General features: G+C 37.6%; 4 protein-coding genes across 6 annotated transcripts in view; 3 read left to right on the top strand and 1 right to left on the bottom strand.

Moving 5' to 3' along the window:
* The window catches only part of LOC149848412 (Cytochrome c oxidase biogenesis protein Cmc1-like protein), a 25691-nt gene extending 18202 nt beyond the window's left edge, over positions 1–7489 (top strand). For both annotated transcript variants that reach the window (XM_089994949.1, XM_089994990.1), the window contains exons 2-4: positions 6635–6702; positions 7002–7106; positions 7189–7489. In XM_089994949.1, the coding sequence (XP_089851075.1) occupies positions 6658–6702; positions 7002–7106; positions 7189–7329 (291 nt within the window). In that variant the 5' untranslated portion in view covers positions 6635–6657 and the 3' untranslated portion in view covers positions 7330–7489. The remainder of the gene's footprint in view (positions 1–6634; positions 6703–7001; positions 7107–7188) is intronic.
* Positions 7490–12354: 4865 nt separating this feature from the next.
* On the bottom strand, positions 12355–16420 carry LOC149848411 (large ribosomal subunit protein eL8y-like). Its single transcript, XM_089994917.1, has 7 exons — positions 16338–16420; positions 14345–14392; positions 13968–14169; positions 13191–13360; positions 12964–13092; positions 12768–12860; positions 12355–12671 (listed from the first exon to the last, which is right to left on the bottom strand). The coding sequence occupies exons 1-7, from the start codon at positions 16338–16340 to the stop codon at positions 12540–12542; spliced, it is 777 nt and encodes a 258-aa protein (XP_089851043.1). The 5' UTR covers positions 16341–16420; the 3' UTR covers positions 12355–12539.
* A 12764-nt stretch (positions 16421–29184) lies between these two features.
* On the top strand, positions 29185–32187 carry LOC149848410 (putative protein phosphatase 2C 74). Its single transcript, XM_090011447.1, has 5 exons — positions 29185–29639; positions 30049–30225; positions 30336–30506; positions 30613–30792; positions 31721–32187. The coding sequence occupies exons 1-5, from the start codon at positions 29205–29207 to the stop codon at positions 31862–31864; spliced, it is 1107 nt and encodes a 368-aa protein (XP_089867573.1). The 5' UTR covers positions 29185–29204; the 3' UTR covers positions 31865–32187.
* Positions 32188–55071: 22884 nt separating this feature from the next.
* On the top strand, positions 55072–56457 carry LOC149848409 (uncharacterized). Of its 2 annotated transcripts, none has more exons than XM_089994864.1 (3): positions 55072–55246; positions 55845–55947; positions 56199–56457. In XM_089994864.1, exons 1-3 carry the CDS (start codon positions 55210–55212, stop codon positions 56341–56343), a joined length of 285 nt encoding a protein of 94 aa, XP_089850990.1. In that variant the 5' UTR covers positions 55072–55209; the 3' UTR covers positions 56344–56457. The 2 variants fall into 2 exon arrangements, with proteins under 2 accessions (XP_089850990.1, XP_089850967.1); XM_089994841.1 differs by having other exon boundaries at positions 55806–55947.
* The last annotated feature ends 15632 nt before the right edge of the window (positions 56458–72089 follow it).

Genomic DNA, 72089 nt, shown 5'->3' with positions numbered 1-72089 from the left:
TGAGAATTTCTCCATGGATTTTCAACTGTTTTTAACCTCTTTGAACAAAGAGGATGAACCCATTACCTTTCACCAAGCAACACATTTTAGAAGGTGGGTTGAGGCCATGAACGATGAGATGGAGGCACTGCATGAATGTGGAACCTGGGAGATTGTTCCAAGACCATCAAATAGAAATGTTGTTGGATCAAAGTGGGTATATAAAATAAAATACAAGCCAGATGGCACTATTGAACGCTACAAGGCGAGGCTTGTGGCCAAAGGCTTCACCCAAGAACAGGGGCTAGATTATGATGAAACTTTTAGTCCTGTTATAAAGATGGGGACAATTCGACTTATTCTCTCCTTAGCCGTTGAACATGGATGGGTACTAAGTCAACTTGATGTTAAAAATGCCTTTCTTCACGGTGATCTTAAGGAGGAAGTTTACATGGAGCAACCCACAGGATATGCTGAAGGAGACTCTCAAAGGTATGCATGTAAGTTAAGAAGGGCAATTTATGGATTGAAACAAGCATCACGTTCGTGGTTTGACAGTTTCTCTGTGGAAATACAGAGGCACGGTTTTTCACGGTCACTTTTAGATCATTCTCTGTTTATTTTTAGACAGGGAGATCTGGTCACTTTGTTGCTCATATATGTGGATGATATTGTTATTACTGGGAACTCTAGAAATCATATTGAAAAGGTCAAACAACTTCTAAGTCAAAGATTTAAGATGAAAGACTTAGGGAAGTTGCGGTATTTTCTTGGAATTGAGGTTGACAGAAAATCAGATGTCCTAATGCTCACTCAACAGAAATACACCATGGATATCTTAACTAAGGCAAGTATGAAGGAATGTAAACCTCTGAGCACTCCATGTGTGCTTCACCAGAAGTTGAGTTCAAAGGATGGTGATTTATATGAAGATCCTACACGATATCGAAGCCTGGTTGGCATGCTCCAATATCTAACTTTTACTCGACCTGACATAGTTTACTCTGTCAATCAGGTCTCACAGTTCATGCACGAACCAAGGGTAGGGCATATGAAAGCTATTAAAAGGATTCTTCGATATTTAAAAGGGACGATTGGAGATGGTCTCCTGTATAAATCGAGCTTGTCACGGACAACAAAACATGAGATTATTGTCTACAGTGATGCTGATTGGGGAGGAGATCCAGATGAACGAAGGTCAGTTTCAGGTTACTGTGTTTTTATTGGGTTAAACTTAATATCCTGGAGCAGTAGAAAACAAAAGGCTGTTGCAAGATCAAGTACAGAAGCAGAATATAGATCAATGGCGGCGGCCACAGCTGAGGCCACTTAGATAAGGCATATGTTGACTGAAGTGGGACAACATATCTCTCGAACACTCTTATTGTGTGACAATCAGAGTGCGATTAATATGTCTTTCAACCCCATTCATCACAGTCGAGCTAAACATATTGAGATAGACCAACATTTCGTGAGGCAAAAGGTTGAAGACAAGGAGATTGAACCTCAATTTGTGAGAACTGAAGATCAAGTAGCAGACTTATTCACCAAAGGGTTAACGAAGGACAAATTTTGGATACAAAAAGGCAAGTTGTCCATGGTACAAGGCCATGTACATCTTGAGGGAGGGTGAAAAGATAACATTAGTTCTGTATTAGTGTCTTGAATCTGGATCGGATCCTTAAGATCCGGATCCAGTCACTTGTATGTCTAATTTCCATACGTCACCTATAAGGTGGATATGTTGTAATTTTTATTGTTGTTCAAGGGTAACTTTGTACCCTAATAAGTCTTGTAAGCTCTTTTTATATTCAATGAGAATGGACGCCCAATGTGAAAGGGTTCCCCCTCTATTTCGTGCAACCTCTTATCATCACTTTCTTTATTCCCTCTTCTACAGATAAAAGATTGGAGATCTGCAAATCTAACAATAAGTACCTAATCCAAAGATTAAATAAGATTGAAATAAATAGATTAGGGATCTAGGAAAAATACCTTTTTCGGACTCAGGGCGTTTGTTTGACCTGGGTTCCTTATAATAAAAAAAAAGAATCGTCACTTTTATTTTAGTTTTTATCCCCTTCTCATTCGATTAGTATTTCACTTCCGATTCAATCACATATCACTTCCTTTTTTAATCCTATTTTTGCTTTTAAATTGATTCCTCGCTTCTCGCTTCTCATACATTTTAAAAGATCTTGCTCCCACTTTTCATCTCGGGTATCACTTTTGCTTTCTAGTTTGGTAACCTTGGTCTGACATACTTTATTTAACATCAACACAACTGATACAACACAATTCTTTTCAAAAAAAGAGCTGCTCGTTGTGTGTGTGTGTCTCTCTCTCTCTCTCTCTCTCTCTATATATATATATATATATATATATATATATATATATATATATATATAAGGACAGGGTTAAAGTTTGCTATAATCATTTGTATGTAAAAATGACTTAGCAAACTTTACTCTTTCTACTTTTTGTTTTTTGGTCAACTAATCCCATAAATGTGACCTACATACTTTTTCTAGTGGAACCGGCTTTCAAATTGCCAAAATCCAATCTCTGAAATGGTTTTTCTGCATATACAAAAAATCAATGGATATACATGCACCAATTTTTCCTAACTCAAAAAACCATGCTTTTTCGTTGAAAAAACATGATTAAAGTTAATTCCCACTAAATCGACCATGTTGAACACATTACCAATGTTAGATTGGGTCAAAACAACTTGTGTCATGAGAATCCAACTAGATTCTAGGTACAATTGACTGTATGTGTGTGTGTGTGTGTGAGAGAGAGAGAGTCATCCTATACGTCATAGCATATAGAAGGAAGATCAATAAACTCGGTAACTGCAGTTGCTCAAGAAGATCAATAAACAATTTAACATGAATTTGTTACTTGAAGATCCCTTTTAGTAAACTGAAATAAATGAATTAGTATGTGTTTTGCTGAAGATGGGCTAACACGTGTGTATGCATTAAGTTCGGTCAATGGCAAAGTGTTTGTGTTTCAGTGCAAAAATGGAAGTTCAACTCCTGAGAGCCGCTTGATGCAAAAGTCAAAAGGTCAGGAGTTAGGACAATCTCCAGATATCCCCTTCCTAGTAAACCAGAATACATAAATGCACTATATATGCCTTATGTTTGATCCTTGATGGTACAAATAGGTCTAGCCATGCTTTTAGTAATTATCATAAGTATAGGCGATATTTTAAGATTATTACAATATTATAATCATAAAAGAATTAAAAAGAAAGATGTGATATTTTTCAGGTTTTGTAAATTAAATCACATATACAAGATTGCACAAATTATCGTGGTATAAAACTCATGAGTCATACTATGAAACTTTGGGAGAGGGTGATTGAGTCTAGGTTGAGGAAGGTTGTCATGATATCGGAGAATCAATTTGGTTTTATGCCTGGAAGATCAACTATGAAAGCTATACATCTTCTTAGACAACTTATTGAAAGATATAGAGAGGAACAAAGATTTGCATATGGTTTTTATTGATTTAGAGAAGGCATACAATAGAGTACCTAGGGACGTTCGTTTGTTTTATTATTCAAGCTCGTTCTTCTGTCCGTTATCACATTCGAGTAGGTGTGTGTTCTTCAAAGGCTTCTAAACAACGCACCAACATGATATAAGTAGGTGTGTTCTTGTAGGGAACCCCTATTTATAGCGTTCTACACACTCATCCAGAAGAGTTTTTTTTGTACGAAAACTCATCCAAAGAAGAGTCCTTCCACCCTGGGAGACGTACCAGGCGGCAAAAGATAAGGATAAGCTAGGCCCTATCCACGTATGTTCGATAGAGCGGATGACTGACTGATTGTGTCGTCCCCTAGCAGACGACACTCCTTGTTGTGCCGTCTTGCAACGGACAACATTTCTGGTTTTGCCGTCCAGTAATGGACGACAGTGCCTGTTCTGCCATCCTATGAGATGGGGCTTGATTCTTGTACATGCACACTTATCTTGAAAAGCATCAGTGTTTGGGTATCATAAAAAATTTTAGTGTCTACGGTAGGATTTAAGGTTTTGATTTTGTTTTTTTAGAATGACATGAATGTTTAGTTATGGTTTTAGGGTGTTTTGTTTTTTTTTAATTACCATTAGGCATGAATCCATAAATATCGTGTAATTTGATTTTGGTTAGAATATTAGTTTTTTTTTCTATCAATTAGCATCAATGCATAATTTTTGGTGTTTCTAGTAATTAGGGTTTTGATGATTTGGTCTTTTTTAGAATGACATGAATGGTCAGTTATGGTTTTAGTTTTTGTTTTTGTTTTTTCAATTACTATTAGGCATGAATTCATGAATATTTTATGATTTGATTTTGGTTAGAATATTTGTGGTTTTTCTATCAATTAGCATAAATGCATAACTTGTAATGTTTTTAGGAAGTGGGGTTTCAATTTAGTTTTTTTAAGAATGATATAAATGTTTAGTTATGGTTTTAGGGTTTTTCTATGTTTTTTTCAATTACCATTAGACATGAATTCATGAATATTGTATGATTTGATTTTAGTTATAATATTAGTTTTTTAATTAGTATAAATGTATAATTTGTGATGTTTGTAGGAATTAGGATTTTGATTTGGTTTTTTTGCTCTAGGTGTGTTTGTCCACCCCTGAGTATATGTATATTATATATAATAATTTTGTAATTATTGTAATTATCTTTTTCTTGTTTTTATTTTTATTTTTTTGTATTTTTTTGGCTGGTTTGACCAAGCTTTGACTAGCCATTAGGACTAGTCTAACGGCTAGTTAGTGCTCCTCTTATATATATATATAGGGGATCTCCCCCTCTTGTAAAGTATGTGTTCTTTGTGCATTTCAGCCCTAATAAAATATTTATTTTTTAAATGTTTTGTGTGCTTTCTTTGACCCTTAGTGGCTTGCGGTTGTGTGCCCTTTGTGGGTTGTGTGGACTCTCTGTCAACTTCATTACAGATCCTTGATTCATGCATGACCAAGATCTAGTTTGTCTAGTTTTGAAATGTCGGTGGACTCTTTAGCGGCCTGCCGTTTAGCAATATCCTTGAGCCATAACCAAGATCCAGTTTGTCTACTTTTGAAATGTAGGTGGACTCTTGCCTGACCTGCTTGTTAGCATTTACTGAACATCAGCTGCTAGTGTCATGGCATAAACTGCCATTTGTCTCATGGTAAGTTACCTCATTGGAGTTCTTATCTGGTTGGAAATTCGCTGCAGTTACCAAACTCCCTTATTATGTTGTTCAATAATAGGATGGGAAATTCCTGTAATGTCCCTTGCTCTTGCTGAAACTTATCTTGATGGTCGCCAAATTTGGGCCTAGCTGTATTATTTATATACATGACTAACTACCATTGACTGATCTTGAATGCATGAATGAAGGACCAGAGTGATTGTGGACTGATTATCAATTGGCCCATCTAAGTCCTTTTGATCCATAATCATCTCATGTAGAGAAGCAGTTCGAGGTGGATCCTCCATAGCTTACTGCTGTTGCCTGGAGGCTGGAATTGATTGAGTTATGACCAAGGATCTTTCCTTCTCCAAAAAGCTTCTTAGTTGGAGGTTTGATCCATATAGATTTGGAACATTGGTGCAATGTTGGAGGCTTGTGCTATATTGCGATGAGCACCTTCTTGATGATATATCTACCCAAATGCTGAACATAGTGTGTTCATCATCTCGTAAACATGACTGGTTGAGCAATCCTCTGACCACGATCAACTTGTATCTCAATAGATTGCAATCTAGGAGCTTTGATTGGCATATCATTTCATAATCTTGTAAAGAAAGTATGATCTGTGCATCTGTTATATTGATCAACTTCCAAGAGATTAGCATTAAGAAAGTTAGCCACCATTGGAAAAATATCCATTGTCTATAACTTGAGGGAGAAATCCAGAAGTTTGATTCAAACAGGAATAGATTACAGGATCTCTAAACGCCATGGCATACTAAGGTGCCTTTTGTCAACAACCAATGTGCATCCAACCATCATCTAAGCCACAGGTCACATGATCATCTTTATATCCTCATGTTCCACTGTGATAGGGAATAAACCATTTTTTTCTGAAAGAAAACTCGAGAATATTCATGTTTGGTTATAACATCCAAAGTTTTTCAACAATGAATCTAAACTCCATTCATTTATAATGATCTCCACCAACAAATTTGGCCAATAGCATCCACGATAATGGTCATCTCTTAATACCTTACTCGAGGCACCAAGATCATACATTGATCTTCATTGATCACCGGATCCAAAGGCTTAAAGGAATAGTCAGAGAACCATCGACAATCAATGCCTATGATTTACGAGCTACCTGCTGTAAAGTCATCCTCCATATGATGATTTGCAGCTAACTCCAGTTCAGCAGCCCCCCCCAAAACCTGGTGGTGCCTTCTCTGGAGAAGGAACATCATCATTGCCCTCTTCCATTTCTAGTCAAAGAAAACTAACTGAATGCTTATTTTCAAGAAGTTATAATATGTTTTACTTTTTCTTTTCCTCCCTTTCAGTCTAGCTTTCTGGGCTGCTTTTGGCAGATTAAAATTAAATATATAATCTGTTTATTTTCTTTCCTTGTTTTATTCTCTCTCCTATCTAACGTAACATCTTTTTGGCTGCCTTTTTTTGCAGAATAAGATCTCTGTAGTGTAAAAATGCACCCTCCTCTTAACTTGCACAGGCATCCAATGTGCACAGATGTATGTGCATCTTTCTACTTTTGTATAAACTGTTTTAACGACTCCCATCTGTTTACCAATTCATATTTCAAGGCTGTTAAGAGGTCGTTTAGTTATAAAAACTGTTGTTATTGTTTAATTCTACTGTTAAATGTAAAACATAAAGCATAGATCATTCTACTGTTGATCTATATATCAATGATAACAATTACTTGAAAAATACATTTTCTTTTTCTTTTTTTTTACCTTCTTTTTTCCTACTCAAAAACTTGAGTTTTGGCCAATTTTTTTGGTATCTTTCTAACATGTATACATTTCAGATCATCGAACAATTTCAGAAATGCCACATGGATCATCCAGTATCAAAATTCTTTGGTGAATGCAATGATCTCAAAGTAAAACTTGACCGCTGTTTCCGTCAGGAGGTAACCCCACATTTTTTATGAGGTGTGCTATTGCAGCAACACATTTTCATGTTCTCTGATTATATGCTCTTTATAATCACAGAGACTATCGAGGCGAAAACAGAACTTTGAGAAGAGTAAGAATTTCAAAGAAAGATTGTGGGCTGACAGGCTACGAGAAAAAGAAGAACGTTTGCAGTCCGAACAATTTCAGTCATATCAAGCTGCCAAATCTGGAGCATGAGCAATATATTTACAGGAGTTTAAAACTCTACTTGTTTTACAGCGTTAATGTGGGGCAAAATTTTTTCCTTCTGGATACGCAGAAAACACTATGGGATTGTACAAAAACTAACGAGCAAAAATGGTATCTGAATAATGAGGTTTACAATATACCATGGAAATTCATCCAATTGATTGGCTGGTAAAGTCTAGTCAAATGGCAGCTGGATGGATGTCAAGGTATCTACGTACTGCCATAATAAAAGGGACCTTAATTGACTGTGTTGAATCCACTTGATGGTTGATTTTCATATTTCATTGTTTAGATGTTTTGTCTAATGTAATTCCTCTGCAGTGTCTTTGCTTCTGACTTTAGATCTGCATCTTAATCCAGTCAAAGGTAATCAAAGGATTTGGCTGAAATCGACTACAATATTAGATTCAGTCCAATGCGAATAAAAATCCATGTGTATTGATAATGTTCAACTTACATGCATTTAATACAGGGACACGCCCTTTTACTAGTACCTTTTTAGAACACTTGTTACAAGTTTTATCAAGGGAAAAAAGTTTCCAACCTACTCAAAAAGTGCGCCTCGATGAATTTCTTTGTGGCTAGGAGGTGGTTGCAATAGTTTTCAAAATAGATTTTAAGCATTTGGTCACATGTTACAGGACCATAGCTTTTAAACCTATAAGAATCCTATCATCTTATCCGTTTTTAAAACTGGTTCTGAATCCAATCGGATTCTAATATAGTATTGAATTCGATCGAATTACATAATCAGATGGATTCGGGTTGGTTGGATATCTGATGCAAACTTGTATCTTCGACATCCCTAGTCCCAACCATATTGTAGTTTCATGAAGCAAGTAAATGCCAAGGCCTGGAATTGTTCAGTGTGGTTCTAGACATTGTTTAGCGAATGTTGAAGATTCACTATTGTGAGATAAGAATAGACCAAAGGTAGTTTAAAAACTTAAAAGTATGGGAAATGAGTGAAATGATTGAAAGAGGGGGAGAAATTAATAAATGGATAAAATAGCCTTTTTGGACAATATACTAATTGCAACAATAGGGAAACACTATCGAGGATGGCTATAACAATCCAATGAAAATACTATATGTGATTTAACTACCCTAACCATGTTCCTTTTTAAATCAAGCTTCTTTTGGTTCCTCTCAAAAAAAAAAATCAAGCTTCTTTTGGTGATGCTTTGCCCATTATAATTAAGCAAACTGGTTTTAAACTACTTAGTAAAAAGTACACACATTTTGTTGAGAGGGAGAATAAAACATATCTATTTACATGCAAAATCCTGATCTAGTGATCTTATTCCAATGTCCTCACATTCTAGATATGTGTAGCCATATCCAGACACTTTCCCTTATAGTCCTGTAGTTGTTTTGGTTCAAAATTATGTGCTTTTGAACCAAGCATATTTGCTAGATACCCTTCTCGTTGCCTAAGTTTTTGGGAAATGATTTTTGAAGGGAAATGCATACTTTATAAAATTTCAGTTCGGTCTTGGTCTTGGTTTTACTTTTGAACTATTCTTTATATTGCTTAGTTTTATACTTTTTGAACCTCATAAATATTTATTTTACCAAAACGTTTTGCTATTTGACCTGGGAAGGTAAGGGTCATATCTGACCTATGGAGGGCGTGCCCCTTAGCCTAACGGCTAGCCCCAATGTTCTTAGCACGTTGGGATACTTAGTGGGTGAATGGAATCCGTTCTGGGTAAGTCGTTTGAGCTTTAATTGGGTGCATGCTACCCGTTTGGTCTTGATGGGCGCATGCCAAACGGTTCTCTTGTCCTTTCAACTGTGGTTTATATAAACCTCAACTGCCTCTGGTCTCTCATCAGCATTTGCAGTCCTTCCTCTCACATAGGGGTGGCAAAACCTGACACGACCCGCCAACCCGACTCGCCTCTTAGGCGGGTTCGGGTTGGGCTTAAGCCAACCCGTTTAATAAACGGGTCGACCCACCTAACCCGTTTATTAGACGGTTCGGGTTCGGGTTGGGGGTATGCCAACCCGCCAACCCGGCTGACCCATTTAATAAACGGGTTAGGCGGGCGGGTCAACCCGCCAACCCCACCCGCCAACCCGACCCGCGAACCTGAGAACCCGTTTACCCGACCCAACCCATTTATTAAATGGGTTGGCGGGTCGTGTCGGGTTACCCGTTTATTAAACAGGCCAGGTTCGTGTTTGCCACAGCCGACCCGTTTAATAAATGGGTCGGGTTCGAGTTGAGGTATGCTGACCCGCCAACCCGTCGGGTCGACCCGCCAACCCGACAGGATTGCCACCCCTACTCTCACATGGGTCTCTCTTTCTCTCCCTTTATTGCATTTCAAAAGCTGCATCATGGTTGCCAGCTTTCTCAGTGCTAAGAGTGGGTGGCATTGCATGCGAGGTGCAGACTTGGTTGTATCCAAGAAGCACAGTTGTGTCCGCCAGTTCTGCACCTAGGTTTACACCCGATGGGGTCACTCTTTTGAGAAAGTGTTATTTTTGTGCGCCTCCAAGCTCCTTTGGTCCAAACTATCGTGAAGAATTTTTCCAACACCCCTTAAAGAGAAAGAAACATAAAAGATGCATCATACCCTACGCTTATAAACCCATAAGTCAGCCTGCAAACATGCAAAGCTAGTACTGAGCAGGTCGAATCCAAAGTAGAAGTGTCATTGTTGTGTGCCTCCAAGCTCCTTTGGTCTCACCTATCGTGAATAATTTTTCTAACACACTCATAAAGAGAAAGAAATCATACCCTATGGCTTACAAACCCAGAAGTCCGGCTTCGCAAGCATGAAAAGCTAGTCCTAAACGGTCCAACTCCAACTAGATCAACCATATTATTGCAAGATAAAATCATCTGAAACGTGAAATTTTAACACTATGAGGGTGTGTTTGAATCAGTGAGCAAACACCGCCTGGACACTCTGGGCAGCGCTTGCTCAGGACCCCTGTTGAAAACAAACAGGCAGGACACTGTTTGTCCTGTCTGAGACACACCCTGCATCGGGTATCAAATGTGAGACAGCGCCAGGCAGGGACTGGGGGTCCTGCCTGTGGGCGTCCCACGAGTCAAACACCCTTTAATAGTATATTTGGTTTATACTCCACACACCATTGCAGCACGACTTGAATCGAGCATGCAAAAACAAAGCCTTCTTGCTAAACGAATAACACCAACATCAATGTGCCAAGGGTCCAGAGAAAATGTGCCGTCTAGATCAACACCACATAGTCCAATGTTCTCCTTCTATTAGATCAGAAAAGAAAAACGCTAGACACACACGGGCACCAACAAAAATTATAACGATAAGATCACAAAGCAATTCAGAGTTCAGATAACACGAAATCAAATCAAAATTCATTAAAAAAGACAAATAGACAGGAAATTTTCTTGGGCCATATTCTCCTACAAGCAAAACACCTCAACTACCAATTTTCCTAGATTCATCCACTTATTTTTGTTCTCAACTCATCCTCTGTGCGGCTTCTTTATTACCCAGAAGGTTTTCTTTGGCCTTTCGTGTTTTGGGTTTCACCTCTCTCTCTCTCTCTCTCTCTCTCTCTCTCTCTCTCTCTCTCTGCTATGCCATTGCTAACCCACAAGATAGTTGGGAAACATGAAAAAGTTAGTACTGAGCAGGTCTAATCCATAGCTGGATCAACATTTTATATGTAGGAATCTCAAACCCATGTAAACGGTCCAGCTCTAACTAGTCCAATCAGACCAAATAAAACATCAGTTATCCACATGATCCGTTCCTCCATAAATGAATTCAAATGTAAATTGCATGAATACACCCTCTTCCAACCCTAACCAGAACAATTGGTGAGATTCGGTTTCATGAATATGCCCCCCTTTCATCATTTCAGTACTCCATATTGCACACCATTCACAAAACATAATAGAGTTTCGTGAAATTTGGTCTTGGTTGTTCACACCGCCCATTTTCCCAGATAAACCATATTATTGCAAGAGAAAATCATCTGAAACATGAAATCTTAACACTACAAATAACATATTTGGTTTATACTCCATTCACCATTGCAGCATTGAGCCTTCAAAAAACAATGACTTCTTGCTCAAAGAATAATACCAACACAAGCATATGATGGCCAGATCTCTTAGCATAACCAAGCGTTCAACAGCCAAACAGATATCATCCAAAACAACACATCCAATACGTCAAGAACAATGGCTTAAAGTTGGACAGAAACGCCTTGGACACACCAGGTCGTGCATTCCACCAGGAGAAATTGAGGGACCAAGTTGCAAGACACCCAAAGAACCATATTGCTACGAATTAAGCTTCAAATGTAACATGAACAGGATTCCATGCCACCGACACCAAATTGTCAAATCGATTGTTAGCATTGCCTTAGTTGTGCAATTCTGATTGCATACAACATAAAGCTAATGAAACGCAGGTTTGTTGAATGTTGAAACCAGCCAAGTGAAAAGGTAAACCGTTTGTGATTTCCCGAATCCATGATAACATACCAAGGGAACTGGCAATCCCAGTCGTAGAGGCAATCAACCGATGGGTAAGTATAATGTAATCCATAACCATGTAATCTGACATCGACTCACACACCTATAGCTCCAAGCTAAAACCTACTGCAACAAGAACAAAGGCAGCTAAAAACGAAAAATACGACTGATTAGCTAAACTTGCAGTTGGGCTCCAAACCTCCTTATCAGATTTCCTGTTCGTAAGACTAAGCCAGCAAAAAAACGCAGAAGAAAATTATCACATTGCCCCAAAGGGGTTTGGCACAGTGGGATGAGGACTAGACCGCTAGGCATGAAGTCAAGGTTCAAATCTCATGGGTGTCGCCCCTTGCACAAGCACTCCCTGGCGACAAGGGGTAAGCCCACAGAGTTTTACGCTGCCAGGACAGTGACCATAAGTCCAACAGGCAGAGCCAGTGTGACTAGGTCTCTGTTCCTGGGGGCCGTTTCTCCATGTAAAATATCAAAAATAAAAAATATCATATCAGCATCAATGTGGTCAAGGGTCCAGAGAAAAAGTGCATTGTGGATAAAGAGGGAGACAAACGAGCAATTCACAAAGCAATTCAGAAAACACAAAATCAAAACAAAAATCATTAAAAAAGACAAATAGACAAAGGAAATTCTCTTGAGCTACAAGCAAAACAGCTCAACTACCAATTTTCCTAGATTTATCCGCTCATATTTGTTCTCAACTCATCCTCTGTGCAGCTTCCTTAGCCAGAAGCTTTTCTTTGGCCTTAGTCTTTGCCTGAGATTTAGAGCCCATGATGCCACCACCCCATTTCTTCCTGTGCTCATCATATTTGTCATTGAAGTTGGCCTGCAGCACAACATTGAGTTGATAAAGCAGATTAATAAGTTGGCTGCAGTTAGATCTTTAGAGACATCATCACCATATGTCCTACTACTAAGTTACCTTGACCGCCTCAATGATCTTGCTAAACTCCAGCTTGTCTTCGTTCTTCACTGAAGTAAGACAGAGAGCTGTGGCAGTTTTATTGTGAACAATCTGAAAAAGGTAATACACATATAAGCAGGTATTAAGATGCAAAACAGATACGAAAGCATCGGATATACCATGGAAAACTAGGTAAAGAGCATTTGTGGATTACCGCTCCAAGACGTGCTTTGCCTTTCACAATGCAGTAAGGGATTTCCATTTTCCGGCACAAGGCAGGTAGCCATACAACAAGCTCGATTGGGTCCACATCATGAGCAATAACCACCAACTGGGCCTTGTTCTATGGAGCACATGAAATATCAAGAAACAAAGGAATTCAGATACTATCTCAGGGAGCAAAAGCAACTCAACAATAAAAGGAAAATAGCATAGGCTTACCTGCTCAATAAGGTAAGTCACATGATTAATACCATACTTGACAACAATTGGTTTCTTGACCTCCACAGGCTTCCCTTCAGCCTCCGCTTGAGCCCTTTTCAAAAGCCTATCTTTCTTGGCAGATTTGTCCTCTGGACGATATTTAAGCAGCATCTTAAAAAGATTTGTTGCTGCAAAAAAATGAAAGAGTTTGTAAGATATCAACACAAGACTAACAACTAAAAGGAAAGCAGAGGATTTTCAGTAAGAAATAAATACAGATATTAAACAAATTTGAAAAAAATAACACATTTCTGAACACAAAAATCCATTGATTCAATATTAAAGACAAACATGTGATCAGAAGATTCTGAAGAAGAAATTATGAAAGCAATACACAAGATGCACCATTTTGAGAAAAAAGCAAAATGATAGAAATTGGTAGACCAGGACATACAGAATTTACTCTTCCGAACTACAGTTAAAAAGAAAGCACCAAACTACAATTCAGTAGCAAGGAGAAACATGAGCTAACAGCACAAGCATTAAATGAAAGGCTTAAATGGAGCTTGCAAAAAGAAAAGAGATACGAAGAAAAATCACTATTTCCACTGAAACAATTCCCTAGTTTTTTGCAAGTCTCAGGACAAATTAAGCATACACAAAACTAACAAATAATACAATGTCACAAAACAAGAGCCAGACACCTAACTTCACCAGGAACTCAAGATTCAAAAGAGAACTTGCTACTACATATGCATGTGGTTCAGTACTGCCACGCATGCAAGTTGAGCTTACCAACATTCTTGTCAAGCGTCTTTGTGAATTGGTTCAAAGCAGGAGGAACCTTTAATCGCTGCTTTAGAATCCTGCGTTGCCTTTGAATACGAACAACTTTTGGCCATTTCACAAACCTGTGCAGATCTCTTTTTGGTGGTAATGCACCACCAATTCCAAATTGTTTGGGGCGCTTTTCAAACAATGGATTCACAACTTTTTCCTGAAGGAGAAAAAAACATGGAGGATCACCAAATGATCTCTCACAAATGAAACACCGTAGTGGAATTAATGCCACAGTTGTGTGACAAAGAAACTGTCTTTACCAACCAAAAATCCAACAATACCATGGGAAAATAAATTAAATTACTTAATCAAAACTAATGAGCAGTCCTTACCGCCTTCTTCTTGGCAGGGACTGGTGCTTTTCCACCTCTTTTTGGGGCCTGAGAGGAAATTTCAGAAAGCTAGCATCAGACATGAAAAGTTACAATTTGCAGGATTACACTCCAATTGCGTCTCCCAACTGCCAGATGTTTCACAAGACATCCAACAATCCATTAATATTTCAGGAGCACTTTTTTCATGGAGCAGCTACTTCTCTCTTACATGTTATACACATCATGGGTTCCCAGAACTCTGGGATAATTTCAATAAATGCAGCGCATCCATAATGCTAAAAAGAAAAAACTTGACATAAATTGAATTTCAGAAAAAACTGTGAAATTATTGGCACATTTAAAAAATAAAGATATTGCAATTTTGTCAAGAATTTATTATATTGTGTTTATTGCCACAAAATCATGATAAAGTCAAGATATAGTGATAATATCATTCTATTGGGTACTAAATTGAAAAAACAAGAGTACAACTTCTGGTGAACATCAATCACACTAGTTACACCAAGAGTGCAACTTGTGGAATTAGACTACATAACATTACTGCAAGGAAACATCATGGTTATTGGCACAATAGACTATTGTGTATTTGTAGTTGCTGTAAGGAAATATTACTGCTAAAAGGCGGTGAAATTTTAAACCATGTTAGATTTCAAAGAAATCAACAAGTTCTGGTTGCCATCTATTTGGTATTCACAGTTGAATCATCGTTTACAAACTGCCATGGATTAGCCTCCACACATTAATCCTAGGAAACAAACAAGGCCATATCCTTACTACCTGCAAATAGTAATCATGGTTTCTAGGTTGACTGTTACACAAAAATAATGTATGGAATGCCAGACACCCACATGACAGAAATCTTAAGATACACTAAGATATTTCATCGTGGATGCTACAGAAGAAAAAAGAAAAAAAAATCCAACTTTCTCTGGATGTGGACATATGAGGACCATTGCATTGTAAAGCACACCATAATGTATTTCAGCTAAACATAAAGGTGTATCCAGACATCCAAGCACACCCTACTGGTGTGTTTGAACGAGCAAATAACCCAAAAAAACAACCAATATCTCGCATTGTGGAGCATAATATGGTGCCCCACGTCGCCAATCATCTCATCTATCTGGGTAAGTGGGTGAATACAAACAACTCCAGATTGGTTGGCAAGAGGAACTGGTTTATTTAGATTAATGGGACATATGGTAAATAGCAAGCTCAGAACCAGCATAATAGCAGAAGTTATCTTGTTTTTAGAAAGAAAAGCAGCCGCATTTGAAACACAGCAAACAGACTCTTCGTGCCCTCAATCACTATAATGCACAAAGGCAAAACCCTCCACGTTATTTTCCATCATATCCTAACAACAAATTTTCGACTCGTCGATCAAGAACTACCGTAATACTTAAAACGGATGAAGAAATATATGTCTGAACGGAAAACCCTATATAAAAGATAAACGACACGAGAACACAAAACCCATTCAATACCAATGCAGCAATGAAAATGGAAGGGGGGAGGGGTGGGGGAAGAAAGAAAATAGGTGTCCTTAAACCCCTAATCTGCAACAACTAAACGTCAAGAGGAATCAACACCAGAATCAATCAACAGAAAGCAACACGATCGACCAAAAGTATAACAAATAAATAAGGTGAAAAATACAGATCACACAATGCCAGAAAATGAATATCAAAATTATAGAACAAAAAAGGAAATGCCAAGAGAGAGAATGTGTTCTAAAACCCTAATTCTGCTACAACCAAAACCCCACAAGAATCACCACCAGAATCAACCAACAGACAGCAACAAAATTGACCAAAATCATCACAGAGACAACGAAAGAAGAGAAGAAAAATAACAACTGCAGATCAAAGCAAGCGGATAAATGGAGATATAACGAATGGATGTTATTGGGGAAGACGAAATCCGAGAGATCTGGGAAACCCAAGCAGGCTACGGTTTCTGATACTAAAGAATATGATGAGTTACGTACCATCTCTTTGTGATAAACTCTCTCTCTCTCTCTCTCTCTCTCCGGCGAGGCGAACGCAGAGTGGTGTTCGCAACACTCGGCCTTTTACATTGATGATTTTGTAGCTGGTACTAGATAAAAACCCTAAAGACACCTCTGTGTGATGGACGGTTCAGATCCAAGTATCATGAGAGAGAGAGAGAGGGGGGGATTAGGAAGAGAGCATATCAGTTGATACATCAAATCACTTTGAAAGTAATTTGACATCTTTACCGTCCATTATTTCATCCCACGGGACCCCACGGTCTTTAGAAAATTTGTGGACAGTGAGGATGCCAAATCACCTGATCTACTCTCGTTTGGGAACGGTTCGGATATAGATTGGTTCATTTTGAAGAGTGGTTTGGTCATGGGTCCGGTTCAAACTGGAACCGCACAGCCAAAACTAGGATCCACTTATTGTGGTGGTGCCTGTGGTATTGGAATCTTTGTAGCGATGCATACGGTTCAGATCGGGAACAACTAAATACATAGAGATTCCGATCAGAATAGGATTTAGAACAACCAAAAATTGCAAAACTTTCATCCTAATTTTTGGATAGAGGTGGGCTGGCTCAGCCCACCATGGTCCTGCCTCAACTAGGGATAAAGATTAAAATCAAAACTCGTGCCAAGATGGAAGTGGGGATGGACTTATGCTTTCTTCGGCCCCACCCATCCTGTCCTGATCCCAGACTTGCCCCGTCCCAAATCCTTGTAAGAGATGGCAATGGATCAAGGAAAAACGGGGTCTCACCCCGCCTCGCCCCCGTTTGGACTGGGGATGGACGACATGAAACAGGGATGGAGGTTAAAATCCAAACCCGTGAGGGGATGGAAGTCCGGACTTTGAGATGGGGTTGGAGTGGAGACCTTGTCCCCCGCCCTCACACCGGTCCATTGCCATCCCTAGGCTCAGTCCGGTCCAGCCCTATATATATATATATATATATATATATATATATATATATATATATATATATATATATATATATATATATATATATAATAAGCCTGCCCCGGCCCAATTAAGCCCATGGGCGTGGGTCAAAGTTTTCCCAAAGGGCCGTCCTTGGCCTGGCCCGGTCTACTAGCCGGCTGGGCTGGGCCGGGCCGGGCCCATGCCCACCCTTATTCTTGGATACGCTGAAAGTAGGCACAATTGAGAGCAAATCGTGATCTGCCAAACTGAAGATGTCAAATCGGATCACCTGATCTGCTATCGGCAAGATCTATTGATTTTTTGTGCCGAAAATGTAAAATGGTTCTTACCCAATTCTGAATTAGATGTGACCATATTTGTTTGTTCAATTCCTAGTTTCCAACCCGCACTTAGGACTGTGAACGGGTCGGGTACCCGACTTGTCAAGGTATACCTGAACACGCCCAAATAATATATTGTCGGGTTTGGGTTTGGGTTTGGGTTTGGGTTTGGCAGGTCAAAAAAATGAAATCCAAAACCTGGACCCACATAATCTCGTGATTTTATTTTTGCTGAAAATACATATAAACCATTCGGGTTGGGTTAGGTATCCAGCAAAAAAAATTGGGCCAGGCTGGGTAACCGGCAAAAATCATAATCCAAACTAAGTCAGCATATTGCTTGGATCATAGGTTGAGTCGAATATTATTCAGGTCATCACTTTTTATGCCCATAACCAGAAATTCAGGTTCGGATTGGTCGGGTACCTGATACAAACCCGACCCTTTGACAGCCCTATCCACACCCAATTAGAGTGATCCATATTTGTCCGTCAGAAGGTTTCCTGTACAAACTACCTGGATTCTGTGAGATTCATTGGATCCACTTCAAACTAGGTTTGGATCAATTAGTTGGGTCTTGACCAAAGCCTACCGAGACATATCAACCCTTGAAGGGCTTGACTAAGTCAGCCTCAAGACAGCATTTTCTTGATTTAGGCAACAAAGAGTTGACTTGGTTCGGGTCATAGTTAGCAAAACTCCGTTTTCAACCAGCAATTGACCCGAATGTGTTTTACCTCCCTAGCTGCGTCATTGCCCCAAGCGCAAAGATAGCAAAACTCCATTTAAAATGCATTCCTTTCTATATAACTTTGAAAATGAAAAAAACAATTGAAACCCCATCTTTAAAAAAAATGTCCAAAGAAGGTGTTCTTTTGAGAGAAGCGTTTAAAACATGAAATCTTATACTCAAGTAAAATGCTTTTCGAAATAACACAATTACGGATTCAATTGGATCTTGGGTTCAGATCATATGAATCTTGAATTTGAATCTGGTTGTTCCTATATCCTAACTTGTTTCTCATAAGAAAATTTTGTATTTATGGCCATTTTATAAAATTAAAACCAAATTAAAGTTGTACATATTGTTTGCCCATTTTTGAAACTTGTTCTTTTGTGCCATTTTTGTAATACCCGCAAAATGTGTGACAATTATTTTAATAAATAAAGATGATTTATTGTTTTAAATATGACTTCTATTTATTTAAATTTGCTTGTGAACTAGAGTGGTTTGCGCACATAAATTTGAAATTTAATTATAAGCAAATTAGAATTTTATCGAAAGTTAAAATGAAATTCAAATTTAACCCTAGAATTAAAATTGGGTAAAATAAAAATTATTGAGAATTTAATTTGAATTTGGGTTTAAAATTAATTTCTCCTAAATTTGGATTTAGAAAGGGGATTTGGATCCGAATTGGGTTTGAAAATTTATTGGATTTGGATTTGGCTTAAAATCCAAGGCTTAATATGGATCTAATATCTATTTAAAAAATATTGAGTTTTTTATAATTAAATAAATAAAATTAATTAAAAATAATTAAGTAAACTACCAAGGAAGGTGGGATGCCCCTAGGTGGGCACACATCCTCATTGTTGGGCCTTAGTTACTAAAAGAAATAAAGAAGAAGAGAAAAAATTGCAAAAAGGAAAGTTTTGAAATCCAACTTGTGTTGGATTTTGGAATTCAAAAATAGGAAAGAAAGGGGTGGTCGACCAACCCTCTCTCTCCATAATGGATCAACAATAGATCTTGTACTAGAGAGATTTTAAATGTCTAAACTTGACATACTTCATGTTGATATGTTTCAAACATATCAATTACTTTGAAAACAAGATCTGATTTGGGGTTTTCCCAAAAATGGTTTTTGGGGTAAATATGAGTATTGTAAATTAGATGCAAATTGATGTTGATTACATGTGTTTACTGATTTGTATGCATTATTAGATGAATAATGATGTTGAAATTGATGTGTATGATGATTTAATAGATTTATAATAAAATTGGTTTTAATAAATACCATGATGAATTACAAAAGGAGTGTTTTCCAAAGATGTGATTTAGATCTTGGTAAAAACATGATTTTGGTTATGTGTTAATGCATGAATTGAGCTCTATTATATGTTACAACATCATGATTGCTTGATTTTGTGTGTATCATGTTTAGAAATCCATGATTAGATGTTTTTATATATGTGTTTTCATGTAGAATGTTAAATTCAAAAAAATAGCTATATATTATTTGTATTTTTTAAATAAACAATGTCGATAGAAAAATCATAATGCTCAAACAAGTTAGATTTTGACAAAATTCTTTTATGTGGGTCGTGTAGACATGCACACGAAGTCTCAATAAATAGGGTTTTGCCAGAAAGTCAATCATTGAGGGTTATTGTTTCTGTAACATGAACCAGGAAATCTGGCCTATGTACAGAGTTGGATCTCAGAAAAATCCAGTAAATTTGTTTTATGGGCTTTTCAGTTGATTTTTGGACATGTGTTTTAAGAGAATCGATGAAATTCATAAAAAATAAAGGAAAACTATGACCCTTGCCAGTAAGTACCAGAACTTCATCCAAGTTGATGAAAATATGTTACTTATAGAAAATCAGGACCTATAAAAATTTTTAACAGGGGTCCGGTCCAGATTAATTTTAAAAATATTAGCAAGGAGTTTTGTAGCAAGAGTAGATTCTGTTGAAAGGACGGATAAGGCTAATATCAGACAAATTGAGAAAATTACAAGTCTTTGGATATGGTGTTGAATCACTGCTTCTTCAAGGAACAGAATTTTACACCTATGTCTATTGACGAAAAAAACAATTTCAGTTTGGGAACTACTACAGTAAAAATATAAGAGGTTTTCTAAATTTGTAAATTGGAGATGTTAGGAGACATTTGTAGGTATTTTGATTGACTATCAAAGCTTGGTATGAGACATGACAGAGCATGTAACAATAGCATAATTTCTACTAATTATTGTTTTTACGTAATGCTTATGAACATATATGATTTGATGCCTATCATGCTTACATGCATATATCAATGTATGAATATGTGTACAGTCTATGAAATATGTAAAATTGATATATGACAACATCATAAGTGTATGCATGATGATTATGTTAAATGTCATATTACTTAATGCGATGAATCATGATAAGATATTCCATGTATGATAATAAAATGCACGAATGATGCATAAATAATTTATGTATAGGCATAGATATTATGCATTGTGTTAAAAGATGTATGTAAAGCATGTGAGATGGGACATGGGTCATTAGAGACCCTGCGAGCACATAGCTTGAGAGTGAGCTTGTGTTTGGTGGAACCAGTGTGGTGTTTGTGTATACTCGATAATGAATAATTGTAATACATGCACATACAATCTTAAACCTCAAGGGAGGTTCTGCTTAAGAGTACTTCATAGGAAAGTATGTTACCGCAAGTGTGGCTCGAGGTTATCCTGTAACAAAGATATATTACCGAGGGCTTGGTTTGAATGGGTTGATATTTTTCTCATGTTGCTATGAGAACATCCTGAGAAAGGCTTAGACTAGAGGCCCTTTGTGCTGAGCCACTTGAGTTGACTAGTAAGTCTAATTAATTAATACTAAGTAACTCATTCAAACCAATTGTCTACTTTAGAGAGGGTAGATGATATACCCGATTAAGGAAAGAAATAGTTATTTTGGAGAGTGAGGCGTCTTGTCGGTTCCTCATCCTCGACGTAGAGAACAAGGACTACCTCATAAGGCATAGGTTGGTAGATCCATGACTCTGCAAAGTAAGAATCAATTCCCTGGACTACTGATATGTTTATTGGTTGTTGGCCGGTTCAATGGGCGTTTGCAAATCTTTCTAAGTTTATGGGGTTAATAAAATACATAGCACCCCCCCTCCCCATCGGATTGGTTAGATTGAAGTTGAGTCCCTTGGAGTGTACCCTTACATAATGAGAAAATAAAAACAATGCATTAGAGAAAAGGTTCACCTAAGTCATATGATTCACATGTTTTATATTGAAATGTATGCAATGGTGTATGATCTTGTTTACTAATGAGTTTGAATGAAGGTACTGAATCAAAGAGTAAATTATTGTTGTTTATTTAGTTGTATGCTCAAATATGAATGCATGTAATCTGAATCAGTGACATGTTCTTGTTTGGTATGTGCATTGCATGCTTTGTGTATTTGAAATTTATTTTTCTATTTATATGGAAGAGTGTTACTTATCGAGGCACAATTTGACCCCCTACTTTTACCATTTTCAGGTGATGCAATATGCTTGTGCTGGTGGCAGGACGAATGTTATCACTTTTTTCCTTAATACTTGACTCATGTTTTGACTCTTGGGTATTTTAGATATTTTAATAATATATTAAGACTTCAATTTTATTATGATTGAACGTTAAATTAATGGATGTTTTTTTTAGAACTCTATTTCAATCATGTGTATGTTGTGGTTTGATTATAACCTGCAAGTTTATTCGGGTTTGCAAATGGCTTGCATAGCTATTCCGTTGGTTTAAAAAAAAAACTCTAAAATTTCCTGATATAAATTTGATGCTTTACAGTTTTTCTCAGTTGTTTTTTTTAATGTGAGACCATTAAAATAATAGATTCAGTATTTAGTGATTTATGACATTTCACATATTGCTAACTATGTTTGGGTTATGTTAATTTGCTCGTCACTTGCATTATTTGGAACTATTTAAGGGCTAATCCTTAAAAAAAAAACTATTTGAGGGCTAATCATGGGGGGCTACACTTGTTTGGTAGGGGAAGTTAGTACACACCACCTTGTGTTGGGGCATTGCAAGTTCAAAACCCAATGGCATGAGTTATATAACTGGTGAGGGTTTGTGAATTGAGACCTATAAACTATATCTAGATGAAAATGGTGTGGTTTTAACTAATGTATTATATGAGAAGAAATATTCTTTTTGTTGTAGACTTTATTAAAAAAGACTTCAAAATTTGTTTTCATTTTGATAAGATGACTTTTGGAAAACGTGAAAAAGTGAAGCTCAAGGGCCATTATGATGTATATCATGGTCTATTTCATTTAAATATTGTGCATCCTTCAATGAATAAAGATGTTATTGTTTCTGATTATATGGATTGCACATTGATTTTAGATGCATATTTATAGTATTTATGATTGTGGCATATTAATGTTAGCAAAATGGAAAGAATTATAAGTATGAGTTTGTTTCTTTCATTGAAAAACATGGATTTTAAAAGATATGAACCATGCATCTCTAGTAAAATGACTAGGAAACTCTTTCCTAAGGATAGTAGGGCATATGAATTATTAGCTATTGTGCATATTGATATTTGTGGGCCCTTAACAATTGAAACACATGAAAGAAAGTTTTATTTTATCATATTCATAGATGATTATTTTAGATATGAGTATATTTACCTAATTTCTAAAAAGTCAGAAGCTTTAAAAAAATTAAAGGCATATAAATATGAGGTTTATGGGTTGTTATAAAAAAATATGCAAATATTTATATATATGATAGAGATGGTGAATATAACTCTGATAAATTCAAGTCCTACTGCTATGCTAACAACATAACCCCTCATACAACCATGCTTTATACACTACAACAAAATAATGTAGCGGAGAGAAAAAAATAGGACCCTAATGGATATGACTAGATTCATGTTGACACGTGCAAACCTTCCTAAAAAATTTTATGAAAAAGCTATATGCATTTTCCATATATATTCTGAATAGGGTCTCGTCTAAGTTTACAAAGCTTACACCCTATAAGTTATAGACTCGCAAAAATCCAAATTTTAGTCATCTACAAAAGTGGGGTCGTTAATGCCCCAACAAACACTATGAACTAAGTGGAGGTCCAGCCAAGCTAGCAATTCAACTAGCCTGCATCACATGACTGCTACCCTGAGTACCATGCATGAGGAGTAGGACGTCCATGTGCCTAATGAGAAATTACCACTGTGCATGGCAGAGGAGTCAAGCTCTCTACCGATCAAGTGCATCCTTGAACGCAGCAGGGATATGACCCTGTGCACAACAGGGAACCACAGAAGCCCTGCAGAGGGCCTTGTAAATCTTGAGGAGCAGGTTAAACTTCTCCTTGTTTGTGCTCATTAGCAACCCGAGAGAGACAAAAAGGGACAAGATACAACTCACACCTACAGTTGACAATACAATGCAGTTGGTGAACAACACAGTCGAATGGGTGAAAAAGTTCTCCCCTGAGGTAACATACCAGTAGGGTCACCATGAAGGATGTGACTATTGTCAATTGGTTGTAGTTGTTCTGATGCAGTTGCAACATCCCGATAGTTCCCTGAAAGTGCAACACTATTCATGTTACAAGCTGAGTTGCATGCTCCTCACCAACACATGCCCTCATAGGCCATGTCCTTAACTCTTTCACCAAGACTCTGTTTGGATTGGGAGTTTAGTAATAGGTAGAAAGTCATGATTGAGCAACTATGAAATTGTCTCAATGCATGGGGATGATCAAAACCTTATGTTTGATTATGGAGGTGCAACAATTTAGAGGGTTGTGGTCTCCACTTTAAGGGCAAAGTGGTGCAACACGTGGTGGTTTGTTGTAACCCAACTTTTAGAAGATGATGCAGATTTGAGCTCCAAGATCCATACACCTTTCCCTGTAGGTAGCGAGAATTGTTCAAGCCTAAGTGAGACCTATAAGGGTGATGTGGCAATTAAGGCGTTTGTAAAAAAGTCAAGACACATGTCCATACTAGAAAAAAAAAAGAACATGACAGTTGTCTGTGCCAAAAACAGGAAGGGCCAGCCAGTGAAGCCTACATGAGAGAGCGTTAATTCAGAAGTCAAAGGTGAGACGTCTCCAGCTTTCTAGAAGATTCTTTCACCTTTCATAAAGGTAACTAGGGAGACTTAAATTAGGTCGTCTTAAGTTGGTATTAATTAAGACTTTTAATTAGAGTAAGAGTCATGACAAAGATAAGACTCTAGAATGCTCTCTCTAGTCTAATTATTGTTTCACAATAGGACTCTTTATGACTTATGCGATTAAGTAGGGACTCTATTGCAGGTCTCTCATCTATAAATAGAGGTATGTAGTTTCCCTTTAATGCAATGAAATAATATTTAAGTTTTCTCATAACCTCTCTTTCTCTTTCTTTATCTCTAAACTTCTCTCTCTTTTCTTCTTCATCTCTCTCTTATCTCTTTCCTCCCTCATATTTTTCTCTCTCTTCATTGTAATCCACATGAAGTTAGGCCTCACTAGGCTGGTCCTTCATCCATTCCAAGATCCTAAACCCTTCTTGCACATGTATATTTGTTGTGGAGTGATCCATACTCTAGAATTTAACATAGAATCTCTGTCAAGCGTGGTTTTGTTCATCAGTTTTTTTTACAAACGTGTGTGAGGTATTTATAATACTATTTAGACATCTATCATACCTTAAGACCAGTCCCTAACCTTTTCTAAAGTTGCCTAAGTCGTCTAGACTAAGACTGCATCTGTAGAAACAATGCGGTCTTTTTTTGTAGGTTATTTTGCCTTATCTGACCTTTTGTACCTTACTTGATCCTACTTGAACATGTACACCCTTTTAAAACCTTCAGAGACCTGCTACACAACTCCTAAAACTGATCTCTACCTTAGCTAAGACCCTACCCAAGATCAGGATTAGGCAAAATACCCTGTTTACCATGTTTGGTCTCACTAGCCTACCATAAGGCTCAACCTGAGTTCACAACACCCTAATACTTGTGTTAGATACTATTATACGTCCCTAGACTATCCTAGACGCTCGAGATCCGATCTTGACCAATATCCTAATTAAATAGCTTACCGATCCTAGTTTTGACCTACCCAATTTAGTTGTTAACCTTATTTTTCCTCTACCTTCAAAATAACTGACATGTACTGCAACATAGATCCTAGGGTTACAGGTAGTGGCCGCAACATTATATAATCTTGAGAATTATTTATAAAAAGCAGAGAAGTTGAATTTAAAAAAAATAGAGAGTATGACTTTGATTCAAGAGAAGATGTCTCTCTTGATATTTTAAATGATTCAAGGGTATCAACTTAAGAACCCAAGCATCATGATTCAATTGTGAATGACAAGCAGTTTCCATAACTTGTATTTGACAAAAAAAGATTAAAAATTTCTTAATCTTATTTAGATAGTTATTCCATATATTTGAGTGAAGATATGTCATTCCATGAATATGGATAAAACTATGGATAATTTAAGTTTTCATAATGCTATTGCCTCAAGTGAATTTAAATATTGGATAAAGGCAATGAAAGATGAGTTAGACTCCATAAAAATAAATGAAGTTTGAGAATTAACTATATTGCTTGAGGGTTGTAAGGTAATTGGTAGTAAGTAGGCTCTAAGAAAAAACTTAAGGTTGATGAAACTATTGACAAGTTCACGACAAGATTGATTGCAAAAGGTTAATCTCAATGTGAGAGAATTGATTATGAAAAAATATACTCATATAGCAAAATTGATTTCATTTTTTATAATATTAGCATTTGTATATGTATCAAATAGATGTAAAAACAACCTCCTTAAATTGTGAACTAAAAGAGACCATATATATGCAACAACCAACAGACTTTGAAATTGAAGGTCAAGAAAATAAAATATACAAGTTGAATAAATATTTGTATTGGATTAAACAGTCACCTAGGCATTGGTATTTATATTTCATAAAGCTATAACCAAATTGGGTTATCAAACAAATAGATTATACAATAGTGTATATGCTAAGAAAAGTTAAAATAAATTTATAAAATTATCCTTTTATATTGATAATATATTAATTATAGAAAATGACATATAAATGACAAATGAAACTAAGTCTTGGTCGAGTTCTTGATTTAAGATAAATGATATGGGTGAATCGTCATATATCCTAGGTATTAAAATCCAAAGATATAGAAAATCGAGATTATTGAGCCTAAGTCAAGAAAAATAGCTTGACCACATTATAAGAAAATTTAGAATGGATAGTACCAAGGCAAATTCAAATCTTAAAATTAAAGGTTTGAGATTAAGCAAAAATGATTGCCCACTTTTGGGTAAGAGAAATTAATTGTTTTTTTGTGCATAGGCAATTGAAAGCTTAATGTCTGCTATGTTATGCATTAGATTTGGTGATTAGATAAATTGTTTCTTAAATTATTTAAAATTATACATTCCAAGAGATCTAGATCAAATTTATTGTGATAACAAAGTTGTCATACATCTAATTCATATAAGAATATGTAACTCTAAAAGTAAACATATTAAGGTCAAATATCAATACGCGCATGACATGGTTATGAAAAATAAAATTACAACAAATTATATCCTATCAAGTGACATGACATGTGAGTCAAATGAGACTCATGCATGTTTGATTTATATATTATTCATTTGATTATAAGTTTAAAATGAGGATTGTATAAAGTTCACAATAATGTGTGAATAACATACAACTCAAGAAAGTGTACTAATGCAAAACTCAAAAGTGATAGCAAGCTTGTTAGCACAATTTGCCTCTTATGACCAAGTCAAAAATGTTGAGAATATGTGGTCATAAGGTAACAATTGGGGGAGGGACACCTCCAACAGTTACATGTCTCCCAAGATTTTGAGGCTATGTGACAAGTTTGATAACATAAAATGAAATTAAGCATAAGATAATAATATATGTTAATATATAGTTAAATACACTCTCTAAATCCAAGAGATGCAATCTTTGAGTTGAAGGGTCACTTCTCCATTGAACATGTCCTAATCCAGCCCCCTTTTAAGTGTTACAAAACAGCCTTCAAGGCCATCTTCGAAGATATGAGAAAATTTATGACATCTAAGAATCTCAGCATACCAAGTGTGAAAGGCAAAGTGGTTGTGAACCAAAAATTCATATGTGACGATTTATTGCGTAGCAATGTGCACCCTTCTATTCGAGTTCAACCATTTCTACACCCGTATACATCTTACACGTCACAAGTTCAAAACCCATGAGTGGCGTCCCTTACTTCAAGGTTGAAGCTGGGTGTACTTTTTAGTGAGCAGGGGCGGCCTCATGGGTTTAAACAACCGGAGGCCAGCCAATGTGCAGTTGGTGATTATGAGGGGAGGGGGGCAGGGTTTCCCTAGGTTTATAAAAAAAGGACTTTTCTTCCGGAAGTGAAAAATATTGGCAGTTGGCACACATAAGGCTTTAAAAATGAAAGAATATAAACATAAAAAGTGTGAGAACATACTAAAACAAAAACCTATTAATGTATGACAATAGTGTGGAGGTAAAATGCTATTTTAAAAATATCACCGGCTTATCGTGATTTTTTTCTGAACATATCATGATAAGATCTCAGAGTTATCAAATTTTGGCAACATTTATGACCATAGTCACAAGTATTAGCATTTTTTTAAATTTCCTGATTTCATCATGAGATTTTGAAAACCAATATAATCCTGAAAAAACACAATATTTTTGAAATATCACTTGTTTTGAAAATATGATGTGTTTTATCATGGTATTATTGATTTATTAATCCTCTATGCTTTTATATAATTTCATATATTTTAATTTTTTCTTATATTTGTATACATTTTCTAATATTTTTATAACTTAAATATACAGATATTTTTCCAAGATTTTTTTTGAGAAAAACAAATTGTTTAATTTATCCCAAGATTTTCCTTCGCCGACAAAATTTCGATGAATGAGACTTGTAGACTGTACTCTGGACCCAATCAAAAGTTTCTAATTTACAAACACGGCATGACCTTGACCCTGACCCCTTAACGTTATCTGGACCACTCGCAGACCTCTTCAAACATATGAATGACATCGTGGTAGATGGGGTTTTTGCCAAACTTGCTTTGGAGATCAAGGGTCCAGATCATCGGGCCATCTTGGATGTATGGGCAAGTTTCTCATGCCATCACATCTATCACATTTATAAGGAAGCTTCCCAAGAAGGCGAGAAAGCCCATACGATGCCAAACAAACATTAATTTGGGGGACGTGTGTGGGAAGCATCATGCGTATGTACAAGGTGCATTTGGTGTGATTGTGGATCGATGCAGTGGCGTTGAACGCGTTTTCCGTAATTCCAACTCCCAAATTCCTTAGCATTGAATCCTTCACGTTTTTTTTAATGACCAGAAACCCTTGCCGAAGCCAGAAAAAAACCCTGAGTGGGGCTCCACGATCATCCTATCTTACGTGCCCCACCTCTGAAAGGTATGAACACACCCATGTACCAGTGGGGTTTGATCCGGAGTCTTCAACTCAATACCTACACAACCACCCGGCTGCCACGTGGGACGTTAACTCACTTCTCCTATTCTATCTCTTCTCTGTCTCTCTCTCTATATATAGCTTATATAAACCCACCCACATCCAATCTGAAACCCATACTCTCTCTCTCTCTCTCTCTCTCGTTCCTTTCTTTTGGAAACGCTGCTTGGAGAAAAACAAAAGTTTTGGTAACCAGTCAAACGGTAGAAAAGTTCTCAAGATGTTGAATTTAGCAGAGATTTCATGGGTCATCTCCTTTATTTCAAGGCTTCTTAACAGGATAATGAGGAAGAGCTTGGCCATTATCCTCAGCCCCACCGGTGCAGCACCTGCTTCTTCTGCTCTCTTTCCCTCTGCAACTCCATCACCCTCTCCTTCCTCCTTGTCATGGAGTAAGGTTGCGCCACCTGTACCGGTTTCACCCTCGAGGCGGAACAGGCTAAGACCGGAGATGCTGAGCCTTTCGCCCGTTGCGGGCAGGGGCGGCAGCGCCAAGCTCACCGGGAAGGTCACGAGGAAGCGGCCGGCGAGGTTGGTCATCCCGGACTCGTGCCCGGGTTTGGCGAGCTCCGAGGAGTTCAGAGGGCGGGATCCTGATCAGGAGAAGTGCTTGGAGGTCGAGGGGTCTAGTTTCTGTGTGGCAAGGAAGAAAGGCAGGAGACATGTTATGGAGGATGGGTATGAAGTCATCACTGAGATCTCTGAGGACCCCAAACAGGTAGACCATCCCAATACCAATCATCACATAGTTTCAAAGATTCATGTGTTGCATGTGACAGACTTGACCAAGCCAATGAATTTGGTTTGACCCATATTCAAGACTTGGTCTAGGACATTTTGAATTAGGCCAGGGTGATCCCACCTAATTGCTAAGGATTGAGGTTGGTTCACCCATGCTGAGCCAAGCCCAGCTAAGTCCAAAAGTTAGGAAATTGCCAAGTTTGGACACTAACTAGGAAATTACAGAGCCACAGCCAAGTCAAATCCCTTTTGAACACTAACTAGGAAATTACCACCAACTTACCTAATCAAGTTCTTATGTCACTAACTGTCAAATATGTGTCACTAGTTTAATGCATAGTTGTTGACAGTCCAGGCTGTGTTTGGTTGTTTGGTTTTTATGGCAGGCATTCTTTGGAGTATTTGATGGGCATGGTGGGCGTGGGGCAGTTGATTTCGTGACTGAAAAACTTGGCAAAAACATTGTCTCAGCAACCAAAAAGATACAAAGGGAAGAGGATCATCTTTTTGAAGAAGCCATTAAAGCCGGCTACGTGAACACTGATAGGGAGTTCCTAAGTCAGGCAATTGCTCTCTCTCTCTCTCTCTCTCTCTCTCAAGTGTAATTGATGAGTTATAGGTAAGTGTTTGGATATTTTCTCTAATTACATGCATGGTGAACTTCTGATTATAGGGGAGCAGTGGTGGAGCATGTGTAGCTACTGTGTTGGTGAAAATTGGCAGTCTACACATAGCAAACGTAGGAGATTGCAGAGTTGTCTTAAGCAAAAATGGAGTTGCAGTTCCTTTATCAAGAGATCATCGTGCCGAGAGAGACGATGAACGCGATCGAATTAAAAAATCGGTAAGTTAGGGAAAATAATGAAGAAAATGGTTAAATGGTTTTTTGAGTGAATAGTATGTATATGATTTTTCATCTGATTGTTTCTTTTAATCTTTCAAAATTTTAGGGAGGTTACGTGGACTGCATCAATGGGGTTTGGAGAGTCCAGGGCTCATTGGCAGTCTCCAGAGCCATTGGGGATCTTCATATGAAGGAATGGGTGATATCTGAACCTGAGGTCAACAAGCTTAAGCTTTCATCAGATTGTCAATTCTTGGTCATGGCTTCTGATGGTTTATGGGATAAGGTACGCATAAGACTTCAACATAGGCTAATAAGTTTCAAATGTAACTCAAGGGCTATTACAATATGTTAACTGGAGTATGAACCAAAATTTTCATGGTTTTTTTTTTTCTTAAATTTCATACACGGATTTGATCTATATGATTGATTTTATAGGGGCCAGCTCTTGGATCCTCCGATTACAATACATAAGCAGGATATTCTAAGGCTTAAAAATCAACACCTCAAAATTTTCACAAATACTCAAACAACCAAATATTGTATTTTCTTTGTGGAAAATACATTATCCAATAGTTGATTCCTAGCAAATAGAAAATGTCGAACATATCTGCAGGATTGGATTTGCAAAAAAACTGTCGAAAATGGCGAGTTCATACTCTGGTTCACATATTTTCAGTTAACATATTCTAGTGGCCCGATAATTCAATGTATAGTCTCTTTAATCTAGGGGTGGCAATCGGGTCGGGTTGGCGTGTCAGCATACCTCAACCTGAACCTGACCCGTTTATTAAACGGGTCGGCTGTGGCAAACATGAACCCAATCCATTTAATAAACGGGTAACCCGACATGACCCGCCAACCCGTTTAATAAATGGGTTGGGTCGGGAAAACGGGTTGGCGGGTAGCGGGCGGGTTAGCGGGTCGGGTTGGTGGGCGGGTTGGTAGGTCGGCGGGATGGGTTCGCGGGTTGACCTGCCCCCCTAACCCGTTTATTAAACGGGTCAGCCGGGTTGGCAGGTTGGCATACCCCAAACCCGAACCGGACCCGTTTAATAAACGGGTTAGATGGGTTGACCAGTTTATTAAACGGGTTGGCTTAAGCCCAACCCAAACCCGCCTAAGAGGCGGGTTGGCGGGTCGTGTCAGGTTTTGCCACCCCTACTTTAATCTATTCCTCACCTATAACAATCTGATAATTTTGTTTTTCTCAGGTAACTAATCAGGAGGCTGTAGATGTAGTTTTGAAGAGCAAGAGCACAATTGAGTCTTGCAGAGAGCTCGTTGATATGTCGTCCAGTAGAGGCAACAAAGACGATATCACAGTTATGGTAGTAGATCTTCAGAGGTTCATCTAAAACATGATGGCAGAATCTATAGTCTTTGACATAACAAAACCACAACAGCAGAACTCGGAACGTAAATCTCAAAAAGGAGCTATCAAGCATGAAGGAGGGTTCATTCATCTCCCTTACAAGGCTACTAGTGATTTTTGTCCAATTTTGAACCACATAAGATGGCCATCCAGTAGCCAATTTTGTAAATGTCCTGAAGTATCTCGACTAGAGTTAATTTTTTTCCCTTGAATTTTGGTTACAATTCATTCATTCATTCTTTTAAAACAAACTATTCATGTATAACTCATGACACAACTGAAAGTATAAAACAAAGTTAGCATTAATTGTTCAATTCTCTTTCTACAAATTGCCGCTTGAACTGTGGCCGATTAGTGAAAAAGAAAATGCAGAAAAGGGGTTGGTTGGTAGTTTACTATCTTATGATAATCATCATGGAGATCATGGTTCAAAGTTTAAGGACTTAAATGAAAATATTAAGCAATACGATTTTTAGAAAATCACATGCATTACGCAGACAGGAGAACTAGTTTTATGTGCTTCAATCTATTGTGACCTTCGTCTACGCGGAACTCTCACTCTCTCTATTTGACCAAGAGAGGGCGGGGGATGACTTCATTTAAATAATTATATACAAGAGAGAGTTTTCTTATTTGATTAGCTCTCTCATTAGTACAATCAAGTCTGAAAAAAACTACAATTAATAAGCTTCTCAGAGTCTATACAAGATTGGTTTTCTTGGTGGAGAAGAGTCTGACTGTGTGTCCCACCTGAAAGTGACTTCTTTTCATCATGGGTTTCAATACGAAGAGACCTCTGATTGTTGAGAATCATGTAAGACTCTTGGATCTGGATCAGTTAAACACAAAGCATGATTCATTTTCTTAACATGCCCCTTCAAGCGATCTCTTTGACATTGAGCTTGTCTCTAAATTGATTGAACTTTGATCCCAATCGACAGAAGTTTGGTGAAGATACAAGTCCGTTGATCTTGAGAAGAAATAAACTTCATGATAATATCACCTCTGAAAAACTTTTTCCGAACAAAGTGAGAGTCAATTTGAACATGTTAAGTTCAGTCATGAAATACATAAATTGTTGCTAAATATGTGGCACCCAAATTATCACATCACGAATTAAGAGATTCTTAAGGTCACGTCACACTCAGCCGAGCCAAGCATGAACATTCAAAATTTCTTCTCAAGTCGAGCCAGCCCAAGCTCAGCTCGAACCCGGCTCGTGTGCATCCCTAGTTGATTAAATCATCTAACTGGTTGTAGACTAGAGGAAGGAAGAGGATTTGTACTAGTCGCTACACTGCATTGCTACCTCCTTACACAGATGGAACACGTATAAAGTGTTCAGCCCTAGCCAGGTTGTGCCACTTAGTAGCTGCCCCCATGTCCAGCTTACTAGTAAGGACCAAAACAATCTAATCGAGCTTGCCTTGGCTTAACCCAATTTCTAGTTGAGCTTAAAGGGCAGGACCTTTTCCACCTAGGTCATAACTTGATAAGAATTGGGCCAGCGCCAATCAGGTCAAGCTCCAACAAATCTTGGTCTAGGTTGGGCCTGTGAAACCCTGATGGGTCTTGGTTCAGCCCGGCCCAATCCAGCTCGATGCTCAACACTCATTCTCAATATTGAGCACATAAAATAGGTATACACCGTAACGATATCACAGATTCACAGGCGGAGAGATAATCCAACTCATCTTGGATTCTCCATTTTTCTTTCATATATTTCTTGTTTATCTTTTTAGTTCATATGCATTAAAAGTAGTTTCTTGTCTATCGTTTTGTTTTTTAATCAATAAAAATTAGTTTTTGATATTTTAATAGTAAAAATGTATTTTTATTAAAACTATAAAAAAAGTATTAAAATATTAAAATAATAGCCATACGCTTTGGTGTTCATGTCAACGTGTCTCAGCGTGTCTGATTGTGTCACTATGGACATGCATGAACCCAAAATAGTGTGTCCCTTGAAGCCTCGGAACGGCTTGGTTGATAAGTATATACACGATTGCAACAAAACAAAGTTTAGAGGGCCCTAGCTAGAAAGGCAAAGAATGCTTGATAATGACAAAGTTGGACACTCAACTGCGTTATCATTTGAGAAAGTAACTATCACGGGCATAAAACAATTTGGGAGCCTGTGCTGTGCCAAGACTAGGCAGTCTTGCCAACTTAAAGGTCAAAGGCCTCGCATAAACTCATTTTCGTGTTCTGAACCATTTAATTAGCCTTGTGCATCATCTCGTGTACAACTGCCTAGCGAAAGTTGATCTCATGCATCTCCTCATGCGTATCTACCTGGCCCAAGCCACTGGCTCCACACACCTTTTTTTAGTGCATCACCATCGTGCTTTGATGAATAACCAAAGAGGTTGTAATCCAAGTTCTAAGGTTGCAACACGACCTCTTGAGAGCATCACTCAAGAAGACCTAACGGGTCAGTAACATACGGGAAAAAATATTCTCAAACCCCCCCCCAGACTTTTGGCGAGTTGATAGCTGATACGTCATAGCAAACAACACTCTCCAGATTGCTTACCGATGCCTAGACATTCACTTGCCTAACCCCGAGTCACCATATTGGATTGAAACCAGCTAATGTGATTTCTAGAAAAATTAGCCCTAAGTCACACGCATCCTATAAGATACTCATCCAAGTTGAGAGGTCTTTAACCAAGTCTCCAAAAGCAACATCTCATGATTTGTTGGCATACTATATAATCAAACTACTATACGTATGTGCCGCCACACATCTTCGCATCAACGATGATATTGTTGCCTATCGCATCTCATTATACCACTGCACATCACCGATCAGCTCAACGCATACTACATGTTTCTATACTCAATGTTTTTTATTCAGTAGAGCTTCGCAGTGCACATGCCTCATTCCAAATGGTCAACCTTTTATTGCAGTTATTACTGGAATACTAATCGTTGAACATCATACCTTGTGATTCATATTTCCATATGATCTTGTTGAACACGACAGCATGAATACATCGACATACATATTTATTTTAGCGGTATTTTTGTCTTCCTACCCCACCACTTTTGTCTTCCTACCCCACCACTCTATAGTGGTGCTATTTATATTTTTCTGCAAACCCTTTTCTCATGCAACTTATTATAAAAGAACTTGTTGGAGTAAAAGGTCTCACTCAATTTGCACTACCAAATTATATAGTCCACAATGTACCAGTCTGTGCGTGTATCATCCTCTCTAAAATAAATCAGTTTTTTGCTCACATTTTCTTGTGGATCAATCCCCACAGACATGTTCTACATGGTATGCTTAGTCAAAAACATGTTTTGGATCTAATTGCACCGCATAATTAGGATTTTAAGAGCTTCAAAATTATATAGTCCACAATGTACCGAAATTTGATGATTGAAAAGGAATAATATTTTTTTGTCAAATAACAACCCTCAATGCAATTCCAAATAAATGAACAATGCCAAACACATATGGGTCAGATTGATCAAATAAAGCTTTCAAAACCAAGTGCACGAGTAATTTCTCAGATAACTCTAACCTTAGTGCCTTGAGTTTTAAATCTAGATGGGACATCTCCTTGATGTACTCCTGAATATTTTCTTCGCCCTTATACCTCATTGAGACAAGACTCGAAAGAAGAGTATCTGTCTCAACCTTTTTGTTTTTCGCAAAACGCTTTTCAAATTTTTTAAGAAAATGTTTGGCATTTACCTCTTGAGACATGATGCCCCTGAAGGATTCTGAAATTACACATTTCATAATCATGAGAATCATGCGATTAGATCGATCACACCGCTTGGAGTTTTTTTCTTCTTTAGTGGAACTCCTATCTGTAAGAGCAGAGGGTTGATCTTCTCGTAGTGCAAGATCTAAATCCATGCATCCGAGAATAATCATAACATTATTTTTCCAGTTTTTAAAATTAAAACCGCTCAAAATAGAGATATAATTAATATTTGCAGATATCGTAGAAACAGAGGTATGACTAAGTTTTTATGCTAGCTGTCACTGGCCTACCGCAACCCTCCTCCTTTATTCGGGCTTGGGACCGGTAGTTATACACCGCCGGTCCCAAGCCCGGATAAAGGAGGAGGGTTGCAGTAGACCAGTGACAGCCAACATAAAAACTTAGTCATACCCTATGAATATGAACCAATATGAGAATTTTGTTGAGGCATTCCCTACTAAGCCACGCACTGTACTCTATAGGCTCGAAAGCAGTGATAAATGGGCAAGGGTTTATAGGTCGTCGCCCGGAAGCGACGCGTCACACCGGCGCCCGGATGTGGTGTCAAATAGGCAAGGGTTCCCTCACTTTGTTGGACGGGTGGGGGTAAAGAAGTTAGTCCAAGACCATAAAATTAGGTTAGCCACTTGGAACATAGGGTCTTTAACTGGTAAGTTGGTAGAGTTAGTAGATGTTATGTGTAGAAGAAAGATTGATATTTTATGTCTACAAGAGACCAAATGGGTAGGTGAGAAGGCAAAAGTGATAGAACCTTGGGGATATAAGATTTGATATACAAGAATAAATAGAAATAGGAATGGAGTAGGGATTGTTATGAGTCGTGAGTTTATAGATAATGTAGTTGAGGTCCGTAGGAAGGGTGATAGGATTTTACTTATTAAATTAGTATTAGGTACGAATATTATAAATATTATTAGTGTTTATGCACCTCAAGTAGGTTTAGATGATTCCATTAAGCATCAATTTTGGAAAGATTTAGATGGAGTAGTACAAGGGATATCTTATGGAGAAAAGTTTTTCATCGGCGGTGACCTTAATGGACATGTAGGCATTAGTAGGGATGGATTTGAGAGTATCCATGGAGGCTATGGTATAGGAGAAAGAAATGAAAGTGGAGAAATGATTTTAGATTTTGGTTTGTCCTATGATATGATCTTAGCAAACACTTGGTTTAGGAAGAGGGAGTCTCAACTAGTAACATTTAAAAGTGGGGTTAATACGAGTCAGATAGCTTTTTTCCTACTTAGAAAGAGAGATAGGGGTTGTTGCATCGATTGTAAGGTTATACCGGGAGAAAGCGTAGCTACACAACATAGAGTCTTAATTTAGATCTTAGAATTAGACAATGCCGCAAAAGGGATAGACATAAAATAAATCCTAGAATTAAGTGGTGGGCACTAAAAGGAGCTAAACAAGGAATGTTTGTAGAGCAAGTAGTTAAGAAAGTTGATTGGTGTCTCGAGGAGGATTCAGAATCAATGTGGAATAAGATAGCGGGTGGCATGAAAAAGGTGACTAAGGAGGTATTAGGTGAGTCTAAAGGCGGTGCACCGCTAGGTAAGGATACATCATGGTGGAACGAAGATGTCAAATTAGCTATTAAGGTTAAAAGAGAGTGTTATAGAAATTTAAGTAAGAGTCGTGATAATGAGAATTTGGAGAAGTATATGATAGCAAAGAAGGAAGCTAAAAAAGTAGTTCGAAACGCGAGGAATAAGGTATATAAGGAGGTTTATGACAAGTTGGATACCAAAGAGGGCGAGAAGGATATTTATAGACTTGCAAAGATGAGAGATAGGAAATTGAGGGATCTGGGTATGGTTAGATGTATCAAAGATGAAACACAAAGGGTTTTAGTCAAAGATGAGGAGATTAAGGAGAGATGGAAAGATTATTTTGATAAGCTATTTAATGAAAGTCATGCTCAGGATCTTTGAGACTTTTCAATTCCTTTTCATGAGATGAATCGTGACTTCATGCGCAAGATTCAAAAGAAAGAAATTGCAGAGGCTTTGAAGAAAATGAAATCAAGAAGGGCAGTTGGCCCAGATGGTATACCTATCGAGGCTTGGAAATGCTTGGGAGAGAAAGGTTTAGAATGGTTGACAAATCTTTTTAACAAGATTTGGCGGACAAATAAGATGCCTAATGAGTGGAGGAAGAGTACTTTGGTGCCTCTATATAAGAATAAGGGTGATATACAAGATTGCACAAACTATCGTGGTATAAAACTCATGAGTCATACTATGAAACTTTGGGAGAGGGTGATTGAGTCTAGGTTGAGGAAGATTGTCATGATATCGGAGAATCAATTTGGTTTTATGCCTGGAAGATCAACTATGGAAGCTATACATCTTCTTAGACAACTTATTGAGAGAAATAGAGAGAGGAACAAAGATTTGCATATGGTTTTTATTGATTTGGAGAAGGCTTACGATAGAGTACCTAGGGACGTTCTCTGGTGGACAATGATGAAGAAAGGTGTTTCTCTCAATTACATTAGTATAATCAAGGATATGTATGAAGGAGTAATAACCAATGTCCGCACTTGTGGAGGGGTGACAACCAATTTTCCTATAACGGTTGGGTTACATCAAGGATCTGCTTTAAGCCCTTTCCTATTTGCTATAATGATGGATGAGCTTACGAGATCAATTCAAGAAAATGTGCCGTGGTGTATGTTGTTTGCTGATGATATTGTTTTGATTGATGAGTCTAGAGCTGGGGTTAATGCTAAGTTAGAATTATGGAGACAGACATTGGAAGCAAGAGGTTTTAAATTGACAGAATATATGGAATGTCGGTTTAGTAAGCAACAAAGTAGTGATGGGAGTGTAGTGAAGCTTGGTGAGCAAGAAATACCGGTGGATGATTGTTTCAAATATTTGGGATCTATCATTCAGAAGTATGGAGAAATTGATGGAGATGTAAATCATAGGATAAAGGTTGGCTGGATGAAATGGAAAAGTGCAACTGGAGTGTTGTGCAATCGTAGAATGTCATTGCGGTTGAAGGGAAAGTTTTATAGGATGACTATTAAGCCCGCTTTACTATATGGTACAGAATGTTGGGCTGCCAAGAGACATCATATTCAAAAAATGAGTGTAGTTGAGATGCGTATGCTTAGATGGATGCGTGAAAATACAATAAAAGATAAGATTCAGAACAAGGAGATACGTAAGAAGGTAGGCGTTGCACCCATTGAAAATAAGATGAGAGAGAATCGTTTACGGTGGTTTGGACATATTCGACGAAGGTCTAATGATGCTCCAGTTAGAAGGATGGAGAAATGGGAAAATATATTAGTTAAAAGAGGTCGAGGTAGGCCTAGGAAGACTTGGATGGAGATGATAGTAAAGGATATGAATGCTTTGAACCTCACCGAGGACATGGAATTAGATAGAAATGATTGGAGGAGAAGGATTCATGTGGAAGACCCATAATTATTTTCTTTGTTGGTTCATATCGCCGACCCCAATTGTTTTGGGATGAAGGCGTAGTTGTTGTTGTTGATCGTAGAAACAGAGGTATTAACTGAATAAAGAACAAACAAGCTCATAATTAACATACATTTCTCACATATAATAACAGAAAATAACATATTTAAACAGTAGTGCACCTTATCACAAGATACCTAACACAACATTGATACTTAGTCTTTGGACATAAGTGTCAACTTGTAAGTAATACCCTCAATATAGTAATCAAACATGGACAATCAATCCTGTCAAACAATGAAATTTTCTTTGGACCGACTCGTTATTCACATGAAAAACTGTATAACTGTCTCATATTTATTACCGAAAGTATATATTTGAGCTTGACCAAATAGTAATCTTTTTTTGAGACGATCACTATTCGCATGAACCACAAACATATAAACATCATAATATTTCAAAATGAACTAATCTACATAATAGAGGTTACTTTGATAATATATTGATTCAATCAATTCAATGTAGAGCATTGGACTTGAAATTCTAAATAATACCAACGTTCAGATATGTCAATAGATGCATATGAACAATAAGGCAAACGTAATAATGAGCCAAAAATTAACCATAAATCGGCCCATGAAAGTGACCCGTAATGCATGCCAAAATCCATGAAGAATAAAACCCTTACTTTTTTTTCTTTTTTATTAATTTCAGGGCACATGCAAGGGTCTGATCCATGGAATGGGACCGGGCCCAACAGCGGGCCATATTAGGTTTGATCTGGCACTGTTCAGACCTGAACTCATAATGGCCAAGATGGGTTTGGCCACCTGGTCGGGACCGACCGGGCCTGACCCGCGGGTCAGGTAGAACCTGACCCTGCACGGGTCAAACCCATACCTGAGCCGGTTTGGTTCCTGGGATCTGATGGGAACTGAGCCGGTTCAGCTCCCTTATGTGGTCTTATCCTTGTTACGACAATAAAGCCGTACATGATACTTCAAGTACAAGGTTTTGATGATGAACAAGTGAATTAACTGCATTTTAGCTAAGGCAATGAAGAAAGATGACGCACATTGAAGAATTCGATGAAGAATCTTTGAAGACTAGTGTGCAAATGTTAAATTCATTAAAAGTCTTAGATTCATGTAAGAGCCTTACCTAGAGTGCATATTTCGGTTGCATTTCACCTAAAAAGTCTTTAGAAAAACTTTTCTAAAAGAACCCTTCATGAAAATCTTTTTAGAAAACTCTTTATTTAGTTTTTCGTGTTTATTAGTTGACCAATAGACTCACCAGTCAACTAATCCTTTCGCACCAAATTTTTTAAACAAAATGTCATTTTTGTCAAATTAGTCGACCAAAGGTTTTATCAGTCGACCAGACAGAATGTCTGTTTTCTGGAAATTTAGCAGCAGTCGACTAATGATTTTATCAGTCGACCGGACAGAACATGTATTTTCAGAAAAATTTAGCAGCAGTCGACTGAAAGGTTTTTCAGTCTACTGATGATATTATCAGTCAACTAATTTTTTCTCTAGTCGACTAAGTTTTAAAACTTCATATTTTCAAACGGCTTGATAAACACATTAGTCGACCGACGATAACTGTCAGTCTACTAATAGTTAATTATCAGTCGACTAACTACTATTCCAGTCGACTAATTTTGCCGTTTTTCCTGAAACTTTTTAAAGACGTGTCTTTTCATTTTTCAAACATTTTGATCATTCAAAATGGACTGTTTTGACACTCTTTCATACCCTCAACGTATGAAATCTTTCAACTATAAATATGAGTGCATTCTACATTCAAAATAAATCAATTTGAATGCAATTACATTGAATTACTCTTTGCTTTTCACTCACTTGATATTTTTCACTCACTTGATATTTTTCACTTCAGCTTTTCACTCAAATTTCTTTGAGAGACTGTGAATTCGTGAGTAGAGTATTTCAACAACCTCAAAAGCCAATTGCATCTCATTTGCATTCATAAGAAGGGCTCATAGGTTGTTTTGTAAGTTGATTACTTATTTCATTTTTCTGTAAAAGGAATGACTCCTTGGTTTAAAGGAGTTGTTTGCTTTCAGTTGGTGTGTTACTGAAAGTGGGACCGGATTTGGTCTGTATGATCTTGTAGTTACACAAGGTTGATAGTGGAAATCTCAAGTTGGTTTTGCTTGGGGACTGGATGTAGGTCGGGAAAGACCGAACCAGGATAAATTCTTGTTTTCTTTGTGTGATTGTTTTGTGAATTTTCAAAATCCGTCAAAATTCTGAAGACGATATTTAAAAGCACTATTCACCCCCCCTCTAGTGCTCATTGCCTCGATCCTGCTGCACTTTCAATCCTGGCCATCGACTGAAATGCCGAACATGACCTAGCACCTCTTCGTGAGGCTGATCTTAGTTCGACACCGCCCGTAAGGCCAAAAATGGCCTGGTGCCACCCCGTGAGGCCGATCTCAGTTCGACACCACCCGTAAAGGCGAAAATGTCCTTGCGCCACTTTGATGGCCGAAAATGGCCTAACGCCGCCCCGTGAGGCCGATCTTAGTCCAACACCACTCGTAAGGTCGAAAAGGGCCTGACACCACTTTGATGGCCGAAAATGGTCTGGTGCCACCCCGTGAGACCGATCTTAGTCCGACACCACCTGTAAGGCTGAAAATGGCCTAGCGCCACCCCCTGTGAGGTTGATTGATGCCGGCTTGGCCCTATCTAGTTGTCAAACCCAACATGGATGATGGTGGAGACAGAAACTCGGCCTCGGCTACCTGTCGAATCCCTCTCTGGGTGCCACTTCCCTAATCACCGAATAGTGGTTGGGCTAATAGGATGCCCAGACCATCGTCATCGATCACCGATCAGCGTCTGGCAAAAGCGATCACAATGAAACCTAAGGGCGTTCGGCAAAAAGAAACCAACGGGAAGGACCAAAATAGTCCATCCCTTTCAGTTCAGCAACAATCGGGTGGAGACAGACTCCGTTGACTCTGGACCACCCGACGATGGTCACTAGAGCAAGCCAAACGCCCTGATGTTCCATCGTCGGATGTAGCCAAAGGACTGTTGATGCCTGGGGCGAACCTGATGCCCAAGACACCAACTGAAATTATTCAAAAATCAACCCAGAAACAAATCAGGAAAGGGCAAAGGTGTCCTTCCGTCCAATTCAACAGAAAAGGGAAAAGGGCCTGTCGGCCCTTTTCGTCTGACCAAAACCAAATAGAGGCAAAACCCCTATTCACTGACTCCGTTCTGGTATCCTGAACAGAGAGGATCGATCGGTCCTCACTGTATCCAAAAACAACCAAATGGCGCAAGAAAGGGTCGATCGGCCCTCTCCCGCTCACGCCTTATCATCGATCAAAGTAGATCGACGCCGAAAACAAAAAATATGAAATACATAATGAAATCATGTGTTTCAATAATTTGACAAGAACATGATGCTCTGATACCAATTATTGGATTTGAAAATTCACCAAAAACTGAAGAGGACCGATTTAAATGTTCTCGTTGAATTGTTGAAACATAAATGAAAATAAAACTTGATGTGGAAGCATACCTGAATCAATTGGTGCTCTAGTAGATCATTGACGGGTATGATTTTCCATAACCTATATATGTGATCATTTTTTTTCCTAAACCTAATGAGAGAGGGACTGAATTCTCTTTCTGATTATGGGGAGTTTGAAGAGAGGGCTATTATAAAAGGTTTGTAGACTATAACTTAATGTATTTAGAAGTCTGTTTTCAATTCAGCCTATTACAAAATTGCAGACAGGGTAGGTCTCTTCACATAGTGTACCATACCATATGACACAGGACCCAACTGGATTAGATCACATAAATCGAGCATGAACCTAAAAGAGTTTTATGATGTCTGGTTCAGCGTACTTAAGCGCACATGATTTTATAACATATAAGCCTTCATATATGTTTTTGGTGAAAAGAGAGCCTCAATTGATTACTAATAATTACTATTGAGTCTTAGATATATTATTCAACTGCATTACGTTGACATCGATAATGAAATCAGTAGCATCCAATCCAGCTCTAAAACTTGCCATCAAATACCACGAGCGTGGCCAGCGGGGTGGTTGTGACTTGTGAGGGTATTGAAATGAAGACAGTGGACCTGGTGCATAAGTGTGTCTATAGCTTTCAGGGGTGATTCACGTAAGGCCCTACCCAGGGTTTTCCTGCCTGGGTGAGGGATTCTCGTCATAAAAAATAAAAAATAAAGTATTATAAAAAAGATAAGCACATAGTGTAAGGGCAAGTATTGCTGATTTTAAGATTTTTTTTTTCCTTCTCTTAATTGCTATATAAATAACATTGACACGTACCACTCTTATTGCTAGGTTTGAGAAAAGGGAATTTGATGTTGATAGGCATCCTAACCTATTTCTTTTTAAGTGTGTATCAGGTTATGCTCTGATGCTGTTGATCCATGCAATGATGACATCCCAACTACCGTGGATGGGTCCCACATTTTTTTTTCAAACCCTTTGATGCCCGTGATAAAAAATCATATGAGGTTTTCAAAGTGAACGGTTGAAAAAATAGTTGGGATGAACGACATCATATTATTCTGATCTGATAAATGGCATCCCCAACACCAAGGTTGAATGTTGTTTTCAGCCGTTCATTTTACAAACTTTAGATGCCGTTCATCTAAGGCATCAACGGGCATGAAAAAAAATGTGAAACCCATCTAAGAGATGCAGAGTCCAGAGTTCAGCCATGTTATTTTGGACGAGGGTAAGCTCTTAGCTCTGACGTGATACACACTCATTAATTACATATTCTTAGCAATTTCTAAGTAGGTCAAAGGGTTGACCTTATGATCTACTTTTATCAGCTTCTACTTTCTCACCTATGACTAAAACAAAAATGAGTGTTTAACTTTTTGAGAAAAGTTTACTTTACCTTTTAATTAAGGAGTACTAATACTACATGGATGAGGGTCAATAGCGGTGACTCTTTAATGGCAAGAAAAAAACCTTGTCGCTATTCATCACTGCGAGAGTTTTGTCATTAATTGATAAATATTATGCCTTTATTACTCTATTACAACCATGAATCTAGTCATTATTGCTTCATCAGCAACGGCGAGCTGGACCAAGCCTTGATTGCCATGCCCATGCACACATCTCGCCATTAAAGAGATGTCACCATTAAAGATATGTTTATAAAGGCAAAATTATCTGGCCGTTAAATATTGTCGTTAAAACACTTTAACGGCTATATTTAACTGGCAGAACTTCCAAACGTGTTCTTAGCATGCTCTTTTTCCTTTTCTCTCTCTTCCTTCCTCCCCATCTCTTTTTTTCTTATGCTTTTTTTTTTTTCAAACTACTCCAACAAACAAAAGACTTCCAGCTACTTCTTTTATTTAAGTTTTCTCTCTCATTGTGGATACTTTCCTGTATACTTTTTTGGTAGTTTTTTATTGATCCATGTTATTCAACGTATCTTCTTTTGCCTTTTGTGTAGGTTGTGTAATATAATGGGAATCTACAGGAAAGTTTTTGCCACAAAATGAGACTTGAGTTTCTTTCATAGGTTAATTCAGGTTTGGACTTGCAGTAGATTGTGCTTTTACATTTAGGTTTATATTTTTTTCATGCTCTTATATTTTAACCTCTTTTATTAATAAAAATGCTTCGTTTACTATCTTTCCTTTTTTGACACATATTTACAGAACTTGACATGTTTCGTTTATGAATGAAGGAAATTTCATTGGGATGGAGAAAATATAAAGAGGACTTGATGTTCTCTAATTTCTACCATTGCAATTTATTTATGGTGATAAGTGATTTTTGTATAATAGAAGCCAAATGAATATTTAACTTTCATTTGAATTCCTAAAGTTTACAAGGAGGTGCACAGCACCAGCACAATACTAATTATTGATAAAAGCATAAAACGATTGTTAAAAATAATAAAATATAAAAGGGTGAACAAGCCACTTTAGTCAACACATATCATAGCATGCCAAGTTTGATCGTGTGTATATATAAAGAGGGAGAGAGAGAACTGAACATATTAGGCCCTATAGTTTGAAGTGTTTTATGATAGATATGAACTGTTAGATGTGTTTAGCATGCCCGATTTAGTGGGAATCGGCTCTTGCATCATGTTTTTTCGATGGAAAAAATACATTTTTATGAGCCTGAAAAAATTGATGCCTTCATAACCATTGATTTTGGATCACTGGAAAAACCTGTATACACAGGTATGATTCCGGTGATCCAAAAGCCGGTTCCTTATGGATCACATATATGGTGTTAGATGTGAAGAAAAAAATACCGAAAACTATGATTTTTGAAGGCCGGGTAGAATGAGAAAACGGGGAAGAACCAGTGCATTAGTCTCTCTCTCTCTCACTATATATATATAGTGAGAGAGAGAGAGAGAGAGAGATTCCAATATGCTTTAACGATTGTATCGTAGTATCCAGGTAGGGTTTAAGAAATTGGAGATGCAACTAATCTGTAAGACCTGTCGCTCGATCAAAAAGAAGGCCTAAGACAAGCCTGCAACAATCAGGCTGGTTTTAAATCCCATGAGTCATTTCATGTTCTCGCTCTAGTGCTCGAGGGGTTCTAGCCATGCTATTATAAGAAAGTTCGTCAGTCCTGAGCCTGGACTGGACCATTTAGGCTGGGTACCCATAATTATGGTCACTAGGCTTGGCTTGCCTGATTCAAGCGTGCAATTCGTGGAATATAGCAAAATGTCTGCAACTTGGGTTTTCAGAGGTTGAATATTTTGGATGACTTCCATCTTAAGCAGAATCAATCTCAATGCCACCCACTTCAAAACCTCCATACAAAAGATGGCACCAATAAGACGCCAATAGAGGGGGGGCTCATCTTGTAATTCGAAGAAGGCAAAACTTCTCACAGGTTATGGTCGTCCGGTAACTGAAATGTATATTTTTATGTTGCATAATCATGCTGTCTACTTGATCCTGGTTTAATAAGACATTACACATATACAAGCCATTCCAAATCTCTCTCTCTCTCTCTCTCTCTCTCTCTCTCTCTCTCTCTCTCTCTCTCTTGAGCCTTGGGATATGCTTCTTCTTGTTTGGTGTTTGCAGTATTACAAGAAAAAAAATGATTGGGCAAATATTTTTATAGAACTTTATTTATACACTGATGTGTTGGTTTATTGGTTGCGTTTGAATTTGGTGTAACTAATTGTTAATAAATTCTCAAGGTGTGTATTTTTTTATTTGATGCAACTTGCACAATAATCATAAGAGATGAATGTTAGGAAAGTTTTAAATTATTAATGGTTAGTATCAAAAGTGTTTTGAAAAGTTTAGTCCCATATCTAAGAGAGAAAAGCTTTTCAAGAGGTTTAAATAGAGAGTTTGTAATCTATTCTTTACTTTGGTAAGCCTTGAGTATTTAGGTGGATTGCGGACGTCAGCAACGGACACGCCGTTCGCGCACACGCGCGCGCGCTTGAGGCGCAATGTGGCGTTTTGATGGCGCAAGGGCATATGAGGCGCAAATATCCATTTTGATTTTTCGGTTTTGAGACATCTGGCCGTTTGAAAGGTTTTAATAGCATTTATATTGAGTTTAAGGCGCTTTGTGACTGTTGGACGGTTTTGGAGGCCTTTGATTGACAGTCAAAGGTGGGTGACCGTTCAGGTACCTTTCATCCTATTTTCAAACTGTCAGATTTATGGCCTTTAATCTCATTTATCGCAAAACGTTTTGGCCTCTCTAAAAGGTTATAAATATCTTCTATCTTCGTCTTTTGGATATCAGAATTTCTGACTCTCCAGTTTTCTCCTTTCTTTCTTCTCGGTTTGGCTTGCAGAGTTCATGTGTGGGAGAGGTCATCTGTTCTTGCGAAGCAGTGACTCTCTTGAGGTTCAAGCCTAGTTGTATCCTGGGAACTCAGTCGTAACAAAACCCTTTTTCGCATCTTCGGAATTTCCGGAGTGGGGCGATTGAAGTTCTAAAGATAGCGATCTTAATAACGTGCCTCTAGGCTTGAATTCTCTTTTCTGAAATCCTGTTTTCACTAGGTTGGTATAACAATTTTAGAACTTCATCCATGGCCTCTGGTTCGACATCCAACTCCATCAATCTGCTTAGCCGTGACCTTGAAAAACTTGATCGATTTGATGGGTCAAACTTCAAGCGGTGGCAATCAAAGGTATCTTTCTTGCTGTCCGAACTGCATATCGACTATGTCCTCAAAAAGTCTTGTCCCACTGTCGTTGCTGGAGAAGTTGAGACAGAAGAACAGAAGAAAGAGCGAGAGAAGTGGCATACTGACAACTACAGATGCAAAGGGCATATCCTGAACACTTTAGCCGATTCACTCTTTGACCTGTATTCACCATTGGAGTCGGCTGGAGAGTTGTGGAATGCTCTCGAGATCAAGTACAATGCAGAAGATGCTGGTAACAAAAGGTTTATAGTAGATGAGTATGTTAATTTTTCTATTGTTGATGATAAGCCTATACTTGCTCAAATTCATGAGATGCAAATACTGGCCTATAAGATCAAAGGAGAAGGTATGTATCTTGATGATGACTTTCAAGTTGCTGTCATCATTGGGAAGCTGCCAGATTCCTGGAAAGAATATAGGAATCACCTAAAACATAAAAATGAGAAAATCACTTTAGATGGCCTTCTTAAAGACATCAGAATTGAGGAAGAGACTCGTCTTCGTGACAAAAAGAATTCGAGTCCTAAAGAAGGTTATCCTAAAGTGAATTTTGTTAGTAACAAGGGTGACAAAATCATGAAAACCCAGAAAATCAAAAAGAATTTTGTGAAAGGGAAAAAGCCAACTGATAAAAAAAAAATTAGTTGCTATGTTTGTGGCAAGTTTGGCCATTTTGCTAGAGAATGCAGAGAACGGAAGAGGACTGGTCCTAAGCCAAATGAGTCAGAGGAGAGGCTTGTTGCTGTAATCTCTGAAACCTTTATGGTGGCTGCAAATAAGGACTGGTACCTGGATACTGGAAGCACTGTTCATGTGGCAAACGACAGGAACTTGTTCAAGTCGTATGAAGTAGTGGGGGAGGGATGCAATCTCTTTATGGGAAACTCTTCCTCAACTAAAGTGCTGGGAAAAGGGAGTGTGGAAATTAAGTTCACCTCCGGAAAAGTCCTAACACTTGAGAATGTCCACTATGCTCCAGAAGTTCGGAAAAATTTAATCTCTGCAGATCTCCTGTCACGAAATGGTTTTAAGATTGTTATTGAGTCTGGGATTGTAACTGTGACCAAAGGGAAAATCTTTGTAGGAAAAGGGTTTGCCACTGGTGGTATGTTCAAGATGAGCATAAATGAAGCTACTACTTCTGTTTATATGGTTGACTCTTATTTTCTTTGGCATTCAAGATTAGGACATATAAATTCTCGTTGCATTCATAATATGAATAACTTTGGTCTTCTTCCGTGTCATGTGAAAATAGAACATAAACATAAGTGTGAGACATGCATTCAAACTAAGCTAACTAGACTCCCGTTTCCTATTGTAGAAAAGAATTATAAATTGCTTGAATTAGTGCATTCTGATGTGTGTACGATGGATAATGTTTTGAGTCGTGGTGGCAATAGGTACTTTATTACCTTTATAGATGATTACTCAAAATTTTGTTATGTTTATTTGTTGAAACATAAATCTGAAGCATTTTCCAAATTTTTTCTTTATCTAGCTGAAGTACAAAATAGGTTTAAAACAAAGATTGTACATTTAAGAACAGATAGAGGAGGTGAATACTTAGGTGGAGAATTTGATAAATTCTGTGAAGATAATGGTATTATCCATCAAACGTCAGCTCCTAGAACTCCTGAACAGAATGGAGTAGCAGAAAGGAAAAACAGAATACTTGTAGAATTGATGAATGCTATGCTTCTTAATACGGGTTTGCATTCCAACTTATGGGGAGAAGCTATACTTTCTGCCTGTTATATTCTTAATCGAGTTCCTTATTCCAAATCTGATAAATCACCTTATGAATTGTGTTTTGGTAAGAAACCTAATCTTAGTTATTTTCGTGTTTGGGGTTGTTTAGCATATGTTAAAATTCCAGAAAATAAAAGGAAGAAGGTTGGACCTAAAGCATTTAAATGTGCATTTGTTGGGTATGCTGAATATAGTAAACATATATATTTTTGGACATTGTTAATGATGTTATTGTAGAATCTAGAGATGCATCTTTCATAGAACATAAAAATGCATTTGATTCTCTTCTTGATGGCAGCCGGATTATAGTAGATGAACTTCCTGTAAATGACATGATTGAATATTCTAATGAATGTGTTGATGAACCAGAAACTGAAGTTAGACTCAGTAAACGTATTAGAAAACCAACTAATTTTGGTTCTGACTTTTATACATTTCTAATTGAGAATGATCCTGTGTCTTTTCAAGAGGCTATGTCTTCTCAAGATGCTGCCTTTTGGAGAGAAGCTATTAATGATGAAATAGAATCAATTATGTCTAATAATGTTTGGAAATTAGTGGATTTACCTGTTGGTTGCAAAACTATTGGCTGCAAATGGATTTTCAAAAAGAAATTAAAAGCTGATGGTACAATCGATAAATTTAAAGCACGTTTGGTTGCAAAAGGCTTTAAACAAAAAGAAGGTATTGATTATTTTGATACTTTTGCTCCTGTAACCAGAATATCTACTATTAGAATTCTGATTGCCATGGCTGCCATATATAAGCTTCAAATCCATCAAATGGACGTGAAAACGGCCTTTTTGAATGGAGAATTAGATGAAGAGATATATATGGAGCAACCTGAAGGTTTTGTAGTGCTAGGGCAAGAGCGCAAAGTTTGCAAACTTGAGAAATCCTTATATGGATTAAAGCAAGCCCCTAAGCAATGGCATGAAAAATTTGATAGTTCTCTGGTGCATAATGGTTTTAAAATTCATGATGCGGACAAATGTGTCTACAGTAAAGTAGATAGTGGCTCAATTATTATTATTTGTTTATATGTTGATGATATGCTTATTTTGGGTAACAATAGTGAATGCATAAATCAAACAAAAAGATTTTTATCTTCCTTGTTTTGTATGAAAGACTTGGGTGTTGCAGATGTTATTTTAGGAATCAAAATAATAAGAAATAAAAATGGCATCATATTATGTCAATCACACTATATTGAGAAAATTCTTACAAAGTATGGATATCTTAATAGTTCACCAGCATGCACCCCATATGATCCAAATATGAAATTGACTCCTAATGATGGTGCTAGTGTTCAACAATTAAAATATGCCAGTGTTGTAGGTAGCCTTATGTATGCAATGAACTGCACAAGGCCTGACATTGCCTATGCAATGAGTAAAGTGTGTAGATACACTAATAATCCTGGTCATCAACACTGGAATGCAGTGAACAGGATTCTTAGATATCTAAAGCATACTTTAGACTATGGAATATACTATACCGAGTTTCCTGCTGTTATTGAAGGGTATAGTGATGCAAGTTGGAATACTGACTTTGAAGATTCCAAGTCTACGAGTGGTTGGGTTTTTACCCTTGGAGGAGGAGCAGTTGCATGGGGGTCTAAGAAACAGACCTGTATAACTCATTCTACAATGGAATCTGAGTTTATTGCTTTGGCATCTGCTTGTAGAGAAGCTGAATGGCTTAAGAATATGCTAGTGGATATTCCACTAGGTGAGAAGCCTATACCTGGTATTTCAATGTTTTGTGATAGCCAATCAGCTATATGTAAAGCAGGTAATATGAAATACAATGGGAAGTCTAGACATATTAGTCTAAGACACAGTTTTATAAGACAAATGATTGATGACAATATTATTTCATTGAAATATGTGAAGTCATGTCAAAATTTGGCAGACCCATTTACGAAAGGCCTTTCGAGAGATGTCATCAATAAAACATCGAGGAGAATGGGAATTAAGCCAATTAAGTCATCACCTAAGGATACCCAACCTAGAGCGTTGGAGATCCCACATGCATAGGTTCAATGGGAAACGAATTGGTGAATGACAGATATTGAGCATATTTATGTAAGCCCATTACTGATGTGTGCTCATGAGCTGTAACTAATATGAGGGTTGAGCTAATAGCTCTTAATGAGTTTGTAGGCCTTAAGGCTAAGGTGTGTGTTACAGTACACCTAGACAAACTCACCTATATGAGTGTTGAAATGTGAGCCGTTTCTTATGAGAATTGGCAATTCTCTAGAGCACTCATGAATCCAGGAAAGCACAAGGCTCTAAATGTGCCAACATGAAATCCACACAATCGAACTTTTGGAAACCGATGTATGATTGAAAACTCCGTTAACAATATAAGGAGCTAAGTTCAAGGTAAGTCCACTTAGCACCTTGGTTAATTTAGGTTTTCTTTCAAATAGTGGGGGTTCAAGTCATGCAGACACTCTCACCAATGCATAGGTTTCTATGCAAGCCAAATATATTTTAAAACTAGTGGGGGATTGTTAGGAAAGTTTTAAATTATTAATGGTTACTATCAAAAGTGTTTTGAAAAGTTTAGTCCCATATCTAAGAGAGAAAAGCTTTTCAAGAGGTTTAAATAGAGAGTTTGTAATCTATTCTTTACTTTGGTAAGCCTTGAGTATTTAGGTGGATTGCGGACGTTGCTGCGCATCGTGCAGCAACGGACGCGCCGTTCGCGCACACGCGCGCGCGTGCGTGCGTGCGCAAGGGCGCTTGAGGCGCTTGAGGCGCAATGTGGCGTTTTGATGGCGCACTTCGCACGCTCGCAGTGGTGCGAGGTGCATATGAGGCGCAAATATCCATTTTGATTTTTCGGTTTTGAGACATCTGGCCGTTTGAAAGGTTTTAATAGCATTTATATTGAGTTTAAGGCGCTTTGTGACTGTTGGACGGTTTTGGAGGCCTTTGATTGACAGTCAAAGGTGGGTGACCGTTCAGGTACCTTTCATCCTATTTTCAAACTGTCAGATTTATGGCCTTTAATCTCATTTATCGCAAAACGTTTTGGCCTCTCTAAAAGGTTATAAATATCTTCTATCTTCGTCTTTTGGATATCAGAATTTCTGACTCTCCAGTTTTCTCCTTTCTTTCTTCTCGGTTTGGCTTGCAGAGTTCATGTGTGGGAGAGGTCATCTGTTCTTGCGAAGCAGTGACTCTCTTGAGGTTCAAGCCTAGTTGTATCCTGGGAACTCAGTCGTAACAAAACCCTTTTTCGCATCTTCGGAATTTCCGGAGTGGGGCGATTGAAGTTCTAAAGATAGCGATCTTAAGAACGTGCCTCTAGGCTTGAATTCTCTTTTCTGAAATCCTGTTTTCACTAGGTTGGTATAACAATGAATACTTTAGATGATTAGTTTTATATAAGAAATTTATTGCATCTTGTCATTATAGAGGATTCTTTACAAATAAAATAATGATTTTTTTATTTGAGATATTGGACATTTTTTCTATGTTTTTATTTTTTCTCTGAAAACCATTCTTTTGGTACGAAAAGGGGGGAAGAACATGCCTCCATTCTCATCATATTGATGGGTGCAGTCGATAGTAGGAGTTAGCTTCATTCGATATAAATACAGTAACATTTCAGCTCCTTTGTGTTTAATGCTATATTCCATTCTGCTAGTGCAGGTTTTGAAGGTTTGATAGACCCTAATCTGAACAAATTGGCCATGGGAGGGAATGGTTTACATTACAGTAGCTGAACAAACTACAACACTGTGCGTACGATTTTCAATTATCTCAATATCATTATAAAAACTTTGTACCATGGTCCAAAAAAAATTGACAGGTCAGGATACTAAGGGCGCGTTTGTTTGCGTGGATGGTGGTGTCCGCACAATGCGTCCGGCCCATGCACCCACTCAAACACAGGACAAACTCTTTATTTATAGAGTTTGAGGACTCCAATTTTCCATTAAGAATAAGAGCCCAGTTGTACCAACCTCAACCGCACTTAATTATCTTTGATATGGCTAACTTTCATTAGGTAATTTTTAATTTAATATAAAATCTCTTAAGACGTTGATATAGAAAACCAAATCCAACAAATACAAATTTTGCAAGTATATTTTCAAAAACAAGATTTACAAGTGTTTGGCAACTCATGATTTTAATTACATATATCACAAAGAAAGATGTAATAGAAGTTTAGCTTATGCAGTCACAACTAGATCCCATAATGAGTATTAGAAAAACTTTGGTGACCTAGTACATAGACATATATGACACTAATAATGGTCCAGTTTAATTGTTTTACACTAAAGCTTGTGTAGCTAGTCTTTATCACCAAGGTCACTACTCATGAGTATGGTTATTAACCATTTATTTTTGAGAGCTTCATACATACCAAAATGTCTAATTAGACAATAGTGGGTATATTGTTATTGTGAGCATGCGTGCTACATGTTTCATGGTATCTGTAGCTCACCGGGTGATTTTCTTCAGAAACTGTAAGTAGGTTCATTTCTTGAATGCCCCAAAAGGTTTGACTTAGTGGGATGGGACCTAGGCCGCTAGGCAGGTGGTGTAGGTTCAAATCCCATGGGTGTCACCTTTTGCGCAAGGCTAAGTGTGGTGACTCCCCGAGGGCAAGGGGTAAGCCCACAGCACAACGACAGCAGGTAGAGCCATCACGACTAATTCTTTGATCCTGGGGTGGTTTGTTCGTGTAAATATAAAAAAAAGATTCATTTCTTGAATACCTCCTCTTCAGAGACCATATTACAAAAGTTTTTCCTTTGGCCAAATTGACACATTAGGTTTTCATATGAACTCATCTTGCAACCAAACCTAATCAATATTATAATACAAATTGCAAAAGTCTTGTATGTAATAGAAAACAATTGTTTAAACAAAATTAAAAATCTTATTTTGTTTAAATACAACCAACTTCATCAAAAGTTATGCAAGGCCACAGAAAAAACCCTTTTTTGGATAGTCCAAGAGGAACACCCCCGCCCCCCACCCCATCACTTACTGCATATTGGCTGGCCTCTGGTTGGTAAAACCCTTAAGGTCCCCCCTACCCACTAAGGAGTACACCCAGCTTCGACTTTGCAGCAAGGGATGCCTACCCGTGGGTTTCGAACTTGTGACATCCTGATAACTTGGTGACATTTACAAGTCGCCTCTACCAAATGTGCAATGCTTTAATAATAATAATTACATTGTTAATTAATATAATGGGTGAAAAGTTTTAAAATTTATTCAAAATTGTAATCGAGATGGTGGTCAAAATCATCGCTAAATACCATGTCCAAAGAACAAAATACCACCGTATGACTGGATCATCATATCCACCCATGTGAAAGGGATATCCTAATGACTTGAAATTGTGGATATATTCAAAATATTTGCCATATTCGTAATAAAAGGTCCAAAATTATTTGTGGACCCGGTAATGTGAAAGTTGTCTCCCATAATAGCATGAGATTTGGCAGAGGGCGGATCCTGTCAAAGGCTGGCAATCTCACCCAGCATTTACAACCACTTAAACCCCACCCCTCTATGAGTCCCACTTGTACTGAGTTACAGTAAAGAGGGATGGGGTTTGTGGTTGTAAATGCTGGGTGAGATTGCCAGGATCCGCTCTCAATTTGGCATTCCTATGGCACAAGCCAAGCAACTTGTAACTCAAGGGGTTTGGTAAGCCACTAGACCGGTGGACTGGATTCAATTCTCATGACCATGAGCTTCTTGCATTAATGATGGCAAAGAATAAGTCCTTGCTCAGCCGAAGCTGGAAGACCCTTAGACCATCAAGAAGGTGGCAGAGCCAGTGCGATTAGGTTTATGATCCCGATAGTGATTTTCTTGTCCACGAAGAAAAAAACGAAAAAAAAAAAAGCAAAGCAACGTGTAACTCAACAATGACATCAAATTTATCACCAGCAATACCAATATGGAGGCCCCACGTGTGCAGTACTGAATGATGTAGACAGACACATCCAGCACCATCACCCCCTCCCTTATCCTTCTCTTCACTTTCTTATTTTTAAAATCAGAGAATTCACTGAATGCGTAGGGAGCAAAGAGAAGGGGGGAGGCAATAAAAAAATGCTGGCTGCTCCCATCATCACCTTTAGTATGATTCTTGATCACCACTAAGCCCTACAGGTTGCAGGTGATCATCACCCAAAACTTCATACATGTAATGGAGAATCTCCACAGTAATATTCTTACAAACAAAGGTGAGGGATACAGCATCAGAAACCAGAACATACATCAGTAGTTTCAGTTTGTCATTTCCTGCTGTTTTCTGATTTATATTGACAAAATTGTTCACGTATGGAAATTTATGAGCACACCATGACATGAGAAAAAGCAATTCATTTTCATAATGATTTTTAACCACTTCATTTTTGCAATATTTTTTATTTTTTAGAATGGTATAAACCAATACCAATAATCGCCCACAAAGTCTCCCGCAGTCCCACCTGGCTAGATGAGTCAGTTCAGGGCATTCAAGTTGAAGAATGTCAAGAGTTAGAAACTCCGGGTTTGTGTTCCCTTGAAGGGAGGCCAAAGCCAACAAAAAACTATCTTTCATGGGTAGGGGGGAGTACTTGTAGAGTTTTAGAACGCAGAGACCAAGACATGTCACAGTAAATGTGGCACCTCTCAGCCAGTAACAAGATGTCCAAACAGAAAACACAAATGAGCATGTTTTTGCCCGCTTCAATTTTGAGAGTTTTCCACATGTAGACCTTTATCACAGATTCATCTAAAATTTTCCTTTGATGTGAATAGATATGAGTTATTTATGCAATAAGGATTGGAGTTGTGCAGAATCAGGAAGTGGCAAAGATCAGACTGAGAAGGATGGTTGGCATGATATGTCCCCTGAGGAGGAGGATCTCATACATAGGCTGCATCGTCTACTTGGTGACAGGTTAGTGTTTGCATATATTATGAACTAAAATTTGACAGGAAATCATCCATACCATATTTTGCACAAAACACCAATGTGGGAAAGAACTTCAGAAATATGAAAGCAAAGCTATTAAATTGGTTAACATTTTAATTATAAATTGAAAAAGAATCTCTATCTTGCTTCTTTTTTTTAGTTCATTGTCCCCTTTTCTGACTTTCAGAAGTTGTGAAACAGATTATAAGGATGTTGCCAACTTTTGATGCTTGCAGGTGGGGTTTGATATCTGGGAGGCTTCCAAACAGGCAAGCAGAAGAGGTAGAGAGGTATTGGAAGATGCGGTGCAGAAGACACGAGGAAGAGAAAAAGATCTTCAAGCCTGTCTGTGTTAGAGTTAAGCCACCTTTGAAAATTTAGTTCTTCTTTTATCTTTTTATTAAAATATATAAGATGTAAAGGGTAGCATTATCCTATCATGATTGATGCATTGGTCCAGCCTCTAATTTATTTTCAAAACCACCTTAGTTGATTGCGACATCGTCTTTATCCAAAAGGATATTTTTTATGCTGTGATCAATGTAGTTAAAAAAAAAAATGGGACAACGCCTACTGATTAAGACATCTTCATGTTCCCAATCACTGTCCTATGAGGGGTTCATTCCCAAGAGGTGTGGCGTAGTGAGATGGGGTCTAGACTGTTTGACGGGCATTCTGGGTTCAAATCTCATGGGCATCAACTCCCCGGGTAAGCCGAAGCTTGGCGACTCCCTGGGGTCGAGGGATAAGCCCTCAAAGTTTTACGCCGACATGGACAGAGACCGTAGTACAGCGGGCTGAGCCAGCACGGCTAGGTCTCTGCGCCTGGAGCTGTTTCTCAGAGTACAAAAAAAAAAGAATAGCAGATAGAAGATCCATATCTAACTATGCAGACAAGCAGGACTGAATCCACAGACACACATGTTTAGAGACTAGTAGACTGCCAATGGATCCTATAAGCAGATCCCTTGAAAAACACCTCGCCACTTATCTGCTTTCAGACAAATGTCATTTACTTGGATCAAGAACAAGACCTGACAACAATTGGATGAATTAAAACCTCATGAATTTGGATACGAGATGGCTAAGACACTAAAATAGTGCGTTATAGCCCGAGTAGGACCCATGACAAGTTGAGGGGATGAAACAAGTTCGAAACACACGGATGGCACCCCATGCTGCAAGGTCGAAGCTGGGTGTACTCCCCAGTGGGCAGGGGGGACCTCAAGGGCCCCTTGGATTATCCAAAAAAAGGATATATCACAATCCAAATTCGAGCTCTACATTGTACACTTGGTTCCAGATTTGGAAATGGTAAATTGAATTCTTATGTATTAAATTCAACCCAATTCTATCTTGCAAACTAGATGTGAACCTGGGTAGCATTCAACCAGTTTCTGTCTAATTGACAGACCCAGAATGTGAAGTCAATGTGAGGATTGTGACTTGAGAGAACCCGGCAAGCTTTTAGAGCTGGGGACTCGGACAAACTCAGTTGAGTCAATGTAGCTGCATGAGTTGTGTACCGGGTCGATGCAACTTGGTCCAATCAATCAAACAAAAATACTTGGGGCTCTTTTTCTATTTCTAGATTTCCCAAATCATCTTGGACCAAACTGTTCTGAGCTCATTACAACAGTTCTTCCCTCTTTTTGCATCTCAACATTGAGGAAGGCTACTGATTCAATCCAAGCCATCTAGCTTTCATGTATTGCGTTGGTTGACCCTAGTTTCAGCATATTTTGTCAGTCATAAGGTTGACGAAGTTGCTATAAGTTACCAATATAAGTACCTTGGCTTGAGACTGCTATAAGTATCACATAAAAGAGCAAAATTGCAGTTCATAACAGAATGATCATACACCGGTCTTCTGAGATAGTGTTTTCGTGTATTACTAAGAGAATCAAAGAGTTTTCGCATCTCCATCAAAGAATCACTCAGGCAAGTATCAACAGTCTACAATTTAGGCAAGTGAATCTGATTGATACAAGAGGCATCAAACTTACAAGGAGATTATTACGTTGCCAGATTTTGCAGACCAGCTTCAAAACATATGAAGGTTTCTTCTGTTGGATTTCAGCCACCGCTGATCGGAGGGATGATAGACAGTTCATCCCCATTCTTCACAACTGTCGATTCTTGCACGTATTCCTGATTCAAAGCCACCACTGTGCAATATCTGATTTCTTGCAGTTGCGGGAAAATGGTCAAAAGCCTATCCAGACAGTCATGGGCTGTGCAACCCACTAGCACTGATAGACCTGTTTCAGCTGCGCCAGATAAATCCCTTGCCCTTGCAAAGAACAAAACTTTGATGTTCAAGAGAGGATCCTTCATTTCAGCCACAACGTCCACTTTTTTTTTTATTTCCACCTCCCCATCCATGAGAAACAAAATTCTGTAGCATGAAAAGTATCAATCACAAATCTAGGAGGGAATAAATAAGCTTGAACCCTTATCACTCTCCTTTTTCAACTTTTTCAAAGTTTACTCAACAATCCAAGTAACGAGTGAATCATTATCTCTGCTCTAATAAATTAGTGTTATCCTCATCATTGATGATCAAAGAATATGCTATCTTTGCCATTGGTGATCAAAGAATAAGTCCTTGTACATTCGGATGGTACCAGAGAACAGAAAATGGTCCACAGCTAACATGAAAGGAATAAATTATATGCATGATGAGAATGACATCAAAGAAGCGCCATCCTTCTCCATGAAGAAAATGCCAAGGATCTACAGAAACTTCTAATTTGACAAACAGGAGCTTGGCTTTGTTAAAATCTCAGTCTTTTGACAATATATCGGTTGCAATGCAATTTTGAGCAAAATATCCCACCTGGATGCTGTTTGAAATTTTTTGCCAATTCTTCTAGATTCACCTTATTGAAGCTCAACATGAAGCAAAGAGGGTTCACATTTGACAGGGATTTCATGTTTCACAAGACAAATTAAAATATCAATTCATTATAGGAAATCATATAAAAAGATTGAAAGAGGTGGCAGCTCATGAGCAAAACAGCAAGATATTTTCATTTCACAATTTCTTAAACCACCTCCCTAACGATCTTTAATATGATTTAAACCAGCACAAATAGGAAATAGAAACTTGTTCCCTACTTGAAGCAAAATCCCATCACATGAAAAGTATCAATCAACAAATCTTCAAGGGAATAAATATGCTTGAATTTTTTCACTCTTCTTTTTTATATTTTCCAATATTTCCTCAATAGATCCAAGTACAAGTGAGTAATTGCCTCTATTCTAATAAATCAGTGTTATCTTTATAATTAGTGATCAAAGAACAGTCTGTTTTAACAATTAGTGATCAAAGAATATGCCCTTTTACACTCGGTTGGTATCCACAGCTAACATGAAAGGGATAAATTATATGCAAGATAAAAATGAGATCATCTTTCACTTTGAAGATACAAAAAATCCTAAGGATCTACAGAAAATCCTAATTTGATAAAAAGGATCTAGAGTTGGTTAAAATCTTAGCTTTTGCCAACATATGGGTTCCAAGCTTACACCTAGAGTTTTGAGCTAATCATCCCACATAGATGTTACTTGAAATGTTTTTCCATTCTTCTAGATTCACCTGTCTTGAAGCTTAACATGAAGCAAAGATGGTTCACTTTTGACATGCATTTCGTGTTTCCTAAGATGAATTATAATACAATTCATTACAGGAAATCACATAAAAAAATGGAAGAGGTGGTAGAAATCATCTCTCTCTCTCATGTTATCATGCTCGGAAGTGGAAAACTAGCAGTGAGAATTCCACCTGTCAGATAATAGAATCTCCCTAACTATTTCCATACATCAGAAAATCTTCACATGAAATTTGTTTCAGTTGTTACAAGGTTCCCAAAAAAGTTTCCCCATCTAGGAGGCTGAGATTTTTCTTAGAGAAATTTTCACGTCCATACATACTTCCCTTACTAATTTTCATATGAAAACTTAATATTTAATGTAAAAAAAATTCTCAGTTGAACGTACCTTACTTGACAGACAACATTCAGATATAAAATAAGAGCGTTCATGATCAGACTCCATAAATGCTTATTATTTTTAATCTTAGAGATATTTTAGTTGACAGGCATAGAAAGAACTCAATTAGTGATGTCCATATTCATCTAAGAACTAATAAGATATTCAAATTGGATATTTGACACACATAGTAACTCCAATTTCAGAAATGCATCCCACAAGGTTTGTCATTTCAAATGTGGCTCTCACGAGAAAAAACAAGAAATCAGCACAATCATGAGCAAAACAGCTTAACCTCATAAGCTTGACCAGTCTAGTACATATACCCTCTTCACAGTCTAGCACAAAAAATATTCACATATACCTCATAAGCTTAACCTCCAACCTACAGTGAATATGATGGAAAAGAATTCTCAGAGATCACTAGTCATAGGGTGCCACCTCCAGCTTGACAAAAACAAAAACAAAAACAAAAAAGAAAGAAGGAAAAAATCAATAACCAAAATCATTCCCAAATCTAAATAGCAAAATGTCTGCCGATGTCCTTTATTCATGAATTTCTCACAAAACCAATCATGGTTTCCATCTTCAAGCATCAATCGATCAATCCAATAGAATACATCAGATTTCCTCGGGGTTTTGTCCGCAACCGCATGAAGATGCAAGCAATTCTATAAAAAAAGGTCTACACAATTCATCCTCAAAATCCCCAAATCTATATTCCTGAATTGCAATATGTCCATGACAAGCAAAGGAGCAAACAGCATCTGTTACTACAAAAAATAACAGAACTTTCCAGTCTTTGGAGAAGAGCAAATTGGTGCACTTTATTTTTGGTGAATTACGAGGCTGTTAATCCGATTTGTAAACTGCAGATATCAGTTTGTAGTATATATTGCAGTACTAGACACCATGATATCATAAACTACTTCACCAATTGAACAAATTAATGTTTCTAATCCATCCCCAATATGGCAAAAACAACAATAAGCGAATACGAAAATGTAGAAAGAACAAGAAAAGTAACCCAATTTCCAAACTGCCCATATAATATATCCTTTTATGAAACAACCATCCACTCAGAAATGAGCAACAAAACAGAAGATGAATCAATACCAAAATAGGAAAACCCAAACGATTTTTAGCGTTTATAAAGAAAGAAAATTGCCCACATTTGAAGAACTCCATACCTCTCTATGCCTTACGAATTGTGGGGACCTTCTTCCAGAAGACCTCTCTCTCTCTCTCTCTCTCTCTCTCGCTCGCTCGCTCTCGCGCGCGCGCGCACGCCCCGTCCGGTACTTGACCCACTTAACTGGGGAGGGTGTTGTGTGTTCTCCCCGGAACACAAATTGCGTGTTCGGTGAGCACTGAGGAATATTTTGGAACCCGCCATAATTCCTTTACCAATGTTGCTTAGCATGACTTTATAGTAAAATAACATATAAAAAAAGTAGATATGTTTTTGATGAAAATGTCCTCCTCCTCCCCGTAAATAGATTTGCACGTTCTGTCTTTGTTTTGAGCTTGTGTTACAATACATGACTGCTTTCTCGTTTCTGCTTTGTGTTAGATAGAAAATTTTTTCGAGTTCATTCCTACCTCATACAGATAACTATAAATTGAATGATTAGTTCGATCATTGATGGGTGTCATAAGAGGATTTGTCAGCTGTTTCTTTTACACACTACAAGAAAATTGTTAATTAGCGATGAAAATTTGCGACGGATTTTTTCTGTCGCAAATTAACGACAGATTAGCTAGAGAAAACTTTTTTCATGAATCCGTCGCTAATTAGCGACGGATTAGCGATGAAAGTTGTTTCATCGCTAATCCATCGCTAAGTAGCGATAGATTAACGACAACAATTTTTCGTCGCTAATTCTCAATACAAGAAAACCATTTTAGCGAGAGATTTAGCGAGGGAATTTTTTCGTCGCTAATTAGCGACGGATTAGCGACGAAAAAATTCCCTCGCTAATTTTCGATTTAAACCGAGCGTGAAATTTTCCCTCTCTCCCTATTCGAAATTTAAATCGATTGTGCATGATTTAAACCGCTCTCTCCCCGTCGAAGAGCGCGCTGGAGAGCATGACGGCGACGAGGCAGTTTCACGGAGGACGGCGACATCGGCGGACAACGATGCCGGAGGACGGCGACGACGGAGGATGGCGACGACTTCGGAGGACGCAGTTTCATGGAGGACGGAGACGCCGGAGGATGACGACGATGGAGGACGACGACGATGGAGGACGACGACGACTTTGGAGGACGCAGTTTCACGGAGGACGGCGACGCCGAAGGACGGCGATGACTTCGGAGGACGCAGTTTCACGGAGGACGGCGACGCCAGAGGACGACGACGCCGACGCCGGAGGACGGCGACAACGACGACGGAGGACGGCAACGACTTCGGAGGACGCCGTTTCACGGTGGATGACGACGAGGCTGAGCGATTGCTGGAGGACGGCGACGCCGGTTCACGGAGGACGGCGATGCCGGAGAGCACCGGTTCACGGAGGACAATACAAGTCCAGCGACGAGGCAGAGCGATCGTTCTGTGCAATGCCTGTCGGGTGCGGTATAAGTCCGACTTATTGCTGCCGGAATACCGCCCGACAGGGAACAATTTTTTTTTATTTTTTTTTTAAAAATTAGCGACAGATTAGCGACAGACATTGTCCGTCGCTAATCTGTCGCAAATTTGCAACATAATTAACGGCAAATAAGTTTTTCGCCAATTAGCGAGCAAAAATTTGTGATGGCCTCTATCCATCGCTAATCTGTCGCTAAACAGTTTAGCGACGACTTAGCGATGGATAGAGGCCATCGCTAATCCACAATTTTCTTGTAGTGACAGTCTTCTCTTCTTCTTCATTTTCGTTAGGCAGTATGAAAAAAAGCAATGGCGCACAAACATTTCAATAAGTGTCATTAAGGTCACATCGTGAGTATCTTTCCATGTCATCATGCTATTGTTGAAGAACGTATGTTGTCGTGAATGTCATTAAGGCATTGTTTTGTTATTGTAGGTAGATTTTATTGTTTCAATGGTTGGAAACTTGAAGACATTTATAAGATGCTGGGACCTGTTGACAAGAATGCTTGGTTATAGATGCGAGCAAGGGCCTCTACCCCATCCAATATCGTTTATTCACTAAGTATATTCAATATAACACAAATCATGGTTGTAGTAACACATATATCGATTTGTGAGATATTATTTTATTTATTAATATTGATTTGTAATATATTATGTTGAAATATCGTATATCGATTTATAATATATTATGTATTTTCTAGTGTCGATTTGTGAGATATTATTTTGCTTGATAATATCGATTTGTAATATATTATGTTGAATTACCGTGTATGAATTTGTGAGATATTATGTATTTTCTAGATTCATTTATGAGATATTGTTTCTGTTGAAAATCTCGATTTATAATATATTTTGTTGAATTTCTGTATATCGATTTGTAAGATGTTATGTGTTTTCCAGTGTTGATTTGTGAGATATTATTTTGTTTGTTAATATCGATTTGTAATATATTATGTTGAATTGTTGTATATCGATCTATAAGATATTATGTGTTTTCTAGTGTCGATTTGTAAGATATTGTTTTGTTTGTTAATCTCGATTTGTAATATATTATGTTGAATTTTCGTAAATTGATTTGTAAGTTGTTATTTATTTTTCAGTGTCGATTTTTTAGATATTGTTTTGATTGTTATTATCAATTTGTAATATATTTTGCTGAATTGTTGTAAACGTATGCGTTGGCTAACACAAATTGATGTTTTGCTCATGACAGTGTTGAGCATATCAAATGGTTGCAGTGAAAATGATGTGTCTCAATCACTGAAAAGTCATGGAGCGACGGACATCCGCACTATTGACGCACCTGAAAAAGTGAATATGTGTATTATTGATGCACATGATAAGAATGGTGCAGACATTGAATTCACTCTAGACTTGAATATTCCAGCAGACGAAATGTAATTCGATAATGATACTCCATCAGACGAAATACAATTCGATAATGAGGTAGACGATCATGACAGTGCACTTGACAAAGGTGCAGGCACCTCAAGTCTACATGATATTATACTTGACTTTGTTCTCGTAGAGGAAATACAGTTTAATAATGAGGAAGTTGCATACAAATTTTACAATGATTATGCCTTAAAACTTGAATTCAGTGTTAGCAGGTATTTTTGGGCAAAAAATGCACAGAGTGTCGTGGTGAGAAAGGCATGTGTTTGTTCTAAGCAAGGTTGGTACAGGGTGTCAGTTGCGTAATTTTGTAAGATGTTTTGATTTTTAAGATATTTGTATTATGATTTTGAAACGTGTGCTTGTGCAATTGACATTGTTGTTATTTGCACGCTTGAAGTGACGATTTACGTATTCAACACACATGTACGAATGTGTAATATTGGTTTATGGATCAATGTGAATTTTGAACAGTCTTACAAAATTTGTATACATAGTCTACAAAATCTGTTACAAACGTCTATACACAAAAAAATTCTCTTGTTTAGGAAATTGAATATTGAACCAAAAATTGTTATCTCTCTCTCTCTCAATAGTAGAACATAACCCTCTTCACGTTATCCTTGAGAACAGGTAGACGTTTAAAATGACCTTCTCTTACTCTTGGGGGCCTCGCATTCTTCGTTGCTTTTTAAGTATTCCTGCAATCTGGGGTTTTGTATCCATCACAATTAGAAAATCTATTAGTTTTTTGCACAGTTTTGTGTGGAATCCAGAAATATCATCCTGAAAAAATAAAAACCGATAGTCAGACCAATATAGAAATGTAGTCAGCAATAATATGGGATAATAAAACATGTTTAAGTGTACAACATACATCAGTGAATTCTGGTACTCGTACATAGTATATTGCTTCAATATACTTCATTATAAAGATGTCACAATCGACGCCTTTATTTTGTAAAGGAACATCCTCGACGACGTGAATCCTCCACGGACCAATGTCGACACCCAACATGTCTCTAAAAAATTCAACCTGTGATTTATGCAAAACCAAGTAAATTTCGGGCTATGATAGAAGATACAGTAATCTTATAGATAGAAAATTACCAAATGCACAATTTCACGGTCTACACACCAATGTTATAGCCCAAGGAGTTTATAACCATATTTTTTGTTTTCGTACATCCAACATGTATAAGACCTAATGCTTTTTCGATTGCCACAATGTAGGAATCAATATCTGAAAATCAATGTTAAGAATCAGCATAAAAATCGATAATAAGAATCAAAACAATATCTTAAATTGATATTAAGATTCAACATATAAATCGATATTAAGAATAAAAAAATATCTTAAATCGATATGTAAATTTCTATTGATAGCTTAAAGAATCAACATATAAATCTATATTAATAATCAAAACAATATCTTAAATCGATATTAGGATCCAACATATAAATCGATATTAAAAATCATAACAATATCTTAAATGGACATGTAAATTCCTATAGATAACTTAAAATAGATATTAAGAATAAACATAAAAATCGATATTATGAAACAAAACAATATCTTAAATCGATTTAACATCTTGCGAATCGATATGGTTATAAACCTTTTCACTTGACGAGAAGTTTGTCATTTGGTCATCGTCACCCCAGTATTATAGTCCATCTAGAAATCCAGTCGCGTATGACATTCGACAGACGATACTCTATTGAACGAAACAGTAATAATAGTAAGTTTAAAACACGCAGGTACATAAGTAAATCAAAAAAGAAAATGAACATATAAGATAACCAATATAGATGATGAATGATACAAATGTTTTGGTGATCGCTTCTGTAAAAATAGGAGTCTCATAAAGATAGATATGCGTTTGACAAAAATGTTCTCCCATAAATAGCTTTCCACATTCTCGCACATGAATTGCATTAGAAGCACAACACTATTTTGGACATGATTTTCATACTTGTGATGATATCTGTTTTTTTTCTTAATGATGACCATGTATTGTATCTAAGCCAAACCATTGGTCATGATTTATTGTATCTAAATTCTAATATTTTTTGTATATGAATGTGATTTTAAATCATGTGGATTTGTAGTTAGGAAATTACGGCGAGAACGATATATGTTTGTAAAAGCAAATCGCGATAGCACGTGGCTTTCATACGTCATTATATAAATCGCGATGGTACATGTCATTCACTTAGACAAAGCTTATTGTCTAAAAGACAGACGTCATTGTATAAATTGTGATGGTATAATGATTTACACAATGACGTCTATGTCGGCGACATCTGGATAAAAACCGTGGTGCATGAGTACAAAGCGCGTTTGTGCAAATCATTTCACTCGTTTATCAAAATTTATGCAAAGCGATTCATTACTAGTAGATTGCTTTTACATTTCATAATTTACCGTTTCAGACGTTTATTAACTCAACTGTGTAAATCATGATAGGAACAACTCGTAAAAGAAAATTAGTGGCATTTTCACTGTACACAACGCTAAATGATTGTTTGATTTTTATTTACGAACGCCGATCATTACAAAGATTTAGTCTATTTGCCATTGTTAAGAAAATATTGTCATAGCATCATACAAATCGATATGAAAATTCTTGTTGATAGCTTATAAATCGATATTAAGAATCAAAACAATAACTTAAATCGATATCAAGAATCAACACAGAAATCAATATTAAGATTCAGAACAATATCTTAAATCGATTTGGAAATTCGTTTTGATATCTTAAAAATCGATATTTAGAATCAAAACAATATCTTAAATCAATATTAAGAATCAAAACATTTCCTTAAATCGATATGACAAATCCTATTGATATCTTAAAAATCGTTGTAATGTTTAGTCAATGTCCTTTGTTACGAAAATATTGTCATAGTATAACGCAAATCAACGATCAAATATCATACAAATCGATATGAAAATTCTTGTTTATAGCTTATAAATCAATATATCGAAACATTTTCATAATCGAGGGTTTAGTTTATAGGTTTTAGGGTTAGGGTTTAGGGTTTAGTAATATATTAAGGGTTTATGGTTTAGCATTACGGTTTAGTAAGATATTAAGGGTTTAGGGTTAGGGTTTAGTAAGATATTAAGAGTTTAGGATTTAGGTTAAGGGTTTAGGGTTAGGGTTTAGTAATATATTAAGGGTTTAGGGTTATAGTTTAGTAAGATAATAAGGGTTTAGGGTTTAGGTTAAGGGTTTAGGGTAAAAGGTTTAGGGTTTAGTAATATATTAAGGCTTTATGGTTTGGCATTACGGTTTAGTAAGATATTAAGGGTTAGGGTTTAGGGTTTAGTAAGATATTAAGGGTTTAAGATTTAGGTTAAGGGTTTATGGTTAGAGTTAGGGTTTAGTAAGATATTAAGGGTTTAATGTTAGAGTTTAGTAATATATTAAGGGTTTAGGGTTTAGGTTAAGGGTTTAGGGTCTAGGGTTATGGTTTAGTAAGATATTAAGGGTTTAGGTTTAGGGTTTAAGGTTTATGGTTTAGTAATATATTAAGGATTTATGGTTTAGCGTTGCAGTTTAGTAAGATATTAAGGGTTTAGGGCTAGGGTTTAGGGTTTAGTAAGATATTAAGGGTTTAGGGTTTAGTAATATATTAAGGGTTTATGGTTTAGCATTACGGTTTAGTAAGATACTAAGGGTTTAGGGTTAGGGTTTAATAAGATATTAAGGGTTTAGGGTTTAGGGTTAGGGTTTAGTAAGATATTAAGCGTTTAGGGTTTAGGTTAAGGGTTTAGGGTTTAGGTTTCGGGTTTTAGGGATTAGGGTTAGGGTTAGAGTTTAGGCATTAAGGGTTTTAGGGTTACTGCTTTAAACGTACAAATCGCTACTTCAAACATACAAATTGATGTAGATATCACACCCTTTATAAGTACATATAGTTGTAACATTTGAACTTCAACATTAAACATCATTGTACGATTTAGCAAACTTGATTACAAATCTTGGTAACTTTATAAATCATAAATCTCCACTGCATTAAATGTATAAAACGTTGCTGCTTTAAATGTGTAAATCATAAACCGCCACAACGATTTGCCTTTGTTACGAAAATATGTGTCATTCATTTGTAAAAGAAACGTCATTTCACATCCCGCTCATTGTCAAAAATCGATATGCCTTGTGAGACTTGGATTCTGGTTGTGATGTTTGCGATTTAAGCAATGACGTCTATGTAAGCAACAACAATTTGCCCTTATATAGAAAATATTGGAATAGTATAGCATAAATTACGGTTGTAGTAACATACTATCGATTTGTGAGATAATGTTTTGTTTGCTAATATCGATTTGTAAGCTATTATGCTGAATTTTCGTATCGATTTGTAATATGTATATCGATTTGTAACATACTATGTGTTTGCTAGTGTCGATTTGTATGATATTTGTATTTAACATACTATTTACATTGTTGCACGATTACAGTGGTGATGTGCGTATTCAAATCACTGTTTATTTAGCGATTAAAATTGAAATCGCTTCGCAGCGTCGTAGATGTCATCAAATCGTTGTCTCTTGAATCACTATTATCAACACACATATACGATAAGTTGTTTCTTTTATTGACATGGTAAATAACAACTCGATGCATAGTATAGTGCGATGCAACTAATGATCATGACAGATAACATGAAGAATCATGTGCATCTAGATTTAATTTTGCATGGTCGGTAAGAAGAAATCCTTTTGCCTCATAAGTGCGCGTAGTTTTCATTTCCTCCTCTTTCTTCTTTTGCTTTTCTTTCTCTTCGTCATCCTTCTTCTTCTTCTTCTTCATCTTTAGTTCTTTCTCATCTTTCTTTGTTTGCTTTTCATCTTCAATATCTGAAGGATCAGGGTCCGTATAATAAATATCTAACAATTTATTCTTGTCTTTTTCATTCTCAATGTTCTTTATATAACCCCCACGTATATAAGATTGGCGGATGATTTATCCAAGAGTCATTCCCTCGAACGGTGAAGGCTCTCTTGTCTTATGAATTATAGTCATCGCTGACCTGCACAACACATAAATTTAACTGCATCATTGTATGTTACAACCACTTTCCCAAGTATATATTATTACAAATTATCATATTTGTTAAACAATCACCAACATTACAAGCCGTCGTAATATTTGACTTCATAAATAAACATCGTAGTACGATTTAGCAAAATTAAGTACAAATTGAGGTAACTTCATAATTACACATCGCTACTGCATAAAACATATAAATCGTTGTTGCTTCAAACATATAAATCATTGTACAAATCACACCCTTCACAAGTACATATCGTTGTAACATTTTGGCTTCCTAAGTTAACATCATAGTGCGATTTAGCAAACTTAAGTATAAATCATGGTAACTTCATAAATCATAAATACACATGACTGTTGCTTCAAACGTATAAATCGTTGCTGCATCGAACGTACAAAGCGCTTCTTTTAACGTATAAATCGAACCTTTCATAAATACATATTGTTGTAAATCATAAATCGCTACTGCATTAAATGTATAAATCGTTGCTGCTTTAAATGTATAAATCATAAATCGTAAATTGCTACTGCTTCAAACGTATAAATCGTTGTTGCATCGAACAAATCACTAATGTATTAAATGTATAACTCTTTGTTAATTTCAAACTTACAAATCGTTGTAGAAATTTAGCCTTCATATGTACATATCGTTGCCTTTTACGACTCTTGTTTCAGTATGAAAATAGATGTTATTTAACATGTATAATATAACCACTTGTAAGATTTAGCATTTGGATTTACAAATCGATTTGTTTACATAACAAAAACTTACACAAAACTCACCTTCTAGGACACAAGTTTTGCTAATCCGATAGTGGAGGAGAAACAACTAGAAGGTAGATGCAGCCAATGGTGACAATGGTGCTCCGACTACGCTCCGGCGACAACAGACGACAACAAAGGATGCTCCGGTGGCAGCAGACGACAATAAAAGGTGCTCTGGCAACAACAGATGACAACAAAGGTTGCGTCGTCAAAGGGAGCTCCTGTTACAACAGATGGTGCATCATCAAAGGGTGATCTAGAACGTCTAGGGCAATATATTGCGAGGAGCTCCTGTTAAAGCAGAGGAGTTTACTCTTTAGGATGAAAACGATGATGATTTTAACCCTTTCTGGCGGAAGGACATTTTTGTCCTTTACTCGAAACGTCATTTTATGATGCCAATGGCAGGCAAGGGTACTTAAGTATTTGCAAACTCTGGAGGGAGGACATTTTTGTCCTTTACTTGAAATATCGTTTCATTGGCGCTAATGGCGGGAAAGAGTACTTAAGTCTTTGCAACGCACTGGACTTCGATGCTAAGTGATGCCAGCACACACGGGGAAACAAGCCCCACATGTTTACATACGTGGCACTCATTCAGACCCGAGAACACGCACCTGCGTGTTTCGAGGGGAAACATATAACCTGCTTCGCACTTGATTGTGTCCTTTCGGACCAGGTTGGTGCTGGGTCCACGACCCAAAATTTCTGGCCTCATTTTGTGTGCCCCATTTCGAGCCTACCTTGCATCGATCCGGATCCAGCTTGTCTGGTAATGCCTGCTCATGTCCACATTTAGGTTTGTCAGTGGTTTGGAACTAGGCTAGCCTTCGACCCAACCACGTAGGGCTGTCAACGGGTCCAGTTTGTGTTGGATACCAGACTCGACCAGAACCTGAATTCTCAAGTGTGAATATGGAAAGTCCCGACCCTAATAATATTCTGGTTGACCCAAACCCCAGCAATATGCATGCTGGATTTAGGTCATTTTTCAGGTGCCCTACCCGACTCAGCGCGGGTACCCTACCTGACCTGGGTATTTTATATATATTTTTAATAAAAATAAATTTCTAAAATTATGCTGGTCTGGGTTTGGGATTCAAGTTTCATGACTTGACAATACCCGAACCCGGTTATGAGTTACATGGGCGGGTATGGGTCAACCCTGACCTGTCCCTCGACCCATTGACAGCCCTAGGCCCTGTTTGCATGGATCTGTGGATCAATCCATTTCAAAAAGTCTTTCAGATTAGGGATGGCAGTGGACCAAGGGAAAATGGGACCCCACCCTGCCTCGGCCCGTTTGGGCTGGGGATGGAGGACATGAAATGGGGATGGAAGTTAAAATCAAAACCCATGCGGGGATGGACTTACACCTTTTCCTGCCCTGCCTCATCCCAATCCCTGCCCTGTCCCATCCCCGATCCTTCTTTAGGGATGTCACTGGACCGAGAAAAAACAGGGCCCGCCCCACCCCTGATCATTCTGTAGGGATGCATATTTGGTAAGCTGAAACCATATCCTAGATGTAATATGGTTTTGATTTTTTTGCTACCAAATCCACGGATATCCAGATTTGATGGATATTCAAATGCGATTACATGTAAACAAGTGGACTTGGAACAAGCTTTTCACTACCCGAGTTTGAATATGAATTCATATCCATTTAGGCAACATCCGATTAATCGTATATGATACTGGCCACACCTGACCCAAATCTAAACTGTTGCATCCATGCTTCTAGGGTGGGCAACGGGACTGCCCCAGTTTGGGCCAGTCCATTGGGAAAACCCCAGCCCACAGCCCACCCATTAGTAGGGGTGTCAACGGGTTTGGTTCGGTCCCAGGTAGAACCAGACCTGGCCTCGATTTTTGGGGATGGTATCGGAGAACCGGGTTTAATCAGACCCACCATAATAGAAACTATATCTAGACCCAAAAAGAACTACATGAACCAGACCCAGTCAATACCTGGTAAAATAATATTTTTTATCATTTTTACATTGAAAATTTGCCGGTCTTAACCGAAACTCGGTTTGGGCCCGAGTCTGGTATAAAACTCCACAAACTATAGCCAGCTCTATGTATTAATCCGACCTTCGGGTCTAGACCCAGGTCTTAATCGGGTCTTGTCATTTATCACCACACCCGCACCCTATAGGATTTGGTACGGGTCAATTCCGGGTAAACCTGACTCGTGAACACCCCTACCCATTAGGCCCGTGGGCCTAAATATGCCGGGCCGGGCTGAATATATATATATATATATATTTTCGGGCTGTCAGCCCACTTTGGGCCAGAGGGCCAAT

This window comes from Nuphar pumila, chromosome 1 (genome assembly GCF_984573655.1).
Source record: "Nuphar pumila chromosome 1, dmNupPumi1.hap1.1, whole genome shotgun sequence".
In the NCBI taxonomy this organism is placed as follows: domain Eukaryota; kingdom Viridiplantae; phylum Streptophyta; class Magnoliopsida; order Nymphaeales; family Nymphaeaceae; genus Nuphar; species Nuphar pumila.
Note: the sequence above shows the minus strand (reverse complement) of the source record. Positions and strands in the feature narration are given on the sequence as shown.

Bases quoted from the DNA above. Each gene is read 5' to 3' on its own strand.
- LOC149848411 (XM_089994917.1), bottom strand. The intron at 13,361-13,967 runs GTAAGCTCAACT...ATTTTTTTGCAG, and splicing joins GACGCTTGACAAGAATGTTG to CAACAAATCTTTTTAAGATG. The intron at 12,861-12,963 runs GTAATCCACAAA...TACCTTTTTCAG, and splicing joins GCAAAGCACGTCTTGGAGCG to ATTGTTCACAATAAAACTGC.
- LOC149848410 (XM_090011447.1), top strand. From the start codon at position 29,205: ATGAGGAAGAGCTTGGCCATTATCCTCAGCCCCACCGGTGCAGCACCT. The intron at 29,640-30,048 runs GTAGACCATCCC...TTTTTATGGCAG, and splicing joins TCTCTGAGGACCCCAAACAG to GCATTCTTTGGAGTATTTGA. The intron at 30,793-31,720 runs GTACGCATAAGA...TGTTTTTCTCAG, and splicing joins CTGATGGTTTATGGGATAAG to GTAACTAATCAGGAGGCTGT.
- LOC149848409 (XM_089994841.1), top strand. From the start codon at position 55,210: ATGGAGAATCTCCACAGTAATATTCTTACAAACAAAG. The intron at 55,247-55,805 runs GTGAGGGATACA...TGATGTGAATAG, and splicing joins TAATATTCTTACAAACAAAG to ATATGAGTTATTTATGCAAT. The intron at 55,948-56,198 runs GTTAGTGTTTGC...TGATGCTTGCAG, and splicing joins CATCGTCTACTTGGTGACAG to GTGGGGTTTGATATCTGGGA.